The sequence below is a fragment of the Podarcis gaigeae genome, assembly GCF_964106915.1.
Source record: "Podarcis gaigeae genome assembly, chromosome: 7".
NCBI classification, from domain to species: domain Eukaryota; kingdom Metazoa; phylum Chordata; class Lepidosauria; order Squamata; family Lacertidae; genus Podarcis; species Podarcis gaigeae.
In genome coordinates this window covers 32,502,826-32,571,063 of record NC_139683.1, presented here as the reverse complement: position 1 = coordinate 32,571,063, position 68,238 = coordinate 32,502,826, and the positions used below count along the sequence as shown (strand labels likewise).

The window sequence follows — 68,238 nt, the reverse complement described above, 5'->3', positions numbered from 1 at the left end:
GAACATGTATTTAACCAGCACTGCACAATTAAAATAATATTCGAGCCCGAGTCTAAGTTTACTTAGTGAAGTTCTACTGTATTCCATAAAGTTATCAAATAAGTGTACACAAGGCTACCTACTATATGGGAGCCTTTACAAGTTCTACTCATGTCACATTGCTTTTTGCAAACTGTTATATATGCTATCTTGTGATTTGAAACACAAGAATGACTAAATCCCAATTCCCCTGTTCTGCAGGATGTTTTGATTTTTATATTATTAAAAGTAAATGAGATGTTACTCTGTTTTACACTCTTACCTGCTGTAAGAAAGAAACCAGGAAGTACTGTGGTGGCATTCATATTTCTTGTTAAATATTTCTGTATATTAAAAAACTCAGTCTTGTTCAATAGCTTTCACCCTAGCTGTTCTTGGTCCCCAATTATATTTATTAAAAAGAACCAGCTAAACTCCATTTGGTTACCTTTCTATGGTTTGTGATTAGTTCTGAGGGACTTACTTCCTACAGAAAGCACTAAGAATTTCAGCAGTGGAATCTGATTGTATGTATGTTTTCTCAAAATGTTAAGCCCCCTGTGTTGATTAGGGCACACTTCTCTACGCACAATTACTGAGGAATAAGCCTTATGCAGCTCAGTTGACTGCTAGGTAAACAAACACTACATGGGCCTTCATGGCTGCAGTCCTAAACATACATGGCAGTTAGCTCCATTGAACTCAGCAGGGCTTGAGTAAATACACAGAGTATCAGGCTGTACTGGCCGCCTGTAATGAAAAAGCAGAGAAAAGAAAAAGGAAACCATTAACTTCAATAACAAATGACCTTTCTCTTTTTGAAATGCTACTTACACTGAATATATTTAGATGTGATTTATTATAGAAATAGAACATATGTTAAAAATGTGGCTGTCTGGCTTATTGTGAATGCATCATTCCTTTTAGTTTTCTGCAACTAAACCTGACGAGAGACAAAGAGTTTTATTATCCTTAATAACTGCAAATACGGTATCTCTTCTGCCAGCGTAATGTCGGTCCCATCAAAATCTGAATTTGGGCAGAGAGAAAGTAGTCAGAGCTAGGGAGTTAAAAATAGGATGCAGCTGCGGGATGGAGGGTGCAGATATTGTTTGGGAGAATCTAGTCCGAGAATAACAGTCATGCTAAAATGACAAGTCCAGTCTGCTGGAGAGGGTGTGGGTGAATGGATATATAATTCTATATGTGGTGGTTTTACCCTGTTATTTAGTCTTTTTGGAAGAAAATATTTTATGAAATAGGCTAGTTTTACACCCCTAACTTTATTTATGGACCTAATTATGGTCCTATTATCCTTTTTCAATGGTTCGTAAACAGAGGTTTCTAGTAAAGGGCTACTTTATTTCTTTAATTAAATTTATATACTTGGACTTCTGTTTGCAGCACCCAGGCTCACAGTTGCCAAACACTGGAAGTCAACTGCAGGAGACTTGCAAAACTATTGGTACCTCTATATCTGGACCATTGCTTTAATGGAAAAGTTGACAAAATATACGCAAACCCTACGCAGTCCATTTTATAATGTTTGGCATCCATTTATTGAATACATGAAAGTTAAAAGAAAATGATTGGCAGCCTCCCTCTTCTCATGGATTCCTATGGAAAAACATTTTTGGATAATATGCTTATGAAGGACAATTGTCTGGAACTATAATGCTATTTTTGGAATACTACCACTCCCTCCTCTTCTCATATCCTTCCTTTCCTTTCTTGCTTTGAACATGCCTCTTTCTCTTTATTATTGTTATGATTGCTTTTTGTATATTAGAAAATAAAAGAAGAAAAAGATTACAGAAAAAAGAATAATTCACACAACCTGCATTTGGAGTCTGCTAGTGTCCAATATGTTCAATTTGTATATTATAAAGACACCCTTAACTCCATTGTGTTCTCATCAGCAAACTGACTCTGCAAAGAAGCTACCCACAGAAATTAAGTGAAGAGGCATGTGTCCGCCCCACCACAAAAAATTGTTAACATTACTTTGTATTTCAATAATAAAATTCAATGTCCAAGATTAATTCAGAGTTAAAATTAGTATGGAAATTGCAAAAATTATCAAAATATCCATAGGCTCTATCTGTTCTAGAATTGTACCAAATAAATTGTTTTTCTGTAAAATATTTATTGATGTGTTCCTCCCATAGATGTTTATAGATAGTAGTCTTGTTAATTAATATGATCATCCGACTTTCCTTCTCCAAAGTCCCATGGTGTTAAAAGTAGTTCTTCACACTGGATTATTTATTCATTTTAATTATTTCAATTTCCTGTCAATATGTACATGGAAATTGACAGGTTTTATGTAACCTTACATTCTCTGTGCATTCTGAATCAGTAGGGCTTCTAATACAATCATAAAAATCAGTCTCTTTTGTGTGCTGGTGATTTAAAAACATTGTCCAAAAAGAAATTTTCCCCATGGAAAAGAAAGCACTTATAAGAATAACCATAATTAATGGCAAATGACAAATAACCACGCCTGGAAATTGCATGACAACCTTATGTTTACTCAGAAATACATTACACTGTCTTCAATGGCTTAGATCCCAAAATAAATTCACAAAAATTTTCTATTACTTCCTCTACCCTGCAGTCACCTGTGGTTCCCCAAAAGCCTCTGGTAGGTAGACTCATTGAAATTAATGAACTTAGTTTCATTATATTCAATTAATCTATTTTTCATAGAACTAACATTGGCTACAAACCTTTACTTCTATAAATTTCCTGAAGTAAACTTACCTTTGGCTCCAAGCCCAGTTTTGGGCAATCCTCCCCTTTCCTCAACAGCCCTTTACACCCCTCAGAAGGCCTCTGGCCCTCCAAAGAGGTTCTTCAGTGGCTGGGCAGGTCACTGCAGAGGGGAGAAAGGGACGAGAAACTTTCTGTGAACTTCCTTGGATTGATATATATTAGGAACTAAGCCAGCTTGATTTATGTCAAAGTAAATGTGCATAGGATTAATTTTAAAAAGCTGAAAGTAACCCCTGCAATGCATTTAATTCAAAAACGTGTACTTCAACTTCAAAAGACAAACAATTACTTAGGCTCCTAAGACTGCATCTTTTAAAGTCAGAGTAGGTTTAACAATGGGTTCATGGTAATACCTGCTCACCAATGCTTTTGTGCAATATGCCATCTCGCTTACTCATTCATACACATAGGGAATGAGACAGAGACAGTGAGATTTTTATCTCCATTTTCATTGTTTTAATATGAGGCCACTCTGACAAAAAAGAAAAAATCACAAACATCAAAATGTTTTACAACACAAAAAATTCCATGCTATCTGTTTTGATACACATTTTATGAAAGAATATATAAATTTAGAGATGCCAAGTATGCAGAAAGATGCTATGCACAGAGTGAACATGTGATGAACTACAAACCACACTGATTAATCAGAATGTAGACCCAACCACTGAGCTGGGCATGAGAAGGGGTGGGGGAATGGAGTCACCTTCATTATTTTTCTCAGATCAGGTTATCTAGACTTTCATGGCTTCCAGAACACACCCACTGTGAATCAGTTTTTAACTCTGGCACATAGTAAATAGCACCACCTACTTTAATTAAAGGATCTTCTCACTGCGATTACTCAGTCCTTCCTTTCCCATACATCAGATGGAAAGAGAAAAATCAAATTAAATCCAATTTATCTGTACTCTCTAATTTGCTGATGTACTTGGACATTCCCTAGACTAGAGGTTCTTGGAAAGGAACACAAGCCTACTAGGAGAGGCTTTTATAAACTTCATAACTCCAGTGTGGTGTAGTGGTTAAGAGCAATAGACTTGTAATCTGGGGAACCGGGTTCGCGTCTCCGCTCCTCCACATGCAGCTGCTGGGTGACCTTGGGCTAGTCACACTTCTCTGAAGTCTCTCAGCCTCACTCACCTCACAGAGTGTTTGTTGTGGGGGAGGAAGGGAAAGGAGAATGTTAGCCGCTTTGAGACTCCTTCGGGTAGTGGTAAAGCGGGATATCAAATCCAAACTCTTCTTCTTCTTCCTTCTGCCCTTGTGTCTCTGTGAAACCTGTCGTGCATCAGTGTTGAAATAGGACCTGGAAGACTAGGGTTCAAATTCACAGTCATGTAGCTCACTGGGCAACTTTAAGCCAGTCAACACTTGTCAGCCTAATTTGCCCCACTATGTTGTTATGAGGATAAAATGGGGCAAAGTTATAAGCACAACCTTCAGCTCCTTGGAGAAAAGGTGGGATATACAGTGGTACCTTGGGTTACAAACACTTTGGGTCACAGACTCCGCTAACCTGGAAGTAGTACCTCGGGTTAAGAACTTTGCCCCAGGATGAGAACAAAAATGGCACGGCAGTGGCGCGGCGGCTGCAGGAGGCCCCATTAGTTAAAGTGGTACCTCAGGTTAAGAACAGTTTCAGGTTAAGAACAGACCTCCGGAACAAATTAAGTTCGTAACCTGAGGTACCACTGTACCGTAAATGCAATGACAATACTGGTTGGATTTGCAGCTGTAAGTTGCTTGTTGAACTGGGGAAGCTGCTCTCTACCTTTGGCTTCCGAGTTATTCATTCTTAGGTTAAGTTTAGAGTAGGCAGCTCCAAGAGCTGTGCTGCTAACCCAGAGGCTTTATAAAACCAGTCATAGCAGCACAGCAGTCCACCCCTAAAGACAATCCCTTCAATGGTGCTGTGGTGTGGTCAGCTGTATTGGTTTATGCCCATACTTAGTATGATAGTTGTCCCAGGGCTGGTCAGGGTGTAAGACTGGTTCAGTTCTGTGGGCTTGGTACCCCTGGGTGAGAGACAGGGGGATTTGGTTGCTTCCCAGGTAAGCACTAGATGGCTTGATAGTTAATTTGGGGAAGATGTACCAATAATATTACTGCTATCCAGTTGACATTTCCCATTCTGACCTCCCATCCATCTTGAATATTACTGCAGCTTCATCCACCATAAACAATAGCCTGTTGGTGATGTCACTGAATGCCAGGTTGGTTCTTATTGTGGATAAAGAGGGCAACCTGCCATACACAGCTGAGAGCTGGATGGGAGAGCTAGGCAGCCTTCACTGGGCCAGAGATGTGGGTCACAACATACAATTTGAGGACTGGGAAAAACTATGGAAGGAAGGCTTGAAATTTACTGCATGTATGATGTTAAAATAAAATGTTATTAAAATGTTTTATAGGTGGTATATGACACCCATAAAATTAGCAAAAATGTATAAGACATGTAATAAGTGTTGGAAGTGCAAAGATAAAGAAGGTTCTTTTTATCATATGTGGTGGGAATGTAAGAAAGTGAAAGACTTCTGGGAAAAAATATATAATGAATTGAAGAAGATTCTAAAATACACATTTATAAAGAAACCAGAGGTCTTTCTGTTAGGGATATTAGGAAACGAGATAAAAAGAAGAGATAGTAAATTTTTTCAATATGCAGTAACAGCAGCAAGAGTGTTACTGGCCCAGAAATGGAAACAGCAAGAAATACCGACTGTGGAAGAATGGAGAACGAAGTTGTTGGATTACATGGAGCTGGACAAATTGACAGGAAAGATTAGATATTTAAGAGACCAAAAGTTTATCGAGAACTGGGGGAAATTTGTGGAATATCTGGAACATATAAGTGAGGGACAGATAATACTAATGGGATTTAAAGAAGCACTGTGAAAAACTATGAAATATTGTCTAAAGGGAATAGAAAGAAAGATATAATTAATGTCAATATAAAATTAAGAAATGCGTAACTTAAATTATAACTCTGGATGATTTACGGATAAGCTGGAGGAAGTCCAAAAAGGAATATGTTGTGAAATTTTGATGTGAAACTAATATGGTTTTTTTTGTCTGTTTTTTCTTTTGATGTAAATTAATAAAAAATTATTTAAAAAAAAAAGGGAGAGCTAGGCAGCCCTGACCTGACGCAACTCTGCTCACCTGGGTATCTGTGCAACACTAATCCAGACAAGGAGAGGGGGAGGCATTGACATAGTTCACAAAATCACTCTTCCACACTAGGAAATCTCACCACTTGGAAGCTGGATGTGAGTGCCTGCATGGAGTCATGGAGATATGATGGGGATATTGTTGTTTAACTGCCCCAAGCAGCCTCACTAAACTAAGCTGGCTGAGATAGTCTTCAGTGTAGTCTTGAAGGAACCCAGGATCATGTTCCTTGGTGATTTCAATATCTATACCAAGGACACCTCAGGGCTGGTAATGGATTTCATGGCCATCATGAAAACCGCAGGATTGTCTCAGATTGCCTTTGGCCCAACAAACACAGCTGTGTGTACTGTAGTTACTCTTTGTTCCTAGTGAACAGAGGGATAGTCTGGACATGGAGACCACTTCCTGGTGATGTTTGGACTTTTGCCAGCGGTCCTGTTCTACCAGAGTTGGGTACTGATTTTGATGGTCCGCCTCTGGAGACTAATGGAATCTGGTAGATTCCTGAATGCTATGGGGGATTTCCCAGGGCACTGTGATCCTGTTGAGGCCTTGGTGTCACTGTGGGATGGCAAGATGAAGAAAGTCCTCTTTGGTGCTGCAGAACCTGCACTATGCTTTGGTTTACTGAGGAGCTATGAATAGTAATGCAGGCTGGAGAACAGGTGGTGGAAAACTCTCTGAAGCTGACGAAACACTACAGAATTCTGCCTGTCAGACAGTGGTGAAGAACTACTTGACAGCCTCCACTGTTTCCTCAGCAGTGCTGTTTTGGGTGTTCTGCTGGCTGAACTAGTGGTGGGTGGCCATCTGAAACAATAGAATGCACTGAACTGTGTGCACAGCACTTAAGCCATTCATTCCCACAGCTCCTTGGATGCTGTAGTTGCAATCCCAGTTGAGGTGCCCAATGCAGTGTCTTACCATACTTTCTGGGATCAGTTTCAGTTTATGCAGTCTGTTGATGTGAACAGGACCCTTGCAATGATGCAGTCAGCTTCTTGCTCAGTTGATCCTAGTGCATCCTGACTGGGGGAAATCGGTTTGGCGGATTGACCAGGTGGGTCCAGGGTACAATGGCTGTGTTCGTAAGCCTGTTGCACTTAAACAGGTGGCAGTGTGTCCACTTTTGAAGAACCCCACCCTGAAGTCTTTGGTTTACAATTAGAGTCCAGCTTTGGTTTACAATTAGAGTCCAGCTGCACTTCTTGGGCATGGTGGCAGGGTATTGGCGGATGGATTGCAGGAGATTGCAGGAATTATTGGAAAATAAGAATTAGCTGGATCCATTTCGGTCTGGGTTCAGGTAGTCTTGGGAAGGGACTAACTTTGGTTGTCCTGATGGATTGCCTGTATGAAGAGTTTCTGAATATCTCCACAGCTTGTCATATGACTATCGTATCCTCCTGGACCAGATCTGTGGGATGGGTATGGGGTAAGAGAGTAATAGTGGGTCACTCCAACCTACAGGGCCATGTCCAGAGAATAGCACCAGGGATTCTGTTTCAGACCACACGATCCTTTTGCTACAGTGTGTTACAGGGCACTAACTTCTTTACATGGAGCTATTAACTTTGTGCTTTCATTTGTAGGGGTGTAACCATATACTCTCTCACCTCAAAACATTAATGGATTTTGTGGTGGGCAAAATCAACCCTAGGTCTATCTGGAATTTCAAGGAACTACTGGAATTGCAAACACCCATGGTAGCAGACGTCCTTAAACAGTTGCATTCATTAAGACTTCAGGGTTTTTTATGTGGAAATATTTTAGGGATTTCATGATCAAGCCCTATGGTTTAATGGTGTATTAAAGAATGAACCAACAGAAGGACATCCAACATCCAACTTGTATATAGTCCTAAAGTTATGGACTTTTGTGTGTGTGATTTCAGCCCTCAAGTACAACTCACATGGTCCGTTCAACTTTGCCTTCAAGATTTTACAGCACTCTTAAGTAAATAACTCAGTTTCAAAGGCCACACTGGAAATATAAGGTTCCTATGACTGTTGTAGATAGCAGACCATAAGCACTAGACAAAATTTGTCTATTTAGCTTAGTCTTCAAGGATGCTACTGTGATCAAAGGTTGGTAATGCTATGTCACAAGTTCAGAAGCATACTTCATCTTAAATGTTAATGAAATTGATTGAAGTGCCAATTATGCATTTATTTGTTTCAATTTGTATCCTGCCCTTCACCTGTAGATTTAATTTATCTAGCACCAACCATGCTAAATGTAAGTCTCAAAGACTGCCACTATGCTGGGTTTGTTTCAACAGAAACAGGTCATAGATAGAAGACCACGTTTCATAAAGAAAAACAAGAATGGAAAATTTATCTCCATTGCAGTTCAGTAAAGGATGCATGGATTTTAAGGGTATGAGATTAAGATTGTGCAGATGTACATTATGTAGTAACAACTCTTTAAGTTAAATGGTTTTAGAGTGGGATAAGCTTCCTAACACATGTAGGCTTCGTTTGTGTCGGATAAAATGTATTCTACCACGTTATGTAATCTACTTTCATAAATACATGGATATTTGTATAGCTCATGCAAATAACAGGATCATTTTATCCCACCTAATTCACAGCATAGCTGTTTCACCTCTTACTTGCTCCTATGGAAATTATATACAGTATTCATCTCTCTTTGTTGGGCCAGTTGCATAGCAACTGTAGTTTGCAGTACAAGGAGGCTATATCTCACTAACAATGACTGTAGACCTCAATGGAATTGTGCTAGTTCTCACATCACCAAAGCGTGCCAACTTAAGAGCTGTTGGGAATAGAGTATATTTTGAAAGAAGCTAAATTCCTTCCATAAGGTATATTTTCTGCCTGAATAATTTATAGTTTTCTACTCATCTAGTAAGGAAGAAAAGAGAAGCAAAACAGTTTTTAAAAATCGAACCGCAGACAAGAAAGCATATACATATTAAAAAGAGAATGTAGCAATATTGTCTCTTGTTCATGCTAAACTTCCAATAAACATGCCCACCTGGAAAATGAATACAGCAGATGAACAGAATCATCACTCTGCCTTTCTGGGAAGGAAATAAGACCTTCTCTTTCCCACCCCTGCCTAGAAAATATAGTTAGGGACTTTGTGGCAATGCAGGACCGGTCCTAGGCCATATTGTGCATACATTAGATTCCGATTCGGCAGTTGTCTCTAAATTTCCATTCACTCCACGCATAAGATGCTCCTATGTTGGCAACTCTAAGCCAAGGTGTGGAAAGTAATTCCAAAGAGTGAGTAGTTACAGTCTCAAGAAATCAGTCCTTGAGGACTAGAAGAAATGACAGGTGAGGAAATTCTTGCTTCTGTTACAGACACACAAACAAACCAAAAGGGGAAGAATACAACTTCCCCGAAAAGTCCCTAACATACTGAGCTCAAAGTAACTCTGAGCTCAGTTCAAGTGAAAGTACAAGCTGCATGACAACCTAAAGAGCACTGTCTCTCTGTTCACTTGTGTTTACTCTAAAGTGGTGCCCAAAGACTGCTACCACTAGGAATACAACTCCAGGGTGAGATGGAGGAAACAGAGGTCTGTATTTTTATTCCCCACTAACTCAACCCATTTTGGTAGGCATTTTGCTAATGCAATATGAAACAAAAGTATAAAATCAGTAAAATATTCAAGATTTACACAGGGGCAAGTATCTACGACAAATCATTTTACTACTCATGCAACCAAGGCAGGTGAACTAATAAAAATAGTCACTTAATGCACTCTTTAAAAGTTTCATTATTACATTAATTTCACAATTTAACCTATAAGCAATAAGAGATTAAAATCACTAATTCTCATGAAATCTACATTCACTTCGTTTCTTCTGGATAGCAATCATAGTCTAGATCACCTTTTGTCGGCAGCATTTGATCTTAAGCTACAAAAGCTGGAAAGGGCAACTTTTGATATTTTTGTCTTGCTGATAAGAGTAACTATACTTTTGTACATCTATTAAAACTAACAAGTATCAGTATTTGACACATAGACCTTATCTGTAGACAGATCTGTGAAGCCCTGGGCTTTAATTTATATTTAATTTCATGGGATCCACACATCAGTGAAGCAAATGTTTTCAGTGTCTATGTGTATTCAAAACTGATTCTCTCTTCTGCAACAAATGCTAAATATAAAAAATGTTCCAAAGTTATGGGTTGCATAAAGACCTCATTACTGTGGGGGAGTGACTGTGAATGGTTCTTCACTGCTCAGATGCACAGCTTGTATTCACAAGGAACCATGCGTTCAGCATTTTGGAGCCATTTTGGTAGAACTCATTTAAGTTGAGGTCAGACAGGCCCCCCTCCCTGTTGAACCTCCAGCAGTGACTGAAGACCCAGCAGGCTTTTTAACTGAATTCTGATTTTATAGTTTTTAACATATTTTTAATTCTACTGTATTGAGTTTCCTATAACCACTTAGAGACGACTGTGTTTAACCAATATATTATCTTTTGAAATAAATATATATTTTGGAAAGTATCAGTATTTCAGAACAAAGGCACTGTCTGACGAAGAGCACTTGCTCCATCTATCAACCGACTGACCTAACATTTTTCTAGAGAGGAGGATATAACTTGCTATTTAAGACGAACTTGCATTTATGCTGTTCAATGCTGTGGTTAATTATTAACCACAATTACTAAGAAGTAACTGCCGAGGATCTAGTTGAACCCGAAGTCGAATTAATTAAGAAATACAATTTCTGTTATGGAATTAGAGTTTCCCATTTTTCCCATTTGACATTGCAGTAGTAAATCATCATTTTACAGCATCAGCAAGTGCATTTAAAAACATACTGGAAGAAAACATGACTTACAACATTGAAAAAAGCCACAACAGACTACTATATGAATGTAATAGGTATTATTACCAACATTAGAAGAAAAAAATCAAGGAAAATGAAAACACAAGAACATCACAATTAACACCTGCTACAAGCATAACTATATAGCGGTACCTCGGGTTACAAACACTTTGGGTTACAGACTCTGCTAACCCGGAAGCAGTACCTCAGGTTAAGAACTTTACTTCAGGATGAGAACAGAAATTGTGCGCCAGTTGTGAGGTGGCAGCAGGAGGCCTCATTAGCTAAAGCGGTACCTCAGGTTAAGAACGGACCCCCGGAACAAATTAAGTTCATAACCAGAAGCACCACTGTATAATGATTGCAAGAACTATCATCAGAGAGCAATCAATTTAATCAGAACACTGTGAAAATTGAGATAACATAAGAGACAAAGCAAAAAAGAAACCTAAAAAAAAAAAATCTGCAATGCAACCTGGTCAGAAGTCCAATTGTACTCAATGGGGCATACTCTAAGTTGATATAGAATTGGAGCCTTAGCTGGGATCTGCTCTCAGAAAGCACTTCTCTAATTTCAGTGGGTTAAGAGCATGAAAAATCGAGTTCTGTCATCACAAAAAGGATAAGGCAAAGTTGTCCACTAAATTAGCATGTTTATTTGTCAGTTGGTAAGAAGTCCGTTACTTATGTAAGCAGCAAAACAAAATCAGATCACGAATGATTCCTATGCAAAATCACTGTGAGCAATAGCCTCTGCAGTGACCATTACACTTCTTAACCAAACATACAGAACATGCCATATGAAAAAGTTACTAACCAAAATACGTGCATTAAATATTGGGAGAAAAAAAGGTTTACATTTTTATTATAATTTACTTTAACAATCTAAGAAGTTTGCGGCCATCAGCAGTTCCAGTGCAATTTCAGGTGCAATTGGAAATTCAGGGATCTCTGTAGAGCTGTTAGTGTAGCGAACCTTATAGGTGAAATACATGCATACTTTGGATAGGACGTGGGAAGGAATCTCTCTGAAATTCACTTCATTTGTTTCATTTTCAGCAAATTGTCCTGTGTACATAAAAAAGACAAATGAGCACACAGATCTTTCTGCAAGTAAACATTTCAACAAAACGTTGTGTATGATTTGGTAGAGTTCTTGGCCAGTTGAACCTGAGCATTTTAAGAATGCTGTATCTCCTTTATGCTTTAAAATTACTTCGATTTTGACCAGCTAAAGAAACAATATTTTTATTTTATGAATATTTTCTTCAGAAGAATATTTTAACAATATTTATCCTACAAAACCAGCTCTTATGACAGTTTTCACGTGAGAAAGTACTAGTGGGCTGATCAGAGTGAAATCTTGAACACAACAGAAGCTGTAAAAACAAGTTAACCAGGCAGTGCGCTTTTCAGCACTAGTACAAAGAATGACAGTTAGTTTGGGGCACTCAACTGGACTTCTTTTTTCTTGAATGGTAACCTCTTACCCAACTCCACCCCACATACATGAACATGTCACAGAAAAAGTAGCTTCTGAAAACTCAGGCGAGTTCTAACAGGAGTTTTCTACATGACAAGTAAATGCTGTTCAAAGAAAAATGAACTAGTCACACACTTCAGGTGAATGAGAACCCTTAAGTACACTTAAATTAGTTCTTTGGAGCCCGGCCATTGTTTACATACAATCTAAAATAAAAATTATCAGAGGACTACGCCAAAAGAAAGCAGTAAGTTGGTTAAGGAGAAGGTTGGCTGTCATGGATTCTACTTATTCCATTTTGAGAATTGATATTTAATTTCCACATCAGTGACCCTGCTTCAGTTTGGTTCTGTACTTTTTGATGTTTTTTATTTATTTATGACTAGTTTTGTATTTATAACTAGTTTTGTTATGTTTGTGATTATGTAAATCTTTTTATGTTGTAAACTGCCTTGAGCATGGTTTTAACTATGGAAAAGTGGCATACAAATAAAATGATGATGACATAACGCTAAGCAAGAATGAGAGAATGAGGGTACTTGGTGGATAAATTTTGGCTGCTTCACTCCTCCCCACACCATCCGGAGATAAGCGATGGTTTGGCTTAGCATTACATTCAAACAAACAAACAAACAAACAAACAAACAAACAAACAAACAAACAAACAATGAGCTGTAGCCAAGGTTTGTTCTGAAAAGCGACAAACCACAAGCCTGGGTTTGGATAAAATGCTAAGCTAAACCAGTTTGGGGAAAACACCCTCACAGAGCAAATTTGAACCCCTGGCAGGTCAAGTTTGGCCTGTGGACCAACAATTTTCTCAAACCACAGGACTTATAGAAAAAGACATGGATTGAGCATTGCAAATGTTAATCTATTTTGCCTTTTCCTCTTAGAACTTTATATTAAAAATCCAGACCAAATTTAAAAGGTAACATAATATATCCATATATGCCAGTTAATTTAAGGAAGCCATCATATAAGTACTTTAAAAATAATTCTAAAATTTGACAATAAGTATGGTTTTAATATGTATGTTTCTAGTGTTGTATCTCAACACATCCTTGCCTGTGACATATTCCATCAAATGATTTCACCTTATCTTATGTCTGGAACAGTTTCCCAAAACATCTCTCATTTTTCCTTCATACTTCCTTTACTTTCTCTGTGAAGACTTTGGCGCAGTTTACTAGTCCCCATATACAATTGTAATTAAGCCTAATTTGGGAGGCAATGTTTTTTTGGGATGCAGCTTATCTATTATTATGAACTGGGTTTTATTGTTAGCCACTATGTCTATTTTTTAATGAAAGGTTGAGATTTCCTGTCATTTCCCTTTTCACTGATATCTAGAAAGTTCATGCCTCTCATTCTCTGCAAAGTACCATGTACATTGTTATATAATTGTTATTCATAATAACAAGAACGAATGAATTATTCAGAGTCTATTGTTCTTTCTACAAAATATGTCATTGATCAAATCAACTATTATAGACCTCTTGGGTTTATCACCCACTTAAAGAAGCAAAGAGGACTTATATAAGGAAAACAAACTCAAATCTTAGCTGAAAAAAGATATTAGCCTTTATAGACCCACTGACTCCACCCCCCGGGTCCTGTCGGTGCAACCTATTTAACTATTTCCCCTCCAGCACTCTCTCATATATGGTAACGTCACATACCTCCCCCCTTAAGAAGTTTCGATTCAGGAGGGTTAGCTTCTTAAAGTTACACTCCTGATCAAACAGTTTTGTATGTGGTTTGAGTTTTTAAAAAATATCTATCTATATACATACATAAACAAGTAAAGGAGTTCTGAGAGGAGTTCTGGGAGTTAGTTTGTTGGGAGTTGTGGGTGGGTAGTTGGTTGGTTTGAGTGGGTTGGCTGGTTGGGAAAGGCAGTTGGTAATAGAGAGACAGTTAGGGCACTTTGTCCTTGAGTGTGGGGTTGTAGCAGAGATAGAGAGAGGAACATAAGAATAAGAAAGTAAAGAGGAACACTGTTTGGAATGCCGTAATAGTTTTGTTTTAAGTCTGAAATAAAATACACTCTTCTTTATGAATTGGGGGAAAAAGAAAAAGAAAAAGAAAAAAGATACTAGCCTTTGGTACTCAAGCACAGTGGTGTACAAGGGTGTTTCAAGTGGTCAGTATAGATAAAGGCTTAGATTACAAAATATGTTTATTGTTTCATGTACATGAAGTTGTTGGCCACATTACCTTTGACAGGCATAGAAATAAAAAGAAGAAAAGTGAGCTTCTTTAATTAAGAAGCTGAAAAATTGGTTTATTCTAGTGCCCACATCACAAGCAACAGAAAACCACAATGAAATCCAAATGCATGCCTTTTTGGGGTAAGCTACGCTTTATTGAACCTACCTGGACCACTCAACATAGCTTTTATTGTTCCCGATGTGAGTGCATGCTCTCTTTTAACTATGAACTCATGGCCATCCGAGGATATCAATTTCACATACATAGCATCAGGGCCTTCACAGCCCCCATATGTCTTCTCTTCTCCATCTATAATACACAATTATTATTCTACAATTAATGTATGTTAGAAAGCGTAGGAATAAATAAATGAGAAAATATTAAATTTCATTTTAATGTTTAATTATATGTTAAATTAAGAACAGTAAATTAAGAAATGCAAGAACACTAGAAACACTAACACAGTCACAGTGCTCCAATAACTTTTTGATCAAAGACTCCTGAGAAAACTTAGTAGTAGTGAGATAAGAGGAAAGATATTCTTGTGAAATCAGCACCTGTTTAAAAAACAGGAAGCAATGAGTTGGAATTCACAGACAGTTCTCACAATGAAGGGATGCAAGACATGTCTGCAAGGATCTATGTTGGGATACTTAACTTGTTCATGAATGACCTGGAGTTAGGAGTGATCAGTGAAGTGGATGGAAGAAATATAGGAAGCTACAATATACCAAGCAAGACCATTGGTGCATCTAGCTCAGTATTGACACATACTGGCAGCAGCTCTCTATGATTTCAGACAACAGGCTTTTCCAGTCCTACCTGGAGATACCAGGGATTGAATCTAATACCTTCTGCATGCAAAGAAAGTGCAGTGCCGCTAAGCTATAGCCTTTTCCAGGTCAATGTGATTCAATGCAACTAGGTGTAAAGTGGTAGACTTTGGGGCAAAAAATCCTAACTTTATATTACACTGTTGGGGTCTGAGTTGGCAATGTGGAAAAAATAAACACCCAAAAGAAAAATGCATGTACTTCTATTCTTCCATTATCAGAAACACATATGCAACAGTCATGCATGTACACAGCACTCTTCCTTTCTCTCCCACACATACATACATGCAGACAAACACATTCATACACCAGACATGCAGGCACACATAAATACATTTTCAGCATTTCCAGGCTTCTTCACTCCAGCGCTGGAAGATCTCTAAAGAGTCGGCAGAGGGGTTTAATCACCTGATCTTGGCACGAAGCACCATGGTGCTAAGCTCAGAGATAAAAGTAGAAGGGAGTATTTTTCTCCACCGCCACTTTGGTGCTGGGGTTAATGGAAATGCTGCCTTTTACTCTGAAAGAGCAGGCAGAGGGCTTATCTCCAATCTTAGCACTGAGATTGGACAAAAGAGACAGCTCTGCCTGCAATTTAAGGCCTTATGTTCAAGCTCCATAAAATGGCATGGGATGACCAGGAAGTGAGTGGGATCTGCTGGAACAGGCCTAGTTGGCTAGACAAGGATGTGGCTGGCCAGAGGCTACCTACCACTGCCACAGACATCTGGCTGGTCACTGTGGGAAACAGGATGCTAGACTAACTATGTCTTTCTTCTGATCCAGCAGGGCTCTTCTTCTAGATTTTATCTCCTTAGTTGCTCAGCAGCTTTTCACATTGGATGGGTGCTTATCTACTAATCTGAAATCCTTGAAACTACTGAAGTTTTTTCTCATTGATGTTTAAACTCTGTTAATTTCCTATTATATCAATATGAAAATGCAAGATTTGCAACTTCACCTAGAAACAAGGGAAATATTTCCTTCATCTCAGCATTGTTGATAGAAACTAACAGAAAGCAGTTGCAGGTGGCTGGTGCATTATTTCAACCAAATGGCTTTTGTTCTTTGGTATAGTACATGTCATTTGGAACTCTTCCTTGATAGAAGCTAGGCATTAAATACATATACAATTTCATGCATTAAACAAGTAGAAATAAGCTTTACAGCACAATGCAGGACAGGTCTACTTATAATTAAGTCCTAATGAGTGCAATGCCATTTATTCCAAGGGATTATAGGATTGCAGCCTTGTTCTGTTTCTTCCCTTGCCCCCATATGCCCCATTCATTCCAGCCAGTTATCAAGTATACTGTAGAACTTCCTGGGCTCGGTTTGTAGGGACATAAGGCAGCCACTTTGCAAACACTAAGCAGATCTCGGTCTGATCTGTGCTAAGAGGTATTCCAGAAAAAAGAGTTATGTACAAAAGCACCACAAGTAATTACAGAATTGTAGAGTTTGAAGGGACCACAAGGGTTATCTAGTCCAACCTCCTGCAATGCAGGAATCTCCTTGCTCAATGTGGGTCTTGAACCCACAACACTGAGATTAAGAGTCTCATCTACCAACTGAGCTATCCTGTATTGTTGCTTTCAAGATGTCATTAAACATTTTACCAAAACATGGAGAAAATAAAACTAGGCATTTATGATATGCTTACAAAGCAAAGGATGTTGCCAAAGTACACTTACCCATCTCTTCTTATCAGATGGTTGGTTCTTTGCTCCTAGAGCCTTTGCAATAATATCTGAAAACAAACAGAAAAGTACATATACATTTAAGTTCATTGCTAAAAGCAAAATACGTGGATTGGTGGCAATGTAAAAGGTCATAAACGGCAGTCCTTTCTATAGCTGATATTAAAGTTAAATAAAAACATGACTCAGCTATGTTTACTGTGCCACATTACCACATCACATGTAGACCAGTGTTTTCATTAATCAATACCAACCAGTATGAGATCAAGGTCACCCAAAACTTCTTATTGACTAACCAATCCCATGACAATTTCCAGGAATAACCTCATAATCTCATCTGGGTGTTTTTTGGCCACAAGACTCCAATTCAGATCTCAGATCCAATTAGATAGGTTAAGTTTGGGGCACTGTCTGAATACATGCCTAACAATGGCTTTCTACCAAAGTATTTTTTTTGGCTTATTGGAGCTACTTTTTCCTCAGGTCCTGCTTGAACCAGATTCTCACCCCCAAATAGGTAAGTTATCTGAATTATTCATACATACCTTTTTAACTTCACGACTAGATTACTGTGATATGATTTATGTGGAGCTTTGCTTGAAAAGAGTTAGGAAATTTCCAGTGGCCCAGAATAAAGCTACCCAGATGTTGGCGAAAGCCAAGAGAGCATATAAGGGTCTTCACTGGATACAAGTTGCCAGGCTCAACTCAAAATATTGGTCCTCAATATAGTCTCAAGGTCAATTTTCAAGGCACTGGCCCTCCCAAAAATAACCACTCCCTTAAGTTCATTGGGGAGATCCAGTTCCAAATATAATAATAATAATAATAATAATAATAATAATAATAATGTGTGTGCATGTATATACTACCCATCTGATTGGGTTGCCCCAGTCACTCTGGGAGGCTCCCAGCAAAAATAGTAAAAACATAATACAACATTAAACACAGAAAACTTCCACACATATGAAATGTAATTAAAAGTTTTCTATTGTCCAACAGGACTGATTTATCCTTTGCTTTTGTAGGTAGGTGGATGCCTTTTATTCTACCTAGCTTCTATAGACAGATGGACTTTTTCATAATACAAATTTAGTACTATAACAAAGAAACAAAGAAACAAAGAAACAAACAAACAAACACACAAACAGTAAAATGTGTTTTCATTTTGAATGGTTTATTAAATTATATTATTTAGGTGCTTTGGGGTTTATTTTTGCTGAGAAGTAGCAATAAACATTATTTCATTGAGACAAGTTATACGTACTTCCTATGAGCCGGTAAGCACTATTTCAGGGTGCAAGGGAAGAAACAATGAAAGAAGGGACAATCACAATGGGTACAGATAGGGACTGGAATCACCTTTATTGTCACTTCCTTCACTATTTAAGAATACAAGTTAATCAAAACAACAAAAATCACTGTTGCACAAGTGGACTTTGGCTCACACAGTGGAACTTCCCCCCCCAAAAAAAAAATTATGGATGATCCCCCAGCATTGGGGGTGCAGGGAAGAAAAATGCAACACAAACACAAAACTGTTTCACTACCATCTCATATCACAAATCAGCCAAAGGGAGAACACACCACCATCAAAAAAACACTTAAAACTGAATGACCTACCCTTCTACATTAATGAAACTTTGGGTCTTGGCCACTTTCCTGCCTAGTCATACCACTCCTATAATATCTCTTCCCAGTCTCAATGGAGTTCTTAGCTAACATAATGGCTACTGCAGATTTCACTCCCACCAGTGATCAACACCATACTTGGTTACACCCATGTTTTGAAAAAACAAAAAAAACTTTCCATTATTGCAAAGGAATAATATCTGACAGCTTATGCAATTGCTGGGGAAGAAATAACAGAGCAGAAGAGGGAAGGTTATTTACAACCAGCACAAGCCTGCAAGTTTTCATGGATGATGTAATTAATGGTTGCTATATCATGTCATTCCAAAAACTTATGAGAAGCCCCTTTTGTTTCCTGTCTACTTTATAAAGGATTAGGTGTGCCCCATGATTTATCACAGCTCTATAAAAGGTCCCATTACCACATTTCTAAAAAGATATTTAATTGTTCTGCCAACTATTTTATGGAAGAGCATCAAAGATATAAGACAATGCCTTATTTAATTTTGTTGACAGTGATAAAAGACAACAGAAAGAGGAGTTTTGACCTTTAGAATATAAACCATCTGTATGTTGTAAGTAGCATAACATCCACCAAGCTTTTTGCATAGTTTTCCAGATATAAGAATCTGTTATCTGCTACTTTCCCACACTGTGTATCTGCTAACATTCTTGTATTCAGCCTACCAATTCCCCACCCAACAAATGCACTGCAAGCAGATCTGCTGGTACTAGCTTTATATTGTAGTTATTCAAAAGGTTGCTGGATACCAACAGCTATTTAACACTTAGGCAGCAGATGTTCTAAGAGTAGCTCTGCTGAATTTATCATGGGGCAGGGAAGCATATGAAGGTCTCTTTGAATAATCAGCATACAAGCAGACTGATTAATATTCTGTCTACATGCTATAATGAATATCAACTGAAATGAAATTTAGAAACTAAATAAGAACTGGAATTTGATCAAATTTGTAACTGAAAATAATATTTGGGCCACTGAAGATTATGGGAACAATCCTACCCCATAGCAAGATCTGCAAGGATGAGTGGCATTATGATCAGGCAGATCTCCGACTGACCCTGGATTTTGCTAGGACAGTAAGGCTATGCCACCTTAACTCCCCCATCCTTGGGTCATTCAGAGCTACACTGGCATATCTCCACTTCCCAGCTGGAACCCAGCAACTGAGCTTCCCTTGCAGATCTTAAAATAGCATAAGCCCTGAGAATGGGGTATTCCGGGGGGGGGGGGGGGGAGGACCAGAGAGGGAGGATTTGGGCTTATTCATGTGACCTGACAACCCATTGTAAGTTAAGCTAGCAAAATGGGAACTTTACCTCAAGCAATATTTTAAAGGCTTATTCTCCCTCTGTCAGGCTTAGGCCAGCTCAGCCAGCAGTAGCCGTTTCTGAATGAATATTGGATCTGGTGTAATTTATGCAGGTTTAATTTAAACTGGGTTTACCATTCACCAGTTTATTGTGTATAGGAATGCTCCTATATGTACGTCTCCTGTAAAAACTGTCCCCACTACGCGGTACAAAAAATAATAATTTTAACTCAATGTATTCTCAAGCGCATCTGAAAGAAGTTTTGTTTTGATTTGCCGATTAATTCACCCACAAACAATGAACTAGAATATGGCTAATTGTGTGATTAATTATTTTTATGGCAATGCAATGAAAATTATGCCCACTAATACACAAACACCATTAAGATTAATCATATGAAAAGAGGAAGTTCTGGAATTTCTGAAAGAAAATTATTAAGATCTACTTATATTGTGACCTTCAGAATACATGCAGCAGGTGCTACATCAGAGGAGCTTTGAACCAGAACAGTTAAAGTCATGAAGTGAGCTCCTCTCATTTACTAGGCCATGGGCCTGGCTCTTGAATCCCCACCTTGAACGATAAAGATGGATATCAGACACCGGTCCTTTTTAGTGGTTACACATTGGCCTATTCACCTGGTCCCTCCATTAACCGATTTTTAAAGCAACAAGAAAAAACTGCTTTGTTTTGCTAGGCAGGGTGGAAATAACTCAAGTTCTGTATTTTAATTCAGGTTGTTTTGTGGCATAAGCTGTTTTAAAATACCAGCAAGAGCCACTTGGGAACCGAGGCTAAAAAACAGGGGGGTTCACTGCATAAATAAAGGCTGATTTCATGTCACTCACTCCATGCCTAAACTATACACTGAAAGACTGCTTTCCGAGACTTGGGACGTGAAGATCCCCCTACCCGGCGGTTTTAGGAAAAGAAGGGTTAGAAGCCAAGCAACACTGAAATCTGGGTACACTCGGGTTTTAACTGGTGAGGAAAAAGAAGCGCGACAGTGAGAGGAAAATCCAGACGCGAGATCATGTGGAATGAAAAAAGCGCAGGCCGCATGGAGGCTGTGATGTGGATGTAGCTTTGGGTTCCTCCTCAAGGCGGTGGGACTGAGCTCTGGGCTCTTTCGACAGAAGTGGGCCGTCTGTTTCGTATATGGGGCGGCGGTGGCGGGGGAAGAGTCTGAGGCAAACGGAAGAGTTTTCGGGGGGCGAGTCGGGGTGGAGAAAAGGGAGAGGACGAAGTGAGGCGAGGACGGCGCAGCTCTGCGCACCAGGGCAGTTGAGAGAGGATAGAAAAGCGCCGCCCGGAGAACGCGTTCGGTTCCCTCAGGCTCAGCGGCGCCTCGGCCGCAACGGGATCTGCTTTTCACCCGGCCTCTTCCCAAAGTCAACAGGACGGGAGGAAAAGGGTCCCCGACTGCAGTCACAACACGCGGAAAGAGAAGGAAGGGGTTTGCCGGTCGGCCCCACCCGCTGGCGCTCCCCCGTCCCCGCTCACCTCTGCCCTGCCAGCGCCCGAAAGATATTCGCCGAGTAGCTTCTCAGGCCCCTCACGGTTCCAGCCGGGACAACCGCCCCCCCTCTCCGCCCCAAACCACTTCCTTTCGGTCACAGACACCGGTTTCCGGTCTCCGAAGTGGACGCGCACGGAAAACCATAGAGAGAGGGAGGGGAGAGAAAGGCTGAAGTAGCGCCCCCTGTAGTTCCCCTCTGATTCGACAATAACAAAGAGGCACCGTAAAAAGATTGGTTTTAAGTCTTTGAGGCAGGGTGATCTGGGGTCACGAAGAGTCGGACACGACTAAACAACAACAATCACAACAATCTGTAGCTCTCCACATGTTGCTGAACTCTCAATGATCAGGAATGATGGGAGTTGCAGTCCAACGTTTGTATCTGTAGTTTCAGGTTCCAGAAGCCACAAACAGGCTAACACGGCTACCTTTATGAAAGCTGATCTAGGCATTTTTTAAATTTTTATTTACTTTTGCGCTGCAGGTGGGAAAGAGAAATGCCAGACAAGTAAAAGGAACATCCCATTTCCAGGCAATGGGAGTGTCGCTATAGCGCTTTAAGTTTATAAATAAAGCATACACAATATAAACAAATCCCATCGCTTTATTGGGGGGAAAACTCGATATTTGCATCCTTGGGATCACGGGGCCACAGTTCTCGGTAATTTCTCCTGTGGGATTTCCTTAGTTGCGCAAGTTCTTTCTGTCTATGCAAATGACAAGGGGGCGGCTTCAGTTTTACATTGATGAGCCCAGTATACCCATGTCACGGGATTTTAATACTATGCTATTGCAGAAACAGGCATGCGCTCCTCATCCTTCAGTCTACGTAATTCGTATAATAGTGGCCCGGGAAAACCCCAGCCGCATCGCCTCTGCGTGTCCGTGGCATGCTGGGAAACGTAGTTCGCAAGAGGCTGCTTCACTAGAAATTGCCATCCGCGCATGCGTACACATCGGAGTGGCTGCAATTCGCCGCGCCGAAGAGGCCCAACCATCAGTCAAATCCCACGGGAGGTAAAAGACCGATACAGGAACTCCCTGTCTCCGGAACGGCAGAAGCGGCAGGCTGAGTGACGCGCGCTTTCGCCACCCGGAAGGGCTGAGCTGCTCTCGCGAGACTTTGAAGTATGTCAGCCGCCGCGAGAAGGCGGAGGTTTGAATCCTCCTCCAGTGGCGCCCGCTAAACCGTTGCGGCAGCTGGAATCCCTTCATCGGGAGGCCGATCTTCTGCAAGCTTTACTCGGAAGTAAGTCGAGCAGAGGGGGTTGGGCTGGCGGGCGAAGGAGCCACCAGCTGTCTTGGTTCTTTTGCGCAAAACAAAAAACAAAGGGCAGTTCAATGCAGAGTAGATCCATTGATCCATGATAACTTGGGTTCATTGATTTCAGTGAATCTGCTCCGAGTGTAACTTAGTTGGATGCAATCCAACAGGGAAGCGAGCCTCGCTGCCCCGTAAAGACTAGACAGATTTAGGCTGCAGTTCCGTGCACGCATAAGCTGCCATTGAACCCAGTGGTGGGTTACTTTTGAGAGGATATGTACAGAGTTGCATCGTTAAAGGTGCAATCCTAGACACACTTGAGAGGCAAGTCCCCTTGGAGCCTGAGAGACTTACAGTCATGCACAGGATTGCCTTGCTAGACTACAACCCACTGCACACTTACTTTGGAGTTAGCCCCATTGAACAAAGTGGGGCTTCCCTCCGAGTAGGTCTGCGTGCCTAGGCCTGCACCGCTGTTGTGGCAGTAGCATGTCCAGAGCTGCATTCCTTTTGCATGCAGTAAGCCCACCCCTAATGTGGGGGCTATGTTCTGGGGTTCACACCTAAAGCCAACATCTTTTACTGTCATATCACATTGGGTTCAATGGCGGGTGGGATTGCCAGAGTGTGTCTCTCTCTCTCTTTTTTTTTTTTGCTGGACACTTGCCCCCTTTCCATTTATTTTTTAGCCAAGTGTGTAAAGATGAATACGTACAAGTTAAAAGAGTGTAAGTTGTGGGCTTACGGTACTTCATTGGGAGTAAACGTGCATGGATGTGGTGCTAATCGAGATCTGCCATTGAATGTGATGGGGTGTGCTGTCAAACACATGTAACTGGTAAGTATTCTGCCTTTGTTGAAACGGGAGTCAACCACCTGGAGAATTTGACATCCGGAAAAAGTTAATCCTCTGAGGCCACCAGGAGCTGACTAGGCAATGCCACACTTGATCTGGTGGTGTCTGACACAGCTTCAGCCACAATTAAAAAGCTTCAGCCACAATTAAATATGTTGGTGAAAAGGAAAAAGTCTAATACGGCTACCCCCCGGGACTTCCTTAGTAGGAAGTTCTTCTACTCTGCTGGATTTACCTCTGAGTGAGGAATGTCCCAGTGCATCCACCCAAACAGGAGATGGACAGCATTCCATCAACATTTCTCTGGCAGCATTCCTACCAGCGGTAACCAGCAGAATCCCCCAAAGCAGGGTGATTTGGGGCAGGGAGTGGCTGAGCATGCAGGATCTGCTGAATATTGTGCAGACTGCTGCCATTGTGTGATGGCAGTGGACTCAACTGGGCCTTCTTGCTGTCTTAGCCTGGAAGCTAATGCAGCAAAGCATTATTTTTTACTGCCAGCCCTACAAGACAGTTGAGATTATCATTAAGCAATTACTACAGTATTTTTCTGCATAGTGTTGACAGGCAACTATGGGTTGGCTAGTTTGTAATCAACATGCAAAATTATATATATTCTATCTAGCAAGTGAAAAACATGTATAGTTTACTGTATTTTTGTATGTTCTGTTTGTCTTTTTTTTGGCAGAACTTTACTTAAAAGTATATTTTCTGTTTATCACTCTATACTTTCGTTTGCTACAGATATTTTTGAAGCCTACTGACAAGCCTCTACAAATATCCAAGGTTGAAGACTGATCTTGAAATCATGGACTGCGGTCCCAAGTTTGTTGAAACTCTAAAGAGGATTGGCTATCCAAAGGCAGATTCTCTTAATGGAGAAGACTTTGACTGGCTGTTTGAAACACTGGAAGATAAGTCATTTCTAGAATGGTTTTGTACAACACTGAATGAGAGTCATACCTTATCTGAAGAAGAGCTGCAGTCATTTAATCTGCTCCTTAAATCAACAAACCCACTATTAGAAGAGGATGCTCTAGATGAAGCGCTGAAGACATGTAAGTCTCTTGAACTTAAAACCAACAGTTGTGATGAAGACAAAGAAGAAAACCTTAAAATATTAGAGGATGAGCTTCAGACCCTTCAAAAAAGGAAACACCTAAAAAGCCGTCGTCGGAACAAGCTTCAAACAGTGGCCTCAGCCAATAACCTTCTGTGCCTGAAGCTGAAAGACACAGGAGAGGAAAAACCTAAAACCCTGAAAGAGGCGCAGGGAATTCTCAATGCCATGAATACAAAGATAAACAACGAGCTGCAGTCTCTTACTCAAAAAATTGGAAAGTTGACCTCTTTCTTTGCTGTTGCATCCAGACAACAAGAATTGGATCCTGCACCTGTCATTTTAGCCCAGCTTGCCTTAGATAAATACTTGTGTCAAGAAGAGCAAAGTACAGCAGCCCTTACTTTGTATACAAAAAAACAATTTTTCCAAGGTATATCAGAGTTGGTTGAAAGTTCTAATGAAGAAAATTTCCAGCTTGTAGATATAAGGAATTCTTTTACTTCTGATGAGAGCAATGATGTATGTGAGGATAGGCAAGAGCTAACCAGATTGAAGATGGCTTATGTTTGTGCTCGGCATCAGCTGATTCAGCAAGAAGCTAAGAATCTAAGCATGAAATCGGGTCTCCAGTGGGCGGAGGATAATATTTGTTCTTTAAAGAAGGTATGTATTGAAGATGATTATTATTTCACAACCAGACTTTGTGTCACTGTACAGATATTGTATAAAGAGTATGGGGTGTAGCCAACAAAGCCATTGCTCCTGTTCCCTGGAAAGAAAGGTGTTGTTGTAAGAGGTTGGTGTGTGAGTGCCATGACAATTGGACTTTACCCTGTCAATGTGAAGTTGAATCGGTTTTAAGTTTTTTAAAATTCTATTTTAATTTTAACCACCAGGCTATTTTTAAAAAAACAACTTAAACTGGATTTTATATATATCTTTAATCAGTTTTTAATTAATGAGACTGTAACTAAAATGGCATTACAGGTTTATTGTTAATGGCTATAAAGTTATTGAGGTATTGAGCCTTATTAGTATTATTTTCTAGAGAAGTATTCTGTTTGTGTATCTGTCTAATTGCTAAAGTAACATTTTGAATCTTTTATTTATTAAAATTTGTTCTTCCTTTATTAAAGAAGCTCAGTATCTGAATTTGGAACTTGTTAGTGACAGAAAGGAGACAGTAGAAGTTTACAGGATCTGTTTGTTTGTTTGCTTGCAGACTCCTGGAAAAGAAAATGTTGAAACCAGAATTTCTAGCCTGAACAGCGACATTTCAAAACTCAAAAAGCACTTGGCTCAAATAAACAATGAAACTCTACCTTTGCTAGTAAAGGAGGATGCAGAGCTATTGAATATGCCTGTGGTGAGGGGTGACTTTGATTTACAGATTGCTCGACAGGACTACTACATATCAAGACAAGATCAAATTTGTAATCAGTTGATCAAACAGAAGGCATCCTTTGAACTTCTTCAGTTGGCTTATGAAATTGAGTTGAGAAAACTTAGGGATAATAGCCGTCTTCTAGAAAATATAGTACAAGATCTGAAACAGAGCAGTAATACTTTGGTGCAGGTACTAGAAACAATGTCAGAGCCATCAATATCCCATCATAAAACACCAAGAAACACTATTGATTCAAAAGATACTACTGCACAGAGGTAAGCAGTTGATTATTGATAGAATTATGAATGTATTAATTGAAGTCTATTGTGGAAAACTAATCCTAAATGTGGAAGTAAGTTCCATTGAAATCAGTGGGTTTTTCAAAAAGCTAACCACTCTGAGCCAGCATAGTGATCTGAATTTATTGGGTTAGCCTTTGCTGATGATCTTAATTCTTTCTACACATAAATGTTCCTGGCCTTAGTTGTATGGAGGCATGCCTTCTCCCAAGCTTAAGCATTTATGAACCAAATTGAGGTTTTAGGCCTGGATACTTGTATTTAAGCTGATTATCAAATTAGGAAGTCATGCTAACTGAACCTATACAGAATCATCATGCAGAAGCCTATTTAAATCATTGGATTTAACTTATTTTGGGGTTGGGATAACTTATGTGGTTTCTCATATGAATTAAGAATGTGTGCAACTCTAGTATAGCCAAACTTGCAACAATTATTTCCTGTGTAATGGGCTGTATATGAGAGAATTGGACCAACTCTGGTCTTATAATTTTGTTATTTTCTGCAGCTATTTTACAGAGTTACAGAGAGAAAACAAAAGCTACTATTGTGCTGCCATATTTAAATGAACAATCAGTTTCTATAAATGAGTTGTACTGAAATAATTGCATTGACCCCCCCTTTATTGTGTATTCAGGCTGCTTTTGGAAGCTTCCTTGTACATCAGCAAATCTTATTTCTTGTTTTCAAGGCTGTGTCAACTTCTGGAAGGAAGTAATTCAAAGCAGTTGTTCAGAACATATGAAGGCCTTGAGCAGATGGCTGAAAAATTACATCTAGACACAATGTCAGTGGTTGATCAATTAGCAGTATCTAGCCAAGAACAAATTCTTCTGTCAAAGATGGATGCTGATCTAGGCTCACTTCGCAATTCTATGTACTGTGGAGGAGAAAGGGTCTGTCTTAGTAACCTGGTGAGTAACTAGATTAGGATCAGTTCTGATTGTAGTTGTATAGTGTGCTTGATAATACTTATCATTTTCATATTGAACACCAAATCTGCACGCTGTTTGCAGTGGGCCTCCACAAACAAGGTAGACAGAAGTGAATCCTCCTGAAGTTCTGAATAACTACTGGCATGAACACTCTAGCCCAGGTCTGCCCTTTCTGCTGCTTGACCATATTCACTGCCAACAGCTGAGGCTCAGGGTAGCGAGCTCTGGTATATACCCTCTCCCTAAGCTAGAAGTGGACACATGGCTGTAGGAATAGGGAGTGCAGGATAGCAGGCCCAGCACCTTCCACCTCCACTCTTAAGTTCCAAACTACTCAGCCACCACAGGAGAGAGGTGCTGTCTGTGCTCCAACCCATGCCAGGATCCTTTCTCTGACTACATCCAGCACTGGAACTTGTCATATCATCAAGCTTTCCCCTCTTGTCCATGTTTTGATGGGTGCCACAGGATGTGCCTTTTGGCTCTGACCATCTAGCTAGCCAGAAGCTGATTTTTTTGTAGGAGTTGATGCCTTCCGAGAAGACAAAAACATCTCAAGTCTTGCACAGACTTTGAAATCTAATTGGAACCTACAAGAACTGACCCCTGTGAGTTCTCTACATGAGCTTAAGGGGCTCAGGAGAAAAGGGTTTATGGCAACCACAACTAACAGCTTGGTGACAGCTGAGCCAAAATTCATAGATCCCTAATCTAGGTCATAAATTTGGGCTTTTTAAAGGAGCAAACTTCAAAAATGTATGGCTAGTAGCTGCTGAAATTTGCAAGAAGATAGTGTGGTGGTTTTCTACTTCAACTTGTATTTAGAGTACACATAAACTGATCTTGTTGTTATTGTATTTGTCCCCATATTTAGGAACTGGCTGAGCAGTTTCACCAGCAGGAATTTCTGTTGAATAAACTGAATCTTCTTATTGTGGATTTTCTTGCTGATATAAAGGCTAAGAAGAAGGTTTTGGAGAATGATAAATTACAACAGATGGAAAGAAAACTGTGGGTGTACTTCTTCAAAGATGAAGAATGCTTGAAGAATGCTGTGGAGAGAATGGAACAGCAGGCTAAGACTCAAGCCTTGTCTTAAAGATTAAATTTTAGATATGTGTTTGTTTGAAATGTTTTTTGTGTCTTGTACTTTGAAATGTAACAGATGGAGGAAAACTCAGAAAAAGGCTTTTCCTGCAACATCAGGTAAGCACGAAGTGTGTGAGGCACTCAGTTACTGAATCAAGCAATTGTGCATCTTAAATAGTTTGAGTATGTAGGGCAAAAATAATATGAGAAATGTCTTCAGAAGACAAGGCCTAATTATTTTAAGTTAACTGAAAACTATCAAGAAACAACCAATGTAACAAACAGAGGGGGAAATCTTATGGTTGATATCCAGCAAAATAACTCTCAGAGTAGACCTGCTAGAATAGTTCATTGATTTCAGTGGGTCTCCTCTGAGTATGATTTAGTTGCATATTAACATACAGTAGCTTGCCACAAGGCTTCCAATATTTATCATACTGTTTTGTATGAGGAGGTTTATCATATTTTATCATATTTTATTTTATGCAAAATATTTTGTTTTATGGACAAAAAGCACCAACTCAGAATTGGAAGATAGTTCATTCCTCAGAAAATTGGTCCATTGGCCTTTTCTCTTTCTTTCTAGAATTAACAATTCATCATTGCACCATTGCTCTTACTATGTAGACCACATCTTGTATGTATATAAAACATTCCAAGTATGCCTAATGCTTGTATAGCTTACATTACCTACCACAGACTTTACTTCCCTGATGTTCTGTAGAATACCTTACACAAAGACCCCACTGCAGTTAATAGTCCAACACTTAGCTGCAAGTAAGCTCTAAATGCAGTGGGACTTACTTCTGAGTGGAAATAATAGGAAGCACTGTTAATATACTGTACTTAATGCACAATTAAGGATTGTTGCCTTTTAATCTCAATACTTAATTCCCATAAACCCTATAGAGTTTAATATTACTTCCAAGTTAAGTGCTTTTTCAATTAGACTGTAAATGTTAATGTGATTGAAGTATGATTTAGTGTTCTAAGTAAACCACTAAACCACCTTGGGCTAGTCACACTTCTCTGAAGTCTCTCAGCCTCACTCACCTCACAGAGTGTTTGTTGTGGGGGAGAGGAAGGGAAAGGAGATTGTTAGCTGCTTTGAGACTCCTTAAGGGGAGTGAAAGGCGGGGTATCAAGTCCAAAAGTTTTCATCTTTTTGGAATCCACGGCTCCCTTGACCAACTACATTCTTTCTGCGGCACCCCTGTGGGGCTCAGGAGCCCAGTTATGTCACCCCTTGCTGTAGAGCTGAGTGTCCCTCACCCTTTCTTGAATACCCTCCCTTGTGGAGTGTTCCCTCAGCCTCTCCTTGGGAGTCCTCTGGTCAGTCATTTCTGCCGCCCCTGGTCTCTGAGCTGCCCCACACCACCCCAAAGAGAGGTGCCCCCTGACACTGCCCCACAAGGGCCTGGGACTTGTCTGTCCATTCCCAAAGCAAGGGTTGGCAGACTGGCTGGTTGGGCTCCCTTGCCCACTTGCTTGCTTACTCTGAGGCTGCCTCAGCTCCTGGCAACCAGCCCAAGAGGTAGCATTTGCCAGGGGAGCTTGTAGCCAGGGCTGCTGCAATAAACAACTGTGCAAGCCTTTGGGAGGCCGAGGCATGAGAGGGCTTCGGAGGAGGGAAGGAAAGAGGGACAGAGGCTAATGTTGCCCACGGCATCCCTGACCATCATTCAAGGCACCCCAGGGTGCCATGGCACACTGGTTGAAAACCACTGGCTTAGGTCATTAAGCCCTAATTTGTCAGAATGTTTTACATTTTAAATTATAACCCACATTGGATCTGCTGTTAATGTATCTGACCACCATAAGATCCCAAACAAATTGCTTGCTGCTGAAATACTCCCATTTTTTTGCTGTTTGGGGAATATAATTAAGGAAATGAGATTTCAGTATCTATCCATCCCACCATAAATATTGGGCCATCAAAAATCACACATTTATGCTGCAGTGAACACAACACTATTGCCAAGCAACATGAACAGCCAAATCGCTCAAGCATGTTATTCCTGGAAACAACTGACTTGTCTACAAATAAAGAACTTTGTATTTAAATGCCACTGTGCTCTTTTGAAAAAGTCTTAGGCCACCTCAAATCATGTTTGTACTACCTGGTGTCTGTATCAAATGACGTGTGCCATATCTGAAAGCAGCATCTGAAAGTTTAGGGAAGTTTTTAATGTTTGATCTTTGTGTTTTTAATATTCTGTTGGGAGCCGCCCAGAGTGGCTGGGGAAACCCAGCCAGATGGGTGGGGTATAAATAAATTATTATTATTATTATTATTATTATTATTATTATTATTAAACTTGGTTATTTATGCCAACCTGGGCAGAGCATTTCCCAATACAAGACCATAGATAAAATGGCCCTGTGGCTTTATTTGAGCTACAGCCCTGTTGTGGAATAAAACTACTTTGACCTAAGAACTGAAAACATGATAGGGAACTTTGGAACCCATGCAGAATGCTTTTCTAAAAACAGTGCAAGTCCATGTGCTTGTGGCCTCTTGTTCTCTATAAATGTGCATTTCACTGACCAAAGCACACTTGGTGGGAAGGTGGGATAGAAATCTAATTAATAAAGTTTACTCGCAACTGAGCCCCATTGTGCTTCATAGTGCTTACTCTCCGGAAACAGCAGGGCCTTTAAAGACTAGAAATCAGAATATCATTTCTATTCTGTGATATTAAGCAGGGTCGGGCGGACTTCAGGCTTGCAGGATCTTTTGTTTTGTTTTGTAGACTAGAACTGGATTCTGGTTCCCAAAAAATCAAAAAGAATCCTGAGTCCAAAACCAAAAGTGATGGGAGCTCACAGCCTTTTCACCCAATAAACCCAAACTTTCTTTAGTACAAATTAGGTCGGGTGCGGGGCTGTTGTTGCTGCTACTGTCCGAAAGAATCCTTGCTGCAGGTGTACTAACAGATCCCGATTTACCACCTAAATGGCCAGAATTCCAGGCAAGTTTGTAACCGAAAGACTCCTAGCGAATGCCTGTCTTAAAATCCACGTGTGAGAAGCGAGCAAAGGCGAACAGGCTCCCAGCCCCTCCTTCCCGGCCAAGCTGCACCGGAAGGGGAAGGACCGAGGCGGCGGCGCCGGCTCTGCTTGCCCTGGATCCGCCTTAAGCAGAGAAGGACGTGGGGTGTAGGAGATGCTGCTCCGGCGTGGGGTTCGCCTTCGCGCGCCCAGCCTCCGACTGTGGCTGCGGGGCGCCGGGAGATGTCACGCGCTCCTGCTTACCGAGAAGCATCTTGGAGCCCTGGAGCCGGGCCAGCGCTCCGTGGCTGCCCTATGCAGGCCGCGACTCGGGTGGCGTGGAGCCCCGGGATCTCTCTCCGCGATCGTGGGGAGCGAGCAGGTGCTGCCGCGTGGAGCACTTCTTTTTCTAGTGGTAGTGTCCCGGGAGCGCTTGCTTTAATTCTGAAGGGGGTCAGGTTACAGGCGGTGGATAGTTTACTCATCAGATGCACTGTTAGCCAAGAGCCATATGATTTAGTGCATGTAGATATAACAATCTGAAACTCAAAATACATGTTACAGATAGGTAGCCGTGTTGGTCTGTCATAGTCAAAACAAAAAAAATTCCTTCCAGTAGCACCTTAAAGACCAACTAAGTCAGTTCTGTTTATCTGTTTTTGCTGTAGGTTCCATCTCTCCACGTGCAGCCTCTTCACTGCTTCAGCACATCCTCCCTGCATGAAGATTCTGAACATGGCAGATTAGTTTATCGTGGAAATTTGGCAAAGGCAGTGCTAGGTGAGTATATTAGGGTTAGGTGTCTTGTTATGCTTTGGTTCTGAACACCCTGAAGTATTTAAAATTAGTTTTCACTGGGAATTGGGACCCTCTGTCCACCAGAAACTCGTGTGAAGGATGTAAGTCAGAATGCCTTGCTTCTATGGCAGTTGAGGATGTGCCAAGTGAATTTGATAGCGGGGGGGGGGGGTGTCAGCAGTGCAGCACTGCTTCTCCTGGTCTTTGATATGCCTAGTGGCAATTTGTCACTCTCTGTAGCCCAGGGCTGCATAATAATAATAATAATAATAATAATAATAATAATTTATACCCCGCCCATCTGGCTGGTTTTCCCCAGCCACTCTGGGTGGCTCCCAACAGAATATTAAAAACATGATAAAACATCAAATGTTAAAAACTTCCTTAAACATATACACAATACATTTAAAGCACATTCTGCTCCCCTCCCCTCTCCCAAAATCATAAGAACTGTAGTTTGTTAAGGATGCTGGGAATTGTAGCTTTGTGAGGGTTAAACAACAGTCAAATGATTTTTTTTGGGGGGGGGGAGTGTCTAACATGGTAACAGCTGCCTTTCTGAGGATGCTAAGGCATGGTGGGAATGTATGGGCTCACAAGCTATTTCCAGTCTCTAAATATTAATTTGTCTTTCTCTTGCAGGTGTGAAGTTCTTCTCTTACTCTACCAGCATGTTTAGTCTTAGCATGATACCTATTATCTTCTACAAAACTGGTGTGCCTGTCGACAACCTTCCCTTGCAAGTTATGTTTTACAGTGTTATAGGATTCTTTACATTTGTAACTCCAGTTACTCTGCATTTGATTACAAAGGGCTACATCATCCGCTTGTACCACAAGCCTGAAACAGACACATACACAGCTATTACGTATAATGCTATTTTGGCGGAAAAGAAAACTGTGTTCCATCAAAAGGATGTGAAGGTTCCCGACATCAGCAAGATGTTCACAACATTTTATGCTAAAACGAAATCAATGCTTGTTAACCCTATGCTTTTTCAATATCCTCAAGACTATAATCACCTTATGGGTTATGACAAGCCCTTCACGTTTGACTTTGAAGAATCAAAAGAATCCAGCGAAGGGAAATAGGTGTTTCTGAATAAAATGTGTGTATACGTGCAGACTGTTCAGAATTCTTTTATAGAATCCAGGATACAAAATCCCAGAGCAGTTTTTTCATTAAGTTTGTTCAGTAAAAGGAACACTGATTAAAATGAATAAAACTGGAGTTGGTTACAAAAGGAATTTACATAAACAGGATGATGTTTGGTCAATATTTGATTAGATTAAGGTTTGCTTTTAATCATACAAAAGAGTTTTTTGGTCATCTTTGGAAAATCAAATTAAGCCAACATATGCATGAACTCCTTACAACCTCACGCAGCTCTTTTACCCTTTATTCAAGTAGGGAAACAAATCAGGAAGCCACATTAACCGTGGTTTTCCATTTCTGATGTAACAGGAACGGCAGTTAATGGTTCTGAATCCTGGCTTGCTTGGAAAGTCATTAACTATAGCTTCCTGTCCAGATGGAACAGTTCTTAAATTGCTGGGAGAGTGCATGGTTAAGAAAGGGTTAAGATTTTGGTGTACCTGAAAACCTCTTTGGTCTCAAATGTTAAGAATTGAATATCCTGAAAAGACTACTGTATCAAGGAATGCACAAGTGTTTGCTAAGATGTCTCTTCCTATATAAACCACTAGAGGGACTCATAACTGTAGCATTGGTGAGGCCTTTGAAAATAGCCACATCTTTAAAGACTCCTGACATAAACAAGCATTACAGGCAGCTGTATAATAATTCCAAGAAGTGGAACTATTAACATAATATTTTTCATTTTATTTTGTAGAATTATAAAATGCAGCCAAATGTTACTGATGTGGTAAGCAACAAAATACAAAGAAACGTACTGAATATGCTAAAAATCCAACAATTTATACGGTATTACGGTTAATATTCCATAAATTTATGGGGTCGCAAATTAGGAAAAGTCTTAAATTTATTCAGCAGCTACCTAAGTATCAAGATGCTAGGTGCTTGTCTAACTTCAAGTAACTGATTTCAGAGAGTTTGAGCTGCAGCACTGAAAGCACAGTTTCCTAGTACAAACTAAGCACCCCTGGGGCATGCGATACTCTCGGCAGTGGCCCTTGTGAGCAGTGCAGTTGCTGGGCAGGGTTATATGGGACAAGGTGGTTCCTTGGATAATTTGGTCCCAAGTTGCTTAGGTCTGAAAATACCTAGAATCACAATCTTAAACACTGGTTGGTACCATACTGACAGACAGTAAATCTCCCTCAGCAGAGGTGTAACATAGTGTTGGTGTCAGGGAGTGGCAAGGAGGGCTGTGATTTGTGGGAAACTGGATCAGCTAGGAGGCCAGAGGCAGGGGCAGGTTCTAGAACAGGAAGAGGCAGGTCAGACAAGTGAAGGGCCAGGTGCTTCTCCTGCACCACTGTCTCTCAGAACTAGGAAGGGATTGAAAAGGGATGAATAGAGGAAGTTGCCACAAAGGCACAGACTGCAGCTGTGTGTACATAGGCCTTTGGGGGAAGGTATATAAACTGGTGGAGGGGGAGTGGTCCCTTGCATAGAGTGGCAGACCTGGGAACCGCTGCCTAGATGCTAGAACTGGTGTGTGTAGGAATCCAGAGCTGTAGAAGCGACTATATTATCTTTCAAAACAAAAAAAATTCCTTCCAGTAGCACCTTAAAGACCAACTAAGTTAGTTCTTGGTATGAGCTTTCGTGTGCATGCACACGTCTTCAGATAAGGTGCTACTGGAAGGATTTTGTTTTGTTTTGACTATGGCAGACCAACACGGCTACCTATCTGTAACTATATTATCTTTGGCACTAAAGAGTTAACTATCTGCCTGTGCATTCCTTTGGCTGGGAAATGCCCTTGACAGTTGATGGGATGTTCCAGTCAACAACCTAGCTGCTGCACTCCAGCTGCAACTTCTAAAGTAAGCCTGGAGGAAGCCCTACATTGAGCACATTGAAGGAATACCATCTTGAGGTTGCCACAATGGCCAAGCTATCTCTGTCCAGGAATGGCCAGAGGTCTCTTACTAACTGACCTGCTACAGAGACCTGCTAAAGGGCAGGAAACTGCAAGAAGGAAGTAGCGGGAGGGAATGACTCGTGGTTGTCTGTATACTAATGCACAGAGTATGGGAAACAAGCAAGATGAATTGGAGCTGTAAATGCCGGATGGCAAATATGACCTAATAGGCATTACTGAAACCTGATGGGATGAAACTCATGACAGGAATGTGCCATAGACTTATGGGGGGGGGGTCTTTCTGGTGGGCACCAGTGTCTACTCGGATAACTAGTTTCCTGGGATCTCTTATAAGGTCATAGTGTAGTTATGCCAATTAATGTGTATTAGGGAATTCCATGTATCCCAGTAGCAGACCTCCATTTTTGGGGCCCTGAAGCTTGAGCAGTCATGGGGGCCCCTTCACAACCAGCAGCGAGGTCTAGGTAACCCCTGCTTTCTTCTTCAGTGGGGTTGTTCCACAACAGATCACCACACCTTTACAACATCTGTGCTACTGACTCTCAAACATTGGGATTGTAAAAATATATGCAACAAAAAATTGATCCATTTGAATCATGCAAGTCAAATTGAGTCTACTAGACCCCCCAAAGCTAAGCAACGCGGACCCTTTCAGGACTAGGGACCCTGAAGCTTATGATTAATTAGTTCCATAGTAGATGCACCCCTGGTATATCCTAACTATATCAAAGTCCAGAGATTTCATAGCAATAATATGTTCTACAGGAAATGTTTCTATGCAGGTGCTCTGGGAAAACAATATTTTCATACATAGCATGTACTTCAATAAATAGGGACACGGTTGGCGCTGTGGTCTAAACCACTGAGCCTCTTGGGCTTGCTGATCAGAAGGTTGGCGGTTTGAATCCCCGTAACGGGGTGAGCTCCTGTTGCTTGGTCCCAGCTCCTGCCCATCTAGTTCAAAAGCATGTCCAAGTGCAAGTAGATAAATAGGTACTGCTCTGGTGGAAAGGCAAACGGTGTTTCCGTGCGCTGCTCAGGTTTTGCCAGAAGCTGCTTAGTCATGCTGACCACATGACCCAGAAGCTGTCTGCAGACAAATGCCGGCTCCCTTGGCCTATAGAGCGAGCTGAGCTCCGCAACCCCAGAGTCATCCGCGACTGGACCTAATGGTTGGGGTACCTTTACCTTTACCTTACTCAGATCTAGAAATATTTTCTGAATTTCTTTTTAACCATAATAACAGTTTCACCTACCACCTATTATCAACTACACACACACACACACAGAGAGAGAGAGAGAGAGAGAGAGAGAGAGAGAGAGAGAGAGGTAGGTGTCATTCCGCTTTATTAGTTCTGAAATGCCAAATCACTGCATTTTTATTGTCTGGCATTTGGCGGACACAACAGAAGCAGTACAAAAACAACAACTCTTGAATAATTGTGATATGAAATATTATAGGATTTCAGCCACAAGCTACAGGACAGGCACAGATGGGAGGGGAAGCAATATGTGCACCCCCAAAACCTTTGCAGGCATTGAAATCAGGGTTATGCATGACCACCCTGGTACCATCATGAGCTCAGATGATCATGAGCAACTTCCTCATTTGATATTGTGAGACAAACACGTTGGTTCAATAGTTTTCTCTCTTGCCTTTTTAGAATTCACTTCTTGAAATGTAGTTTTGTCCAAACTGGGTTAGGTATAGATAATCATGCAAAATTATTCTTCTTAAGCAACTGGGAAAGGCTTTCAAGCATTTGTAGCGCACCTTCTGTAGAAGCAAAATTAGAAACGACAAGGGGGAAAAAGCCCCTGAAATCACATGTCTGAGGGTGGGTGACTAAGCGTAACTTTCTTCCTCTTAAGTAAAAATGATGCAATACCGTCTTGTATCCTTCTATGTGACCTGCTCTCGAAATGGTTTACAGACATAGAAACATGTTCCTGCTTGTTATGATTCTCTCTGTTTGTGGATTTACTGTGGCAGAAGACAGACACCTGCTTTGCAGTTCAGACGACGTAGACATTTTATATTCCAACTGCAGTAAGTAAAGTATCAGATGGCTCTAATTTCCAATAGCGTTTGTGAAATAAGTAGGATCACTTCCCCCTTTCCTCTGATTAAAGCTCCAGGTGTTTTCATTAGGATTGCACATGTTAATTTCTGTCTCCAATTTCCATTTCTTTAAGACAGAAAAAAAGAGTGTGTTGCAAATAAAGCTGGAGAACAACACGAATAATTGCTGGCTTTTATAGTTTTCAAGGGAGATCAGCCATTACTTCTCGGTCCTAATATACTTTGGTGTTATCGGAGATATTTCACACGTGGCACATACTAGCTGAAGGCCAAATTCAGTTGTTTTCATGCATCTCACATCTCTTTAAACATTTGCAAATAGCAGTTCTGTGGGGGTGGGGGTAGGTGTGTGATTTGAATGTGACCAGGCCAGGATATGCGCATAACTCTTTCTACCTGTCCCCCCAACAGAAGTCTCACACACACTGTTATTTGCTATATTACAGAAAAAGATATGTGTGCACACTAATGTGACAAGCAGCAGTTTAAGGGAAGCAATTTTCACGGGGGAAAGTGTGTATGTGTATAAAGGTTTACACCCCCTGCCCTGCTTGTCAGTGCTGATCTGGGTCGGCCTCCCCCGAGGTGGCTGGCATTTCTAAAACTTCACACAGATCTGAGATGCTGGTGCCTCACCCAGTTTGTTTGTCCCTCTGTGAGCCTGTAGACAGCTTCCTCATTCCTCATTCACCATCTTAACACTCTGTAACATATTATCATTGGGCCTCTGCCAAGCTCTCTCCCGAAAACTTCTTCCTTTTCTTCTTGCTTCTCTTTATTACTTACGGTACTTTCCGTCCAAGGAAGAGTGCTGTGCAATTCAAAAGATTGCTCATTATTTTATGACTTTCACTTGGCCTTGATGAAGATATCATGCTACTGCTATTGTGTGTCCAGGTGGAGACCCCCGGGCCCAGAGAGACGACCAGAAGGAATAATGACTCGTGACAAAGTGTTATGGAAAAAAAATTGGCCACAACTTTATTAAACCTTTCAGATGGAGGAAGACCTTGGCTTAGGCATTGGGCGTGTATCTCTCCCAGCCCCACCAGTTGGGGGAACTGGGGCTCCTCAGGGTGAATGGGATATGGGAGGGTGCACAGCAAGACGCTTGTGTATGCTGGCAGCCCACCCCATATCCCCGCAATGCAGGGGAGTTCACTTGACAACCTTTCAGTGTATGGCCAGTGACTCCCATATACAAACCCCTTTAAGAGGGGACCCTGGAATTGCTGCCCTGGGGGGGGGGGAGTTTGTGAATCATCACTTCATGCCCCCCCATCATTAAGGTAAGATAGATTAAAGGATTCCGTGGTTGCTGCTGGCTCCGCCTCCTATTTAAGCGACTGGCCCCACCTCCTTGTGATGCTGATTGGCTGAGGTTAGGCAGGAACCTCCAATGACTAGCACAGGGAGGGAGGCCAGCCCAAACAGCTATTGGGTCCCACATGACCAAGGTGCTGTGCGCAGTCCCGCAAAGGGCACCCACAAAGGAAGGTGTGAGCGCTCATTGTTTAGAAAGTGCGGGTGGTTAGCTAAAGGAGTATTTAAAAATATTTATGTGGATAACCATAAATGTGTGGCTTTACTGTATTTCCAAGTGCATCACCACAGATCAATGGATAAAGTAGCACAATGCAACGTGGGTGTCTGTAGTACTGTACTCAAGTGTGATCAGGATGAAAAGCCAGAGAGACAGAGCAATGCTTGATTTCTGTTTGAATCAAAGGCTGCTGCGATGGCAAAAGCAAGACCCTTTTGGAGTGTTTTTTTTAAAAAATCAAAACTTATTTTATTATTTGTTTGTTTGTTTTTTAGATTTTGAATATACAGCAGACATTTTCCAAAACAAACAAAAACACTTCCCTCAGGGAAAACACTGTACAGGCTTCCTCTTATCACATGATTTTGGAAAACTTTATGTGCTTTGATTTGACCGTTTCGGAGTGTTAATGCTGCGAACCCCTCCATCATAGTCTCAGTTGTATATATGTGAGAGATATCTATATCTACACACACACACACACACACACACACTCACACCACAGACTTGGCTGTCCTTCATACGAATCTCACACCTCTCAGAGATTTGGGTGACATGCAACAATATTAACTTCAAAGGGGAAGTGTGCTGCATTTTGCATTTCAGCAGCGGCTCTAATAAGGAAGTTCAAAGGTTTGTGCCATTTTGTAATGAGATTTGCAACATTATTAAACTTTCTTTGTTACGCAGGTAGAGGCCTTCCAACAAAAGACTTCTCCTTTACAGTAGAGCCGTGTACACTAAAGGGTAATAGAAAATGGCAGGGAACTCTTATCTGGATTCCAAGTAAGATATATTCCTATTTCAAGTAACACCAAGCTCATTGCTTTACATTACTACGAGATGCACTTCAACCTGAAAGTTTTATTCATTGCTGGGCTGTATTAACTGGTGGCTTTGTACTTATGGGAGGTTTTTCCACGGAGGTGGGGTGGGGATCTGATTGCCATATCCCATACTGCTTGGGAGGGGTGTGTCTCCCGATCTCCAGAAACACTTTTTGGGAAGGGGTGCTAAGGTGAGGCAGGGTGTATTAGTGAAAATCACGTGCCCTGCCTTGCACTAGTGATACAACCTATTCCATAGAACTCCAGAAGAGATGCTGTTAAAACTTGGGCAGAAGAAGAAGTTTATCACAGCTGCTCAAGGACAGAAAGCAGATGTTGAAAATCAACTCACAATTGAAGCCATTTTGTCCTTAGGCTTTTAGAGAAGATTTTATCATCATGTGGAGGTGGGAAGGAGAGACATTTGGCATAAGCCAATCCCATTTCCATTGGTTTGTCCATACATTTCACATATTTTACCCTGGATGTATTCTTATTTTGTTTGTTCGTTTAGTGGTTCTCTGTAATACTGCAAGCAAAGCAACCTTTTGTTGTTTTCTGGACATTTTATATTTGCTAATGCTTCTGAGAGCCAGGTATCCTTAGTGAATTTTCAATCCTGCGTTTGCTACTGAAAAGGGAATATGGGAAACAATTACACAATGGAAGAATGAAGCTTTTATCTGTTCCAATCTGTGTGTGTGAAGAGGTGGAAGTATGAGGATAATAGTCTACAATTCATGTCTCATACATCTAGATTATTACACAAAATACATTGTAAAAATTCCTTTGGATTTGAATGAGCTCAGAAAGTGTTCTAGATCACAAGTGTATTTTTGCCTTCCCTGAGAAAGCCATTGAATGTTGTCAAGATTGTAATTGAAATTGTTGCCATGTAACATTCTTTATTGTGTTAATTTTTATAGGAGCTGATTTAACCATTTTGAGAGCACATGTAAACATATGGTCTAAAGGGTTTGAAGCCGTAAAATGGAAAGGTACCCTTTGCGAAGGTGTGGATGATGGCTATACATTTTGTGGAGCTCTGAAGGGAGGTAAGAGTACATTATGGCACCTTTAGCTGACATATAGGGTCTGCATTTGCTTTTAGCTTGAAATCCTGCACAGGCTTTTCTAAGTCTCTTGTTTGTTTGTTTGTTTGTTTGTTTGTTTGTTTGTTTGTTTGTTTGTTTGCTTGCTAAAGGTATTTGGACAGTTGTGTGTCCAAAAACTGAGACACATGCAGAAGACATGCAAAATCTTACAGGGACAAGAGTAGGTCTTACATGGGGCCATCACTTTCCCCCTCCATCACACTTTTCTAAATCTAGCCGGATCATAGCAGAACAACAGTTGTGACTTTTAAGTCTTTGCTACCAGGCTAAACTAATGATATAGTCAGTGGTAAAGTGGGGAAAGGGAGCATGTGCTTTGCCCACAGAAGGGCCCATGTTCAATTCCTGGCATCTCCAGGTATGGCTGGGAGGTTCTCCTGTCTGAAACCATGGAGAGCTACAGTCAGTGAGTGTAAGCAGTACTGAGCTAGAGGGGTCAATGTTTTGATTCAGTGTAAGGCAGCCTCTCCCTCATACAGGTAGCCACTTTCAACTGATTCTCATCTCAGCCTTACTCTTCCATCAATGACTTCCATAGGGCTAAACCAGTATTACACTAATTGCTATGTACAAGGGTAGTTCTATGTTAGCAAACATGCACCCACAGCACTGTGCTAGGGCACATTTTCAGTTCATGTGGGATGCCATTAATACCATAGCAACTGGCTATTTTTGTTTTTTGAAAGGAAACTCTGGGACTTGGGAGACTTAGGGAAGTTAAACAGATTTCCCCCCCCCCCCCAACAAAAAAGGGTAAAACTGAAGATGTGTCAGGAGACAGGATTCTTTCAAGAAACAGTAAATTTATATATTAAATTCAGTGGATGTTACAGGTTTCTAAACAAGATGGAAAATGTGCAGCTTATATTTACTTCAGTTCCTTAAACCAAATTGTAGAGGTGTTACAGTTTAGGCCTTAAAACTTAGGTTCTGAAACAAGGTGGTACTTTCTGTCAGTTTTCCAACATTCTATAAATCTCACTTCTGAGGCTCCTCTATTAGATGCTACCCCGCTACATTTGTTCTAGAAATCCCACCCACTGAAGAAATGTGTAAACTTCTTAAGGTGCAGATACAGTATTTGTATAATTGTAATTTTTTTCAGCTTGTAAACCACATTGTGTATATAGAAAGGCAGTATACAAATGAAAAGTGAAATGAAAGAATAATGGGATAATGTTGTTTTTGTCATGCTCAAGTTCTTGATGATTGTTCTTCTGCAGAGACAATAAACACAACTGTGAGAATCAGTGGTAAAGAGCCAACATATGAAGAGGTACTTTATGAATCAAAACTTGAAAATACAAAAGTATTATGCATTATTATTATTAATTAAATTTCTATACTATCCTTTATCTGAGGATCACTGGGTGGTTTACAATATAAAAATATAAGAATAAATAGCATAGTAACAAACAAAACAATATTGCCCCCCAAGTTCAAAAGGCCATAGATTTGACTCATTAGAGTCAAAGGTCCAGGAGAAAATATGTAATGAAGGAACCATGAGAGCCTCTCTCTTGAATGGAGTGGCTAACTTGGTGTTATGTATAGGGTCTGTCATTTTATGGGGTGAAACTTAATTTTTTGCAAATTTCTTCTGTGAGGGGTCTTAAAAATATGTTTTTGGGTGTGAGGAATTTAATTCTGCTATTATTTTTGTGAGTGGACAACATTTAGCAGTGCTCATGGTTTGTTCCTCTCCAGATAAACCACAAATGGAAACCAAGCTTTGTTCTTAGCTTACAACTTGTGTTTTGTTTAAGATCGGGGTCACACATAACTCCATGGTTTATTCCCAAGGGAGGAGGGAAGTGAGCACAATTAATCAGCATGCACCAGCACAATGGTTTATTCACAGTAAACTATAGTTTATTTTAGACAATGTCTTGCCATGACTTGCAAACAGATCACAGCATGCAGTATGGCATGCACCAACTTCTTGAATAGCTTTCTGCTTCAGATTACAGGAACAACTGTTGGCTTGCTGGCGAGCCCATCCTTTTGAGGATGGAGGCTGCTTTCCATTGACATGAATGAACAGTTTGCTTGTCTGGGAGTGTCACATGTGCAGATGAGTACACACAGGGCTTGGTTTAACTTGCCAAGGACTATATTGTGTGAAATCACTTTTATGAATACTCTGATATGTCAATACGGTGTTACCTAACATTCTGGGAAATTTTTCAAAAAGACAGAAACCAGTAAGTAATAATACAAATGCTTGTTGACGCATTGGACAACTGACTCACTATTCCCGTATCCCCTGAAATATCAACTTGAGGCAACTTCAGCAGATAGTTCTAAACTAGCCCTCAGCTCCAATGAAATCGCTGGGACTTAAGAATGCACAATATAAGCACTTTCACAATTACAAATTAACTCATTTTCTTTCTTTTAGGGAGAATACACAATTGTTGTAAAAGCATTCGCTGGTCATCACAAGGAGCTGATAGCTTGCCTGAATTACACAATCATCATTAAACAGCCACTTTCAAACTAAAGAAGTTCTTCTCAACCATTTCACAGCACAAGAGCTATTTTCCAGAGAGCCATGGAATCAAATGTAGTCACAGAAATAATCAGCTGAAAGGTTCTGGTTTTCCAGGACTGTTGTCTGAAAAATTAGAAGATGAAAGCAAATGTTCATTTCTATCACTGCTGTTGCTAAAGGCTGGTTCTGTGTGTGTGACATTTACACATATGCACACACACCATAGGAGTACACACATCTGTGTACTCCTTGAGCAGCAACTGGTTGCTTTCATAATTTACTGAACATTTTTGGTATCTGATTAAAAGTACTGCCATGACTGCCTTTTCCTTCTTGCTATTTTCCCCACATCACTCTCTGCTAATTCACCAACAGCTTGTATAAAAGCAAGTATAAATGAAGGAGGCCACAGAAGTAAGCTTTGGGCTTAGCACACCCCTTTTGCTTTTCATTGCCCTTGGAACTGCAACATAAGCCAAGGTGCATGTACAATGTCCAGGCAACATGGTCAGGTGACCTGTGTGTCATACTGCATTTTGATTGGATCGTCTATTTTAACTGCTTTGAGACTCTACTGACAGGCTGCACACACACTATACAATTAAAGCAAACCCCCCCCCCACCAAAAGAAGCAGCTTAGGAACCGTTGAAAATATCACAGGCTTCCCTAGGGTCATGATGCCTCTTGCACATCCCGCAAAGCTTATGATGTCACTTGCTGAATTTTATATGCCAGCCATTCTGAGCAATTCAGATTTTGTGGCCAAAGCTGAATAAGGAATCCTTAACAAAGGGTCCATTGCAGAGAACAATACATTTGTGTTTGATGAACGGCAGCAACAAAGCACGTTGCGGTAAGGGAGCGTATAGAAAATGGCGACATCACACCCTGTTCCACTTACCGCTTTCTATGAGGATGAGAAAGCCAAGGCTGGTGCTTAATTTCACTTTTCAATGCTTCCTTTGTCACACTTCAGAAGAAACGGAACAAAAGAGCATTGTCTCAATGAACAAGGAATTATTGATGTTCCCTGTGCATCAACTAGCATCACAGTGTCTGCTGCAAGTGTGGGTATTCCTTTTTTCACATTAATATGTCACAGCCAGGTGGTTTCTAGTGAAAGAACTCTTAAGGAATGCCGGAGTTCCTTTGAGGAGACGACAAAGAGGCTTGTGACAATGAACAGATTTATTGTGACATAAGCTTTTGTGGACGAGAGCCCACTTCATCAGATGCCTGAAGTATTATCCTCAGCTGACAGATGTACTCATAAACACACGCAAGCATAGAGCAAACAAATATGAGCAGTGAGTTCCAAAGACCATGGAGACCAGAGGTACAGTCTGCTACATTTCAACACAAAGCTGAAATTTATACAAGAGAATAGAAGTCTTTGGCGATACCTTTTGCCGTATACAAAGCCATTTTAAAAAACCCCTCACACAAATATACCATAGAAACAGTACCCAAAGCAACTAAAGATAGATGTTCATTTTGTATGTTTTTAAACCTAGAAAAAGATTGCCAAAATAAAAATACCTTCCATTGTTTCTGGAAAGTACAGATAGTGGGCGCCTCTTGTACCTTACCAGGGGTGCTGTTCCACCAATACAGCCATAAGTGAATACAATCAAATGCATTTGTAAATTCTAATTTATCAGTTTCAGACTGGAGTCACAATTTGATGTTCTTTTTCAGAATAATGCTGATGTGAAATTTGTTGCAAACTAGAAACAGAGTGCCTGGGAGACTCCTGTTCATTTTTAATGCAGCAATTTCAATGTCCTATTTTGATGCCCATTTCTTATTTTGCATAAAGGTTGGTCTTTGTGCCTAGAACAGAATAATGAAGGACATGCTTGTCAGGTGACTTATTCCCAGGGCGGTTTACAAAGTTACGAATGAAATAATAAAATGAGACATCCAAAATATAGAATATGTTTGGAAAACAGCAATCATAAGCAGCATAAAACAGAAAAGATGATAAGAAATAATAATAATGGAGATAAAGTATTTTCTTAGCACCGAGAAAGGTAACCACGTGGGGACACATGAGCCTCCCTCAGGAGAAAGTTTTGCATGAAGGATGACATGACTGAAAATAGCCCTAGTTCCCACAGGTCACCTCAAAAGGTGGAAACAATTGGAAGAAAGCACTGACAAACCAACCTGAGTGCATAGGGAGGTTAATATGGAAGCAGGCACACACCCATTGGAGAATGAGACCTGCTGTTAGGGCAGGTACTATAAGAAGCTGTAACAGTGCTGCTACTACAGTGCAGTGGGTATCAGCACAGAGCTGGCATCTGGGTTTGTTGCAGTGACTCTTCACTGGGTTTATGTGACTGTAAAGGAGACTGGGTAACCGTGAGTAATGCAGCTCGCTCTCTGGACTATATTCAGACAATGGCGATGCACCCCCCCCCTTCACTCTGTATTCAGAGGGTTCCAAAGACTGCTTCGGACACAGTTAGCTTCCATTAGTTTCCATCTCGTACCTATCCCCTCATTTCTTCTGAAATGCTGCATTTTGATGCATCCCCCCCCCCCAAACCACTTCAATCTGAACCAAGAAGAGGAACAACCACATTGGCAATGTGGGCACAGCCAATATTCCTGGCAGTGAAGTTGCAGTTTGCTCTGTAGCCACTAGGCTGTGGTGTGTTTCACTGAAATGAAGCTGCGCTCACAAATTTACTAACTCTCAAGCACGCATGGCTAATTTAAGGAAATTCATTTGCAAACTTGACTCCCAATATACAACTTAACAAAGCAACGTGGGGACTGTGGGTGATGCTACATCCAATCATATTTGCTTAGAGAGGTTAATTCTATTATTCTAGCCACATAATACATAAATAAAAGAAGAAGTAGGTGCACATCTTCCATGGTAAGTGAAAAAGACACTCAGTATGGCAGGAAACCAGCCAAAGGAACTTCAGCCATTATTGCCCACTCTAAGAATTAATTTCCCTTAAGCATTCACGGGGTGTAGTGTTCAAAACATATTTCTCATCAATAAAGGAGCACACATATCCACAAAGTGTCAAAAAATGTATATCACATTTTTATTACTCACATTTCCAAAACATCAACCATTTTCAAAAACATTTAAATTAATCCAAATCGACAGACCTGGCTCTTAGGATAGCTAGCTCATATGGAACAGCAAAAGAGGTGACGTCAGGTGAATTTGAGATTTAGGTGCACATTCTGGACATGCTATTAACCTGCACCCACAGAAAGAAAATATGTATTGTACTTACAGTTGAAGCATCAGTTAGTTTCATGTATCAGAGTGTTTTCGGTCAAGAACAACAGCAAAAGAAACCACCAGTCGCTGATGTCATCAAATGCATGGGGCTCCTTACAGGCTCATGTCACTCCAATGTTTTTGGTAGAGTTATGTGACAGGTGCTTGTATTTTCAATGCCTTTCACTCCTGGGTAAAAATACACTTCACCCAGTTGTGGGTCACACAGGGTGAATAGTTCCAAATGTAAGGGGAAAGGTGCTGGGAGTCTGGGTTGCCTTTGAACTCGGGGAGTTAATCAGAATGATCCTGTAGAATACTTGGGCAAGCTGCCTTCAGTTATGTGTGAAGGCTGAATATATATATATATATATATGCAGGTTTTGGTGTCCTCGGGTGTCTTCCCGTGTAAAAGTTGGGGTGTCTAGGCGACGTTTCGACGAGGTCTCACTCGTCATCTTCAGGCTGGTGCTTTCGGCTTCTTGTTACTGGAACAGAGCGGGATCTCAATGTTTGAGTTCCTATAAATACTGTAGAGGGGGTGTGGTGTCTAGCCTCCAATGTTCTGGGCAGAGAGGAAAACTCTTCACAAAGTTCAAGAGGTCAAGACACAAAGACTTTAGCAACTAATCCACACCTAATGACCCACCTAAGTGGTACTCAGGATATCACTCAAGAAATCACTCAAGGTATCTCTCAAGTAATTAAGGAACAAAAGAAGAAAAGGCACACTAGCCTGGGAACTTCCTCTCTGCCCAGAACATTGGAGGCTAGACACCACACCCCCTCTACAGTATTTATAGGAACTCAAACATTGAGATCCCGCTCTGTTCCAGTAACAAGAAGCCGAAAGCACCAGCCTGAAGATGACGAGTGAGACCTCGTCGAAACGTCGCCTAGACACCCCAACTTTTACACGGGAAGACACCCGAGGACACCAAAACCTGCATTCCTGTACCCGTGAAAATCTACGAAAGCAAATATATATATATATATATATATGCCTGGCAGCTGCCTTTTAGAAACCTGCAAGCACCTTAACATTTTAGGTGGATGGAGGCATGACGATTACTGCTGAAAACAGCACAGATCCTATGATAATGTCATGAAATTTGCAAAGAGAAATCTATAGGCTACCTTTCCCCCACCCCACCTAATGCATGTCAGGAAAAGCATGCAAAAGAATACAAACAATAAATGTGTAGCCTGTCATTGCAGATAAGCATGGAAAAGGCCAAAAGCCTTGAAGATAAACTGCTGCACAGATGACTCAGTACAAACCTGGGAAGGGAGGAGAGACCAATTTCACTTAAAGTGTAAGGCCTACTTAAGCAGTAGCTTTCCATCCCTTCCTTTGCTTCTGCATATCTGGCAATATAGCTCTCTTTAGCCTTCATGGACAAGAGTTAAAGGAGTGATGCTAGCAGGGTCAAAAATACCCTTATCAATAAATGTGAAATTATAGGATGCGTTGGGAGCTAGAATACTATAGAATACAATATTTGGTTCCAGTGTTAGCACCTGTCCAATTGGTATACAATTGCATTAGAAGCTTTCTGGAAGGGGCCACACATCCCCACCCCTGATTTATCCTATGCAGCTTTACAAGAGTACCTGTGAGACGCAGGTCACATCAACACCATGTTTTTAAAGCACATGACTGAGCTCAAAGGATCCTGGGACCTTTAGTTTACCCTCAGTGGTGTAATATGGGTTGCCAGGGCCCAGGGCCATGTGAAGGGGGGGGGGGGCAAGGGAGGGAAACAGAGTACGCATGTGCATTCAACTGCCTAACAGCATCTGCGTCACCCAGGAGATCGCAGTCACAGAAATAAGAAAAGTTGTTCCGTTGTCTGGAGAGGCCACTTGCTTGTTCGCACGGAGAAGCCATTTTCAATACAGCTCAGTGATGGAAGTTTGCAGCTGTATTGAGGCAGCACCAGGTGTTGAAATGTTGCAGCCCTAACAATTTTGTGCCCTAGACAACCGCCCCATGCCCCCCCCCATGCTACACCATGTTAACCCTCACAGAGTTAGAATTCCTAGCACCCTTAACAAACCACAGTTCCCAGAATTCTTGGGGGGAAAGCCATGTCATATAAATGTATAGTGAACATGTGACCTCAGGCTGCCATTCTAACTCTACTTGCCATGGAGTAAGCCCCACTGAATTCAGTAGGACTTACTTCTGAGTATACAAGGATCACGTCGTCAGAAATCAGAAGCAGTTCAGCTCAGGATAACCATTGGTGGAGAAGATTTGTCCACATCCAACATTTGTTGACTCTCGGCTTCTTTTAAAGAAGTATAGTCACTTTTGGCAAATATATTTGCTTTACACTGCACTCCAAACATGCAATATTCTAAGACAGACCTGCAGAACTTGGGACCCATTATGGCAAACCCAGTCCACTAGCAACGTCCTCGTTTCTGCCATTCCTGGCAGGCAATAAAGCAGGAAGCTTATTAAGCTCAAAATCCCACAAATTTGATAGTCATGGTGACCATGCTCCCCTTCCCTTTGTCCCTCCCCTGGTTTTTAACTTCATACTGCGATAGCTCTGCTGCTTTATCTTGAGCCTTAAACCTATGGCGCTTTCAGAGCACCATAATTTTAGGGTGAGATTTACATCCCAGCAAACTTAGGCTGCACAATTAAAGCTGGTTTGCAGCCTTTGCAGAACAAGCCCTACAAAGACTGGAGTTTTTTTGTGATAAGGAAAGTGATAAGAAAATACATTAGAAGGTGTGGGATAACAGTTGCCTAATGAAACATGGTCTAATCTATCCACAAGCAATGTTGTTTAATCTCTCGGGGGGGGGGGATCAAACTCAGTGCTCATTAAATTGGTTGTCTGCAAGTGGCTTTAGAGAAGAGGCAGGGTTTATCTCTGACAGTGTTGTGCTTCAGAGACACAGTCACACCCGCACAATGCATTTAAAGCATATAACACACATGGTTCTCTCCCAAAAAATCACGGGAACTGTAGTTTGTTACAGATGGTGGGAACTGCAGCTCTGTGAAGGGGTAAACTACAATTCCCAGGATTCACTGCAGGAAGCCATGTGCTTTAAATGTGCTTTAAATATATGCTGTGTAAAAAGTACAGATCGGAGTTAGAGGTGAAACCCTGCTCCTTCTCCCTGAAACTTCTGTTCATCCCATGAACAGAACTTGGAGGAAAGATGGGGTCAGTGGCAGTAACAAATAATGGCTAGCTACCAATGTGAGCCAAAACTTGTGGTCACTGATTCAGCCCCTACTGGTCAAATGTATAAAGGTAAAGGTAAAGGTACCCCTGACCATTAGGTCCAGTCGTGACCGACTCTGGGGTTGCGGCGCTCATCTCGCTTTACTGGCCGAGGGAGCCGGCGTACAGCTTCCGGGTCATGTGGCCAGCATGACTAAGCCGCTTCTGGCGAACCAGAGCAGCGCACGGAAACACTGTTTACCTTCCCGCTAGAGCGGTACCTATTTATCTACTTGCACTTTGACGTGCTTTTGAACTGCTAGGTTGGCAGGAGCAGGGACCGAGCAACGGGAGCTCACCCCGTCGCGGGGATTCGAACCGCTGACCTTCTGATAGGCAGGTCGTATGCTCCGTGGTTTAACCCACAGCGCCACCCGCGTCCCTATAGGTCAAATGTATATTAGTGGGTTGTTCATTTTGCACACTTAACTAAAGGAGCAGTTCCTATGCCACCAATTTTCTTTTGCTTATAATTTTTGGGCATTAAGGCTATAATCCTGTGCCCACTTATTTGGTAATAAATGCCATGGTGCATTTGCACTAGCTAAACCAGATGCCTTCATCTGCCCCAGCTGCAATAGAACATATCTCTTCTGAATTGGTCTCTACAGTCACAGCAGGCACTGTAAATGTCCTGTGGTTTGACATTACCACTGATGGTGCACTATTCCATTGTCTCGAGACAGAAGGACGCCACCAACAGTTGAACACAGTTGTGTTTACATCCAAGAAAATGTGCACAGGAGCAGGTTACATAGCTCCATTCATTCTTGGAACGTATTTGACAAATGTGAGCAACTTGAAGAATGAGAGGAGAAGTGTTTGGCTGCATTAGTTTGGGGTTGTGCATAAACTTGATTGTTCTGAGTGTCCAGGCAGGACTGAGCATGGATTATGTAGTGAAGCAATGTTTACAGAATACAGTAATGAAAGTGCCAGATAGTACATTTTTGCGTGTGTTTATAAAACACTCCCTGGACTTTCCATCAGCTACCAAGAGGAAGAATGAATAATTTCCTGTTTTACTACTAGAGGTACCCTTTCCAAAGGAAGTTCTTAGCCTTTATTTCCTCATATGATTCTTTCCTATGACCTTGTTCATTGTATTGTTCTGAAAAAAAAAAAGAAGATTTTGTAGCTGAAGGCTGTTTATGAGAATGAAGCCGCTGACAGTGGTTAGACAATCGTCACTGACTTTTATTGAGCATCCATTCTGTGTTTTATTTTTGTGGGTGGTTATATGACAATGGGCATTCATCCTGATTTGCTTGTGGGGTGTTTGTGTGCCTTCATCTTCTATTTACCCCACAAATGCATTTTCCTGTCACTTTCTAAACTGCAAAAGTGGATTTGTTGTGCTTAATCTAATCTAATTGCACAGTCCTCCAGTTCTGGCATGCACTTGAATCCCTTCCCGTAAAATACAACACACTTGCAATCGCTTATTCTCTATATAAGTGTATTGTTATAAAGGAATAGCACAATCATATTGCTCAGAAGAACTGAGAGGCATCACAACTATTGCATTTACTTTAAAATATTTGAGTTTGGTATTTGTTATTTCCCTCCATTCAGGGTTGGGTTAGTGCAGCCATGGAGGGGAATGGTACTATATTGCTGTTAATGCAGACTGAAGCTTTCCTCTGCTTCTGCAGATGCAAGCATGGTCGTGTACAGATAATTACTGCCAAGCATGACCAAAGGGCCTGATAAATACGTAGATGTTCAAGATCAAGTGGAGCAGTTCTACAGAAAACACTTTAACAATAACTGGGTGAATACTGACAGAACAGTTTATGAAAAATTACATGTATTGTCGGAAAAGTGGAATATAAGTAATAAATAAAACCAATAATTGAAATGGAACTACTGTACAATACAACTCACCATAGTGGGAAATAAGACTATGACTGAACGACCAGTGTACCTGCTCAGTCTACTGTTCAGATGCTAACAGCGGATTGACACCTTTCTCCCCCTGCTCTTTCTTCTTACAGTTCTTTGGTCCACTGATAGCTCAGCTGGTTAGAGTATGGTGCTGATAACACCAAGGTTGCAGGTTCGATTCCCATAAGGGACACCTGCATATTCCTGCATTGCAGAGGGTTGGACTAGAATGGTCCTCATGGTCCTTCCAACTCTATGATTCTATGATTTGCATTTAAATCTGACCTGGACTCAACAACCCTTCAAATAGAGGATACGTTCAGCTAAAAGACTGTCCTCCAAAAAGGAGGCTGCCCGGTCATCCTAGTTGGTGTAAAGACGAAAAAACAAATGCCAGCTTTTGAACACTTCTTTTCTGTACAGAGTTTATACCATGAGAAGCAATGCAGCAGACATCTGAAGTGCCTAAGGAAATAATGTTCACAGTGCTTTCGATATAAAATGCTGTGCAATAAAAACAACTAAAATCTGGTGCTACTTGCAGGCTTCCTATCTAATGCTGCATTTCTTTCAATGCACAATAGGTAAAATGCGCTGCCAAAGAACATGAAAAATATGTGTGTAACCTGGCCCCAGCCATTAGCATGAAGATGTCAAATGTCTGGTAGATAAGCGTCTGCGCAGTTTGTACTAACTATAGTGGCAGGAAAGGAAATAATAATTCAGTGAAAAAGGAAATGAACATCATCTGCTGTCTCAGAGCTATCAGTTCAGACTTGTTATCAAAGCAGCAATCCTTGTTAGGATTATTAGATTATTATAATTCATTGTATTTATTGAATGGATTTAAACCTTGCATTAATAATAATAATAATAATAATAATAATAATAATAATAATTTATTATTTATATCCCACCCATCTGGCTGAGTTTTCCCAGCCACTCTGGGCGGCTCCAAATCGAGTGTTAAAAACAATACAGCATTAAATATTAAAAACTTCCCTAAACAGGGCTGCCTTCAGATGTCTTTAAAAAAGAGAATAGCTGCTTATTTCCTTGACATCTGATGGGAGGGCGTTCCACAGGGTGGGCACCACTACCGAGAAGGCCCTATGTCTGGTTCTCTGTAACCTAACTTCTCGCAATGAGGGAACCTCCAGAAGGCCCTCGGTATTGGATCTCAGTGTCCGGGCTGAACGATGGGGGTGGAGACGCTTCTTCAGGAATACAGGACCGAGGCTGTTTAGGGCTTTAAAGGTCAGCACCAACACTTTGAATTGTGCTCGGCAATGTACTGGCAGCCAGTGCAGATCTCTCAGGACCAGTGTTATATGGTCCTGGAGGCCATTCCCAGTCACCAGTCTAGCTGCCACATTCTGGATTAACTGCAGTTTCCGGGTCACCTTCAAAGGTAGCCCCACACAGAGCGCATTGCAGTAGTCCAAGTGGGAGATAACTAGAGCATGCACCACTCTGGCGACACAGTCCGCAGGCAGGTAGGGTCTCAGCCTGCGTACCAGATGGAGCTGGTAGACAGCCGCCCTGGACACAGAATTAACCTGTACCTCCATGGACAGCTGTGAGTCCAAAATGACTCCCAGGTTGCGCACCTGGTCCTTCAGGGGCACAGTTATCTCATTCAGGACCAGGGAGTCCCCCAAACCCACCCGCCCTCTGTCTCCCCAAAACACTATTTCTGTCTTGTCAGGATTCAACCTCAATCTGTTACCCACCATCCATCCTCCAACCGCCTCCAGACACTCACACAGGACCTTCACTGCCTTCACTGGTTCTGATTTGAAAGAGAGGTAGAGCTGGGTATCATCCGCATACTGATGAACACCCAGCCCAAACCCTCTGATGATCTCTCCCAGTGGCTGCATGTAGATGTTGAAAAGCATGGGGGAGAGGACAGAACCCTGAGGCACCCCACAAGTGAGAGCCCAGGGGTCTGAACACTCATCCCCCCCCCACTTTCTGAACACGGCCCAGGAGGAAGGAGCGGAACCACTGTATAACAGTGCCTCCAGTTCCCAGCCCCTCTAGACGGTCCAGAAGGATGTTATTGTCAATGGTGTCAAAGGCCACTGAGAGATCCAGCAGAACTAGGAAACTGCTCTCACCTTTATCCCTAGCCCGCCGGAGATCATCGACCAGTGTGACCAAGGCAGTTTCAGTCCCATGGTGAGGCCTGAATCCCGATTGGAAGGGATCCAAATGGTCTGCATCCTCCAGGTGTGCTTGGAGTTGTTCAGCAACCATCCGCTCAATCACCTTGCCCAAGAATGGTAGATTTGAGATTAGGTGATAGTTGGGCATATTGGCTGGGTCTAAAGATGTTTTTTAAAGAAGCGGTTTAATGACCGCCTCTTTCAGTAGGTCTGGGAAGGCTCCCTCGCAGATGGAAGCATTCACCACCCCGCAGAGCCCATCACCCAGCCCTTCCCTGCTCGCTTTTATTAGCCAGGATGGGCAAGGATCAAGAAGACAGGTGGTCGGTTTCACTCGTCCAAACAGCCTATCCACATCCTCGTCTACCTCCTTCCAAATCTGAGCGACTTTATCTGCAAAAAAACTTTGCAAAAGCATTGCAGGAGATCTTGGGGTCCCTACCAGGCCCCGGTGATGAAGGTGGTTCTGATAGATTGTGAACCACCTGAAAGAGTCTCCTGCTACTGTTTTCTGCAGATGCAATGGAGGTGGTAAAGAAGGTTCTCTTTGCCGTCGCCATTGTCACTTGGTAGGCTCAATGTTGAACTCTAGCCTGTGTCCGGTCTGATTCAGAATGAATCTGCGTGAAACACTTACAGGATGGCTTATCTACACAGTAAACTAGCATGAGATCAAATGAGAAACTCATAATTTCTTATAAATTAGAAAAAAGACATGATTGCCAGTCTGGAGATCTGCCAGCGCTCCAGTGCTTATACAGAGAAATTTCAACCTTAAATATGTGTAAAGTCATATTTACATGCACATTTAAGGGTCAATATAGATGTGACAGAGAAGATATCTGTTTAACATTTTTTGTTGTACTAATTAGTAGCATAAATTCTGAACATCAGTAAAACAAAAGCCATAAAAGATATTCATCATGCATCACTTCTGTTGCATTTAGATTGACCCTTAAATATGTGTGTGATTCAAATGAAATACTCTTTTTTGAGAAATATATACATCTATATGCATTGCGTTGAATTCTACACATATTTAAAGGTCTAGATGTCACATAGGAGATGTGTAATCAAGATTTTTTGCTGTTTCTGTTTTATTAATGAGTAGCATGAATTTTAGGGACGCGGGTGGCGCTGTGGGTAAAAGCTTCAGCGCCTAGTGCTTGCCGATCGAAAGGACGGCAGTTCGAATCCCCGCAGCGGGGTGTGCTCCCGTTGCTCGGTCCCAGCGCCTGCCAACCTAGCAGTTCGAAAGCACCCTCTGGTGCAAGTAGATAAATAGGGACCGCTTTCTAGTGGGAAGGTAAACGGCGTTTCCGTGTGCAGCTCTGGCTCACCAGAGCAGCAATGTCACGCTGGCCACGTGACCCGGAAGTGTCTTCGGACAGCGCTGGCCCCTGGCCTCTTGAGTGAGATAGGCGCACAACCCCAGAGTCTGGCAAGACTGGCCCGTATGGGCAGGGGTACCTTTACCTTTACCTTTAGCATGAATTTTGAACTGAGGAGTCACCCTCGATCCTAAAGCTAACTTTTTCCATTTCCCTCCTAAGACCTGAAGGTCATGCAAACTTTGGTATCCCCCTCCCCATATGTTTAGAACGGCAATAAATAAAATCAAACCTATTCAGTACTTGATTACATGCTGTATTCACATTATGAAGTTATGAAGCTCATACTGAATCACTCATTTGCTTCATCTATTGAGTAGCAGCTCAGCATAAACAACTACCAGTAAATGTAAGGATCTGTGGAATGGAGAATATCACACTCACTGGCTCCACCTATAAACTCCCATGCGTTGCTTGGGTCTTCTGATGGCAGGCCATGCCATGACCCATTTTTAAGTCTCTGTGACCCCTATAAACCCACTCCTCCAGGCCACTCTAGCCTAGATTTTTGTCCTTGTTCCAGTTCACCACAGGAAATCTAGAAGTGGACTTCCTGTCTTTCCGGTTCAGCACCTTGCATCCATTTTAATCATGGCTTTCCATGGCAAGAAGAGTAACCCTCTTCTCCTGCCACAGGAAGGAAAAGCAAAACAAAAGGGCTGCATTGTTATATATGACAGGCCGGTTTAAGCGGGGTGTCCTTATAGGCTTACATCTGACATCCTGTTCTAGGGAATTCTCTATTGGATAGCTAGACAACAAGGCATCCAGCATGCCAAACATACTTTACATATTGTCCTAAGAGACAGCTGCAGAATCACCATTTCTGCCTGCTGTCCAGTCAATGAAAATAGATTTTCAGTCATTCAGAGGGAAGTAATATTAAAGGCTGCTGAATGCATCTTCTGTTTGCTTGTGAATTACAGGAAGAAAACTAAAGAGAAGAGGCACCGAAAGTAGCTGCAAAGCTGGTTAGCAGCAACTGCCATAGTCCACAAGCTGGAGATTTCTGTCAGGCATAGATTTCATTGTGCTTTAGCTTTCCTGTTCTATTTCATCAGCTGGGAAATGTTAACATGCACTCAGGGTGGAGTTCCATAGGATTCTGTGCAACACTGCAGCTCCACCGGCACTGTGCCCTGCACATTCTCAAAAGCAGCTCTGGGGAGTTAGGAGGGGGCCCCCTTTCTGGAGCAGAATTTGGAGGTGTGCAGAGGAGGAGGAGGAGGAGGAGGAGGAGGAGGAGAATTAGCTCTGTAGCTGGAAACCTTGTATTAGCAACGTTCCCAGCCACTGAGAGGCGACTGAGCACATTCACCTAATGCACTTAGAATCCTGTTCAGACCTTTTTGTTGAACACAGGAAGGTCTACAGTGGAGTCAGCAGGCAAGGGGCATGTTGGGGGTGTGTGTGCCTGCATATATACACCTAACCCACCTCCCCATATTTGCCCCAGACACATGGACAGAACTTTACTGTAGATTAAACTCAAATTATTTTATCACCTAGGGAGAACAACAGAAAACAGGCAGGGGAAGGCAGATTTGCTTACTCTAAGTGACAACTGAGAAATCTCCAGTAGGATAAGCAGCAGATAGTATGGAGAAGCTGCTTCTACTAGAAGATTACATCTTTGAACCAGTTAGGAGCCTGAATTTCTTTGAATTTGCCACAAATCAACTAAGGTTCCTGCTTGAAATCTTTAATTCTTAATGCTTTTCCTGTTAATGAAAATAAACATGGTGCAGTTTTAACATTAAGTATTGTTTCTGAGCAAAACCTCATCTTTTAAATACTGTGCACATAATCACTCATGATCCAGATTTGGTTTTTGGCTCAGCAAGATGCTTAACTTATTAACAGGATCCCTTCTAAGATCTTCCTATCCCCCTGCCCCCTACAACAATGCCATACGCATCACATCCCTTGCCTTCTGCCAAACCATTTGGGAGGGAGGGGGGGAAGGCTACAATTGAAGTAATGCAAATAATTGACATCACAATCCTTTACCTGTACACTAAAAATAAGTCCCATTGAGTTCACTATAGGCTTAGTAAAAATTGTGCTACAAGGTGTGCTAAGCGCAGGAGATTGCTCTTAATCCTTTCAGGTTTTGAATGAAAGAATTAGCATGCACTTGTAAACAACAAATAAATAAAAGGGTAAAAGGGGGGGTGTTAGCACTTAAAAAACACACACACATCCTAATGGCCTTTTATTAATTAATAGCAAAATAAGTTTCACACATCTTCAAATATGATTTACATAAATCAAAGGGCTCAAACATTCCACATTGTAATATAATAATTGTTGACAGCCAACACTAATTCTTCTGTACTTGTAATCATTTTGTAATAATTCTATAGGTTAGTTATTGCAAAAACTGAACAAAATTTTGTACCATCTTTTTGCTAGTTAAGGGGGGAAAAATCAAGCAAATGCCCATCCTACTCTAGTCCCTGATCTGCGTGAAAAGACGCCGCCTGCTATCCTGTCATCCTGAAGCCTGTGATCTGTGTTGCCAGAGGAACCGAATGGAAAGAGACAGAAGAGGTTTTAATTAGAAGAACAGAATTTGTACTGTCACTTCTCACCATTTTTAAATCCAAGAGGTAAATGAAACATGAAATTTCGAGGTCCTGAGATTATGAAAACCATACCAAACGACAGCATTTTCTTCTACTAACTATACAGATTCCCCCCATCCCCAGGCTTTGTGAGATTTGGCCAATCTCCTAGAATTGTCTGGGCTTTCTCTTGCTTCCCCACCTTTTCTCTCTCATTGACACTCTTTCCTGGAAAGTCTGCAAAAACATGTGGGTTCCCCTCCCCCCGAAACTTCAGACAAGGGAGTGATGGCCACCAACCTAGATGTCTTTAAAAGAGGATTAGCAAATTCATTTAAGAGAGGGCTATTGAAGGCTATGTTCTCCCTCCACAGTAGGAGGCAGTAATGCTTCTGAATACCAGTTGCTGCAAATCACAGGAGGGGAAAGCGCCCTTGTGCTCTAATCCTGCTTGCAGGTTTCCCACAGGCATCTGGTTGGCCACAGTGAGAAAAGGATGCTGGCCTAGATGGGCCATTGGTCTGATCCTGAATGCTCTTCTTATGATAAGGACCATCATGGAAATGAGACATGATAGATGTCACTGTAGTTTGGCATCGTGCCATGATTATAAACATGTTTTACATATTTGTGCTTCTTTGGTTTTTATATTTCAGGGTCTTTGGTGCACCCCACCAAGCTAACTCAAGATTTCCATAATGTGACCTTTTCCATGGCCACGCACTCCCTTAGAAATGCTTTTAAAACCCCCTAGTAGTTTGATATAGCAGGCTTAGGTGTGAAATTGACACCAACACTGGAGACAGAAGGAACTATTAAATAAGATTGTTTATTACAGGATATTATGTTCGAAAGAAAGCAGTGATATTTACTTTGGAGCCTTAAACGTGCTTAATTGCAGTTTGTAAGGTCTCAAGAGAAGGGTTGCTGACATCAGCCTCTAAAAGGTTTTTACCTCAGGCCAAATTCCCTAAACCTCCACCGCAGCCAAATTCACTCACAACCCCATCCAGCTGCTGGGTGTAATCTTCCTCTGACACCAAAGCTCCACCTGTCGCACTTCTGGCTGCTTGTACAGCTTCACTAGTTTTCAAAACTTGCTTGTGTAACATTCTTCTGCTGGGACCTTAATATAGGGCAACCTCTTAGCCTAACACAGCTGCCAGGATCCCTACTGATCTCCAGAAAGAGGTTTCTCTAGGTGAGGCTCATCCATTGCACTCTGGATGTGCTGAACCTCACGGTTTCTCCAAATGCGGGAAATTCAACTTCATCACCAGAAAGGAAGAACTTAATTACCAGGCCTTGGCTTTTCTCACACCTCCATATTCAAGCAATTTCTCCAACTGATGTGTTTTTCTTTCCCACTGACCATTAACTGCCTTTTCCAAAGTTACAGGAATCTTTTCCAAAGCACAGAACATATACACAGCACTGGATACCATGAGCAGCATTCAAATAATCTAAAGGTAAGGTTCTTTCTCAGACAATGCACCTGCTAGCTCATCCTGTTCACTTCTGTATGTTTCACCTTAAAACTGAACATGCAGCCTGATGTGATGGATGCAGCAAGCCACAAAAGTTCCACAAAAACTATATTCTGATACCTGTTCTGAAGCATATATGGTAGTCCAGGAAGATGGCCCCAAATAGCCTGCTATTGTTTGTAATTCTATTGCCAGCTACACTCTGTGGCAGAGGATCTTGTCTGCTTGCAGAAGGCCCTAGGTTCAATTCCTGGCATCTCTAGGTAAGGCTGGGAGAGAACCCTCCCTGAAACCCCATGAAGAGTCACTACCAGACAGTGTAGACAATGCTGAGCTAGACAGGCCAATGGACTGACTCAGTATAAGGCAGCTTCCTATGTTTGTAGATAAAAAGGACTTCTGACAGTAAGCCACTGTGTGATTAAGTACTTTAAACCACCCAGGCTCTAACATGATAACTGCACTCTTGAGACAAATAACGTTATTATCTATCTTCACTTAGCTGTACTTTGTATTTACATTGGTACCGCGGGTTAAGTACCTAATTCGTTCCGGAGGTCCATACTTAACCTGAAACTGTTCTTAGCCTGAAGCACCACTTTAGCTAATGGGGCTTCCTGCTGCTGTCACGCCGCCGGAGCACGATTTCTGTTCTCAACCTGAAGCAAAGTTCTTAACCTGAAGCACTATTTCTGGGTTAGTAGAGTCTGTAACCTGAAGCGTATGTAACCTGAAGTGTATGTAACCCGAGGTAACACTGTATAGTGCAACCCTAAGTTGTTGTTGTTGTTGTTGTTTAGTCGTTTAGTCGTGTCCGACTCTTCGTGACCCCATGGACCAGAGAACGCCAGGCACCTCTGTCCTCCACTGCCTCCCGCAGTTTGTTCAAACTCATGCTGGTAACCTCGAAAACACTATCCAACCATCTCGTCCTCTGTCGTCCCCTTCTCCTTGTGCCCTCCATCTTTCCCAACATCAGGGTCTTCTCCAGGGAGTCTTCTCTTCTCATGAGGTGGCCAAAGTATTGGAGCCTCAGCTTCAGGATCTGTCCTTCCAGTGAGCACTCAGGGCTGATTTCCTTCAGAATGGAGAGGTTTGATCTTCTTGCAGTCCATGGGACTCTCAAGAGTCTCCTCCAGCACCATAATTCAAAAGCATCAACCCTAACCCTAAGTTAGCAAAGTACAAATGGAGCCTGACTGCAGAAAGTAAAATGCCATTAAGATTTTACTGAGCAAACTGGACAAAAACAGCTTATCGTTTGAGGAGAAACAGACAGGCCTTATTTCTTATTTCAGCATAGTGCACACCAATGCTCCTTAAAAGGGAAGCTTAGATAGTCTAGTTTTAGCCTTTTAGTTTGTAATCCAGGATGCTTTAAAGCAGACTGGATTCTCCTGGTATCCACCCCCCCCACCTTTCTCTCCCTCAAAACAATGCTAACACAAACAGTCTTGTAAAAGTTAAAAATAACATTTACTCACTCAGAATTCTTGTTGAAGAGTAACAGATACAGTCTTTTGTTCTGCCAGGCTTAAAATGGTAATCCAGTTGCAAAGACATACTTTAGTCCAGTTTAAAATGGAGTCTGAGCTGGAATGAGGTCAAAGAGCAACTGCCCAGCCAGGTGAGGAGATTATATATGGCTACACCCTCCCCCTGTCAGGGTACAATGGGAGTGCTCTGAGTTCTCTCTAGCAAATTTAGAGGAAAACTCTTTGAGCTTCAGCTCCTATCATGTGCCTATCTAGCAAACATGCATTGCTGGTTTGACTGCACTGTAAATATCCCACAGTTCAAAGGGAACGAGTATAGGGTGCAGTTTCAACATTGGAGCTTCTTCGGAGCAAAACATTATTTTTCTTAGTGCAAACACAGAATATACCCAATCCTCTTTATCCTTTTATTATAAACGTGTTGTGTCTGAATCCTGCTAATCCTCCAGATTAATACATGTGGAAGTTACACATGCCTATATTCGGATCCACCTTGACATGAGAGGCAATACAGTTTTCAGCAAATACCAACAGGTGGTGCAGGTGGTTACTAAAGCCCTCCTCAACACATTGCGCTGCAGTGCTGGGTTCTCATAAGGTTAAAAAAAGACACATGGGTGGAATATGATCCTTTACGTCACCAGTTCTTTAGGACACTGAGGCAAACGTTTGAGCAGAGAACAAGAGCTCCTGCGTGAGGACTGTGGTTAATGCCATTTTTCCATTTTAAAAGGGGTGCTAAAAAGAAGAGAAGCCAGATATACTGGTCTAACACTGCTGGAGGTCCTCCTGAGCACGCCTTTTACATTGGCAGCACTACTCAAGTACAATTTGTCTGTGAGAAAAATCTGACACTTGTAAGGCAGCCAAAGCCTTCACAAGCTGTAGTGCCAGCTGCATCGGCCTGCCTGAGGCACTGAGCAAACCATCTGAGCAAGCTGCAAGGAAATCTCTGCCACACAGTTCAGGGACATGAACTGGATACATTCCCTGAATGAGCTCTGTTTATATCAAGTGGCAGACATTTTGTATCATTATCCCCCTACTTCCTCTCAATTTTTATAGAAATAAAAGTTATTATTATTTTAAAAGGACTAGCCTGTAAAAGAAGATGATGAAAGTGTATTATTATTATTATATTACTACTACTACTACTACTAACTATCACTATTATTAGTAGGAGTCGCATTAATTTAATTAGCCACAAGGAAAGATGTGAGTTGAATTACTGTGTGACCTTATTACAGCTTAGTGATCTTAATATGTTTCTGTGGTGAACAGTCAGGAGCCGGAGTGTGTTGTAATTAGCTCTAAAGAGCTCTGACAGGATCGATAATTTGCTCATTGATCTTTTATATCTCAAAAGCTGCTTTGCACCCAGAATTAACTATCATATGAGCTGAGCTGTGTCCAAAGAAATCACTAGGTACATTCCTAAACGAGGCAGCCGAGTGGGGATGGGGAAGAGAGCGAGTGAACATGATGTCTTTCATGTCCAGAGTTGAGATAAGTTTCTCTTGTCTCCAGCCAGTCTGTAGCTGGCAGCAGCCAACTTCAAAGATGCTGCCCTCATCGCTTCTGATCCGAAGCAGGGATTTTCTCCTTTTTGGTGTCCCTCTGCTCTGAATAATTCTTCGATTTGGACACACATTGCTTTCCACTTAAAAGCTTTTGGCAGGAGCGTGTCTTTCTGAGAACACTGGCTGCTGGGTAGATGAATTGGTGGTGTGTAGTGATCAAGGGGGAGAGCTTGGCACATGCAGTAGATAATGCCTAGGAGTTCAACTGAAGGACAAAAGGGAGACGTAATATCAGGCCACAGACTGGGAGATAGACATTTGGCCCCTCGTGAGTCTACCCAGCAGGGGACATACTTGGAAAGTGTACAGCAAACTTCCCACACACACTGATTGTGGGCACAGCCTTGCCTTTAATGCCCATGGCAATATCCTCGTTTGTAACTACGGTATAGTTTCATGGGTACAGAGCTGCAAGGCTATAGTTTGTGTGACAAGGAAGATATTTGTATTTGCCTTCGAATGCTTATATATTCTGTTGCAATCTACATATGTAGATACAGGCCTCATTCACACCAAGCATTTAAAGCACTTTGATACCACTTTAAATGGTCATGGCTTCCCCCAAAGAATTCTGGGAGCTGTAGATTGGTTATGAGTGCTGAGAGTTGTGAAGAGACACCTGTTCCATCCCCTGAGCTACGAATCCCAGAGGGATTGGTTGGTAAACTACTCAGATTTGTAGCTCTGTGAGTGGGACATGGGTCTCCTAACAACTCTCTAAACCCTAAACAAACTAAATTTCCAAAGATTCTTTGTGGGGGAAGCCATATCCAGTGGTGGGGAAAGGGGGGTGCGGTGGGGGGGGGGTACGCCCTGGGTGTCTTCCCTCAGGGTGTGTGTGACAAAATCCCTCCCCCCCGGGCGGATCACTGCCGCACCAATAGGGATGCCCATAGGGGTAGGACAGGATGTGCGACACCCATAGGGACGGGGCGTGCCATGGGGCCTCAGCCGCCCTACAGCTGGGCGGGGGAGGCAGCGAGCGGCCATCCCTATGGGCGCTGCGTGGGCCCCGCCCCTGGGCACCCCTCTCCAGGTGCCCCGAGAGGCTTCCTCCACCACTGGCCATATCAAACTTCTCGAAAAGTATGGTGTGAATGTGGTCTAAGTATGGAAAAGCTCTACTATAGTTGAATTTCACTTAAAATCGCAACAAACCAATGGCTACTATTCAGGCACAATGGGCAGTATTGAACTAAGTTTTACTCAGAGTAGACCCGTTGAAAGTAAAAACCAAAGTTCATTAGTTTCAGTGGTTCTATTCTGAGTAAAATTCAGTTGAATATATATGTCTGGGAAACTTGGCACTGAGTTCCTGCCCTACTTCAAAATAATTGCTAGTTTCTAAAATCCTTTCAGAATTGCACAGAATAGATGCAGGTCATCTCCGGACATAAGGCCAAGCATTTTCAGACATATATTTTGTTGCCGTGGGCTTACACTCTTCTATGAGATTCTCTGGGGATCCTGTATGCCATCGTACATGGATTTTTCTCCCCATCTACTAGATTTGCCATCCTTGGCTAAGCACAAAATGCCTGAGGGCAGCTTCATGCACCATGTTCCCAAAGAGCAAAGAAAACCCAGCAGGAGAGAATTCCAGAGTTGGAGGTTAACATCACTATGGTGCTGAGCTTCCAATTTCCACACTAGAGATTAACTTTATAAGCACCTCTTATGGCATCCTGCACCTATGCTTGGCATATGTAATGTGGTTTTAGTTTGCTTGAAGTCATAGAATCAATTTTGACCAATCATTTCAGGGTTAATGCATAAATGTCATTCAAGTCTTAGAAAACTTCCTGATTTTTTTTTGGGGGGGGAGCAATGATATCAGTCTGTTGCCTCACATCATTAATATCAGTTATTATCAAGCCAGACAAAAAGAAGAGGGGCAAATGTCCCATCTGCCCAACGGCTTGTAAAAAACAACAACCCTCATTTATTGCCCACATTTCTTCTAAGTAGCTCAATGGGGCATCCAGGTTATTTAGTGAACTTAATGTCTAAGAGAGGATTTGAACTTGGCTTTCCTTATTGCTAGCCTGCCACTCTAACCACTATACCACCTTGGCTCTCACATACATGAAAGTAGTTTTAAGAGCCTGTTAACATAACCTGCGTTCCTTAAATATATGCTGATATCTTCAGTTGAGAAATTGTCTAACTCTCAAGAAATGCATATAACGTCAGGGGAAAATGTACAAATTATAATCCTTTGGCGCTTTCCATTTACACAGTGTTTTACAATATAATTGTGGGGTTTTTTGGGGGCGGGGGGGGAGGAGCCAGTACTCACCATGAAATTGTTACAGTAAGAGCCACACTTTTAACATTGGGGGGGGGGGGAGGTGCCAGTACAGTGTATCCCTAGAAAAAAAGCACTGGCTTTGCCAACCCTGTGAAGTAGGTTGGTATAATGGCAATTTTAATTTGATGGCAAAGCAAGAGAACAACATGCCCAATAGTTCCACAGCAGAGGTGGAATTTGAACGGAGGATCCATAGAGCTTTCTGAGCTTCAAGAAGAATTACCGACGATTGAAGAATGGAGGATGAAGTTAATGGACTTTGCAGAATTAGATAAACTAACAGGAAGAATTCGAAACCAGCGGGACCAGAAATTAATGGAAGACTGGAGTAAATTTATGGATTATTTGAAAAGTATGTGTGAAGATCAGATGATGTTTGTAGGTTTGCAAGAAGTTCTGTGAGGAGTATTATTGGAAGTATTGTAAAAATAGATAAGGCGAAAGATAACTTGTTAAGAGATTTAAAGGCAATATAAAGTTAAGAAATGTATAATAAGTGGATAAAATGGTGGATTACCAGAGGTGCTGATGGAAGTCAGATTGTATAAGTGATAAGTTTTGTGGTACATTTTATAATTTATATGTTAATCAATAAAAAGAATTATAATAAAAAAGAGCTTTCTGAGCTTCAACCAGGCTGACACTGATTTTGGGAAGTGAAGTTTCTTCTAAAGAGAAAGAAAGAAAATAATACTCTAGAAGAATAAAGTACTCTAGAATTTAAAAACTCATTTTAGAAAAAAGACGCTGATAAATTATCTTAGAGTTTGAAAATGCAGGATGGGTTTAATTTGAGCGCCCTTATTTTCCACTGCAGAGCAAATAGGAAATAGTAGGACATTTTTCAAGATGTTTCAGTCTGGCTCCAACATCCTGCCTGTCTCAAAATAACTCTTGCTTTAGCCTGACTGAGGAAGTTTATTTTCCTCAGATCCTGTCACATATTGCACTGTGCTAATCAGAAGCATAGGTTGTAATTTTTTAAAAAAGCATTTGCATGGTTTTCTATGAGCTGTAATAAAATAATTAGGAACAACGGAAGGACTCTGATGCCATGTCATGTATGAATAAACCTTACCTTAACCTTGTTGACTGAGAAGCAATTATTGATGATGATGATGTAAATTTGTATACTGACCTTCATCCAAAGATCACAGGACAGTTCACAACATTAAAATACAAAATGAGAACACAAAAGACATAATACAGTAAATGAAAATGAAAACAAACCAACAATCGTCCTCCTTTCCTTCCTAGCAATAGTGCTCTGAATGATGGGGGGAGAAACCACAGCTTGGGAGATGTACACATCCTACGGCTTTAGAAAGCTAAAGGTTCACTTCCTGGTACCTCCACTTAAGAGGGTCAGGTAGGAGGTGATGGAAATTTCTCTGTGTGCCTGAGACCCTAGAGAGCTGCAGTCATTGTAGACACAACTAGTCTTGATAAAAAAAGAATCTGGTTTGTCTCATTGGATCAGTGGATCCACTGATGTCAATGGATCTAAGTTAGGGTTAGGCTTAGTTAGTTAGTTAGGGTAAGTTAGTTGTTTGTTGATTTCACTGGGTCTACTGTGAGTAGGCAATCTTCTGACCTGATAGAAAGCAACGTCCAATGGAGATTGGAGTGATTTAATTAAAAAGCTTTCCACCAAGTCTTGTGCTACAGTGCAGTCTCAACCCAACGGCAAAAAGACAGCACCTACTGTGTTATATGATCTGGATTTTATGTTGTTTAAATGACATGAGTGGTAGAAAAGGGAAGGCTCTTATTGAGAGAATCCCCAGGGAGACTTCCAAGGGATTCCTTGATCAAGTCTAACAATATGGATTGGCTATTTAAGTTTAAATGCATCATGATATAATTTTAGATCTGGCAAATTGAAGCTTCCATATTGGTAAACTGAAGCTTTGATACATACCTGCCATATGTATTCTAACCAGTTCCCCCCCCCCGGGGGGGACACAGGGGTATGCATACCCCTAAACATTTTTGAATCTTTGTACTTTTGTCCATTTACTGTATTTATTTTCCCTGATTTGAACTATAACATGGTGATGTTGAGTCAAAATGAGAGTCAACGTAAAGGGACCCCTGACCATTAGGTCCAGTCATGGCCGACTCTGGGGTTGCGGTGCTCATCTCGCTTTACTGGCCGAGGAAGCCAGCATACAGCTTCCGGGTCATGTGGCCAGCATGACTAAGCCGCTTCTGGCGAAACCAGAGCAACACACGGAAATGCCGTTTACCTTCCCGCTGGAGCGGTACCTATTTATCTACTTGCACTTTGATGTGCTTTCAAACTGCTAGGTTGGCAGGAGCAGGGACTGAGCAATGGGAGCTCACCCAGTCGCGGGGATTCGAACCGCCGACCTTCTGATCGGCAAGTCCTAGGCTCTGTGGTTTAACCCACAGCGCCACCCACATCCATAAAATGAGAGTACCCCTAAATATTTTTTTTAAAGAAAAGAAGCACTGATTCTAACCCTTTTTTCTTATAAGGGCTGCTGGAAGGGAAAGCCCTAGTACATAGAAGTGATCAAAATCAACAATTGTCATTTAGCCACATGGCCATAATGATATTTTCTGACCTGCTTAAAATATTTTTGTTTCACTAGCATTTTTACAGAATTAATTTGATTTAGAGTTAATAATTTGTTCTGTATTTTATATTATAATTTTATGATGTTTCAATGATTTTATTTTATACTTCATTGTAAATTTTTAAAAATGCTGGCTGTTATAAATGTTCCTTTAAACAAATGAACATATTTAGTGAAACAACTTTTTCAGAAAAGAAAAATGAAGAAAGTTGCTTGTTTTATACACAGTTGGCTTGGAGGTTTCCTATTTGCTTTTTTTTTTTTTAACATATCACTCAACTCCTGGAAGCAGTGTGGTCTTGGTATAATTTAGAGTAATCATGCTTCTTATATGAGCTTAGATCATGCAGGTTCTAAGAGAATTAAGTGGCGTTATCAACTTATTATGTTTATATTTATTCTGCTTCAGACAAGGGATTTTACTTATAGATCTTTTTTTAACCCAAATGTATTTTGCACCATTCAAGTCCAAAAATCCAAGCCACCCTTTGCCGTATAGATGACTCTTCAAGTGACGTACATTACCAAGCAACTCAGCACTCTGCAGATTTAAATCTGATAGGCAATAACAGGTGGTTGCTGTGCTGATTAACCTTGGAAAGATGACCTCCCAAGGGACTATTAATTTACATCTGATGGTTGTGAGATAAAGTAAGGGTTAATTAAGGAGCTGTTCCCACAGGGAACAGACGATGTTCAGGTGGAAAGAGGAATAAAGTGAAGCAAAAGCAAAACAAACAAACAGGGCAAAAAGAGCTGTCTGAGACTTCAACATGGTACACAACTGTGTGTCTATGCAGAACACCCCACTGTTGGGGAGAAGTTTTATATCAGTAGTGCCCTACAATCTGGGGGGGGGGGGGGATCAGATCTACAGCACTATCCAAATTACTGCAGAACTATTAGCAAAGGATGCAAGGGAAGACATGCATTCTGAGTGCCTCTGTAGCTCAACAGACC

The 68,238-nt window shown here is 41.4% G+C and overlaps 4 protein-coding genes across 7 annotated transcripts; 3 read left to right on the top strand and 1 right to left on the bottom strand.

Annotated features, from left to right (window-relative positions):
- Positions 1-11,425: 11,425 nt before the first annotated feature.
- Positions 11,426-21,648, bottom strand: ELOC (elongin C). The gene is made up of 4 exons (XM_083748135.1): positions 21,490-21,648; positions 17,017-17,072; positions 14,655-14,798; positions 11,426-11,860 (listed from the first exon to the last, which is right to left on the bottom strand). The coding sequence occupies exons 2-4, from the start codon at positions 17,018-17,020 to the stop codon at positions 11,670-11,672; spliced, it is 339 nt and encodes a 112-aa protein (XP_083604261.1). The 5' UTR covers positions 17,021-17,072; positions 21,490-21,648; the 3' UTR covers positions 11,426-11,669.
- Positions 17,151-28,440, top strand: HAUS3 (HAUS augmin like complex subunit 3). Of its 3 annotated transcripts, none has more exons than XM_083747808.1 (5): positions 17,151-17,539; positions 24,370-25,351; positions 25,911-26,350; positions 27,066-27,288; positions 28,184-28,440. In XM_083747808.1, exons 2-5 carry the CDS (start codon positions 24,434-24,436, stop codon positions 28,406-28,408), a joined length of 1,806 nt encoding a protein of 601 aa, XP_083603934.1. In that variant the 5' UTR covers positions 17,151-17,539; positions 24,370-24,433; the 3' UTR covers positions 28,409-28,440. The 3 variants fall into 3 exon arrangements, with proteins under 3 accessions (XP_083603934.1, XP_083603932.1, XP_083603933.1); XM_083747806.1 differs by lacking the exon at positions 17,151-17,539 and adding an exon at positions 22,118-22,754; XM_083747807.1 differs by lacking the exon at positions 17,151-17,539 and adding an exon at positions 23,517-23,607.
- Positions 28,441-31,476: 3,036 nt separating this feature from the next.
- Positions 31,477-33,434, top strand: TMEM70 (transmembrane protein 70). The gene is made up of 3 exons (XM_083749874.1): positions 31,477-31,771; positions 32,058-32,169; positions 32,830-33,434. The coding sequence occupies exons 1-3, from the start codon at positions 31,565-31,567 to the stop codon at positions 33,276-33,278; spliced, it is 768 nt and encodes a 255-aa protein (XP_083606000.1). The 5' UTR covers positions 31,477-31,564; the 3' UTR covers positions 33,279-33,434.
- A 1,804-nt stretch (positions 33,435-35,238) lies between these two features.
- LY96 (lymphocyte antigen 96) lies at positions 35,239-43,599 on the top strand. 2 transcript variants are annotated; one of them, XM_083748113.1, is made up of 6 exons: positions 35,251-35,682; positions 37,153-37,268; positions 39,535-39,630; positions 40,598-40,726; positions 42,010-42,062; positions 43,188-43,599. In XM_083748113.1, the coding sequence occupies exons 1-6, from the start codon at positions 35,648-35,650 to the stop codon at positions 43,287-43,289; spliced, it is 531 nt and encodes a 176-aa protein (XP_083604239.1). In that variant the 5' UTR covers positions 35,251-35,647; the 3' UTR covers positions 43,290-43,599. The 2 variants fall into 2 exon arrangements, with proteins under 2 accessions (XP_083604240.1, XP_083604239.1); XM_083748114.1 differs by lacking the exon at positions 42,010-42,062 and having other exon boundaries at positions 35,239-35,682.
- Positions 43,600-68,238: the final 24,639 nt, after the last annotated feature.

Coding starts and splice junctions, on each gene's coding strand:
- ELOC (XM_083748135.1), bottom strand. Junction 11,861..14,654: donor AGCTATGTTGAGTGGTCCAG/GTAGGTTCAATA, acceptor TTATGTACACAG/GACAATTTGCTGAAAATGAA.
- HAUS3 (XM_083747808.1), top strand. CDS start 24,434: ATGGACTGCGGTCCCAAGTTTGTTGAAACTCTAAAGAGGATTGGCTAT. Junction 25,352..25,910: donor ATATTTGTTCTTTAAAGAAG/GTATGTATTGAA, acceptor GTTTGCTTGCAG/ACTCCTGGAAAAGAAAATGT. Junction 27,289..28,183: donor GGGTCTGTCTTAGTAACCTG/GTGAGTAACTAG, acceptor CCCCATATTTAG/GAACTGGCTGAGCAGTTTCA.
- TMEM70 (XM_083749874.1), top strand. CDS start 31,565: ATGCTGCTCCGGCGTGGGGTTCGCCTTCGCGCGCCCAGCCTCCGACTG. Junction 31,772..32,057: donor CGATCGTGGGGAGCGAGCAG/GTGCTGCCGCGT, acceptor TTTTTGCTGTAG/GTTCCATCTCTCCACGTGCA. Junction 32,170..32,829: donor TTTGGCAAAGGCAGTGCTAG/GTGAGTATATTA, acceptor TTTCTCTTGCAG/GTGTGAAGTTCTTCTCTTAC.
- LY96 (XM_083748113.1), top strand. CDS start 35,648: ATGGGGGCCCCTTCACAACCAGCAGCGAGGTCTAG. Junction 35,683..37,152: donor CAACCAGCAGCGAGGTCTAG/GTAACCCCTGCT, acceptor AATGGTTTACAG/ACATAGAAACATGTTCCTGC. Junction 39,631..40,597: donor AACTCTTATCTGGATTCCAA/GTAAGATATATT, acceptor TAATTTTTATAG/GAGCTGATTTAACCATTTTG.